Genomic DNA, 72089 nt, shown 5'->3' with positions numbered 1-72089 from the left:
ACCACACGGAAGAGACAACAATTCAAGTCCAAATTTTTACTTTCAAATATTTCATCAATCAATCAACGAGGATTACAATAATACAATTCACATCATCATGTTCAACACATAGCCTTTTTCATTTCGACCCCTTTTTATTAATTTAGATATAACAATTGGACAATTTATACCCTTCACTTTATCCCCATTACTCTCAATAAACAATCAACGAAGGAAGTACACAAATTTTACTAGAATACAAGGTTTAGAAAGACACGTACTTATATCAATCAACAATCACTCCAAGAGTTGAGTCTTACCCTTCCGGATCACTTCCAAAGCCACACAATCTATGCACAAGCAAGTATTCACGATCACTTTTCGAAACAACAACACCCACAACAATTCCATTGAAAGGTGGGTCAATCAACACAAACTTCAATTCTAAAAATTAAGGTTTTAATTCGGAATTTAATACTTGAAAATATTACTCAAGGATTTAGGAACTCATTAAGGAAAGTAATTTCGAAATATCATTAGCTAAGAACATGTTTTCTTGAAAATTCTTGCTACTTACCCATCAAATCCCCACATTTTGATTATAAAACCATAATTAATCAAAGGAAAATGACGGTTTAGGATTAAAAAAACTTACCTAAATGATTTCGTATGGAAAATCCTGAAAATTTGCCACCAAGGGTTCCCCAAGTTCAACAATGGTGAAATGGGGCTTATACACTAAAATTTTCAGGCCAAAATCCTTTCATGGGTTCACCTAAGCGACCAAGAGTTCGCTTAAGCAACAAGCAAACCCCGTTAAAATCTCGGGCATTTCAAAAGCAAACGAGGCTTCTCTTCTATGAAGCTCGCGATCGTGAACAAGTCGTTGGCGATCGCGAAGGTCAATGGAAGTTGACCCTTTGCGATAGCGAACAACACATTGCAAAAGCGAGCATCGCAAAAGCAAGATCCTTCTCACGATTGCAAGAGATATGAGATCCAGGCACCAGAAAAATACGACCAATTTTTAAAATATTGAAAGGACCCTCAGGATTCATTCGGAACCTCGTATACACAAACCACATATGCAAAGAAATTGTACTCGATGTTCCGAACTCAATGAAATCATGAGAATTACAAATTTGAGGTCTCTTTGTCCCGACATTCGTGAAGACCATAAGAAACTAACTCACACATAAAAAGGCTAAAACAAACTCGAGATCTCTCAAAACTAAATACCAAGACGCTTGAGAGAAAGGGCTAGCCTTGTATATACGCTATTTCTGTTTATGTCAGAGGTGCCCAAAGCTAGAAGCAAGATTTCTAGTAGAATATTCAAAGCTTTTGAGTAAGTAAGATGGATGGATTTGGAAGCAAGTGAAAGAACTAGTTGCATAGATATAGATATAGAGAAAGTCCTTTCTTACCTAGGCCTAAAATCATCCCTAAATCCAACATAACTCTTAGAATTCTATTCTGACCATCCGAATCGAAATATCTACCAAATTCAATCCAAAGGTTAAATTTCCATAATTTATAAATTTGGACCTCAAATCATCAAAAAGACTCAAAAACTAAAAGTGACAACTCTCATAGCTTAGATTCCACATTACGGGACTGATTGAATCGACAAAATTCCATTTCGACACTCAAAAATCCAAAAGACCCCAAAATACTTTCTCAAAAAGTTTAGTCTTTTAAACTGAAAACTTACAAAATTCTCAATTTTCACTAAAAGATTAAAACCAACTTTTCAAATCCAAAATGAAAGACTCGGGATGATATTGGGAGGGGTAAAATAGTCAATTCATAAAACTTTCAAAACATTATTGATCGAGTCATTACATTATCCACCCAAACATGTATGTCCTCATACATAAAGCAAAGGAAAGTACATGAAGCTTCTAAAAGCTAAGGATATTTGACACACATATATAACTTTGTTTTTCAAGTTAACTCACCAACTGAATCATGCTTACATTTCACCATCACTTAAGCAATCTCCTTGGTAGTAAGCTTTCAGACCTTCCTATTTAAGATGGCTATAGGCTCCTTCGCATATGATAAGTCTTGACCCAATTAACTGACTTAAGAAAAATTACGTGTGACCCATCTGACAAACACTTTCGAAGCATGGAAATATGAAACATAGGATGCATAGTTGACAATCTAGGTGGTAAGACCAATTTATAGGCCAGTTCTCCCACACGATTCAAAATCTCAAAGATAGCCCTTCTATTCTAACCTCATAACACCCTTCATGAGTGACACTCAAAGCCAAAATGATCACCCTCCATGAATAATAAAGTTAGAAATTCTAATCAACATAACTCTTATGTTGACTCTTTGTTGTCAACAGTTTACCCTGGATCATTGAACCTACTCCATAACATCTCTAAGCAAGTATGTGTCTAATGTGTCTATCTCAGTTGAATGAAACCATTTGATTAGAGATCTACACTGTCTTCTATACAATGCCTCAAAAGGGGCCATCTAAATATTTGAATGATAACCGATACTATTGGCTAACCTCTGAACATCTCTAGCCAATGGTCTCTCCTCCACACTAATAGTGAGGCCAAAACATTAACAGAGACGAGAGTGCCTTTTATTTACACCAAAATGTTGATGTTATCGATAGATCATTTGTGGAAGAATTGTAACATCCTGTAGCTCGAAATAGCTAGGAATAAGTCAAGAAACCAAAAATAATCACTTTTTGAAATAAAAGGAAAAATTTGGAAATTTCCTAAGTTTCAAAAGTGAGTTTTGGTCATTTTCAAATGGCCATAACTTCTAACTCAGGAGGAGTTAGGGTCAATTTTTATATGGTTAGAAATCCATTGGGAATATCTTTCCAACGGCACCAAGTTTGCCCGATTTTGATGTCGTATGAGGGAGATATGCCTTTCAAAAGTTGGGTTGTTGGACTGAGGAAAGTCCAATCTGGATTTTAGTAAGGATAAAGTAGTCTTTTCATCCATTATTTCCTAAATCATTTTAAGGGTTTAATTAGGGTAAAACCAATTTTTATTCCAGATTAGAAAAATACCTTTTACTCTTAGGGCTTGGGAGAAAAGAGAAGAGAAGAGAAGATGGAGAAGGGAGAAAGAGCAAGATTTCACCAAGAATGCCAATAGATTCTAGTGGAATTTGTCAGGGATGATCCCTATCCAGGTAGTGAGATCTTTTGTGTTAGATTAATTCATCCACACATCAATCTTGCTTCAGTTTTGTAGTTTTGTAGTTTTTCATATGATTTGAAGTGAGTTTTTGACAAATCTTATCGAATCCCTTTGTTGAGTTAATTGAACACCCCCTTGATGTTGATTAGTAGTTTTCAATGTACTTTTGAGTTATATATGTTGGTTATTGATAGTATTGATGATCCTTAGGGTTTGGGGATAGAACTATGGAGGTTTAGGCATTTTGAGATTTGAAAACGAGTTGAAAAATCCGTCATATGCACCTAGGCAAGCCAGGTGCATTGCGCCTGCAGTTTGCTAGAAGTTGGCTTCGCTCAGTGAGGCCTGGCGTGGCACGCCACTAGTGCGCCAGGACCAAGCCTCAGTCAAGTAAGGCTGGCGCAGCGCGCCATGCACGCCCTACCCGACGTTTTTGATCCAGTTTTTGTAGTTTAGTCCTATATGTCCTTCCAAGGTACATTAAGACCTTCAAGTGATTCTAATTACTTTAAATGATTTATAAACACCTAGGAATCATAAAAAAACTAAAATCATTACCTTGAATCCATAATTCAATTCAAGAAAAGTTAGGATTAAAGTCAAGGAAGTTAAGAAGTTAAGTCTAAAGCTAAGAAGAAAGTTAAAGTAAAGTTCTTTAAGGTTTTCAAGAGTCTTATTTAAACATTTTAACTTTGTTTTTAAGACTCAAGTTTCAAGCTAAGAAAAGAGTAAGTCGAAGTTCTTTTCTTCAGAGGTATAAGAGGACTAAGTATTTCCTAAGAGACTTAAAATGTTTTAACATTTAACTAGTAAGGAAACTCTGATTTCCAAGGAGCCTTAGGGCAAGTTTTCAAATAGGAACTATATTTTTCTAAAAGAAGCAAGAAGGGAAACTAAGATTTCCAAGATAGACTTGAGCTAAGATTTTGAGCAATAATTTCAAAACCACAGAATCAGTATGTTTTTAAAACATAAGAGCCAACATGTTTTTGGGAGTAGTATTGAACACCGATATGATGGAGAGTTCAGACAACTCACAACCCTCATAAACCATGTAGCCACCATGGGTAGAAAAAAATTATACTTTTTAGATGAACCCTTTTCACAGTGGACTAGTGGATCCATTAGGCAGTTCATGTTTTAAACCTTTGGCCTAGTATAGGATGTTAGAACAAAAATACTCAAGAAACTGATTTGAAAAAATAAAAATAGAGTGAACTTATGAAACTCCTTGTGTATATTAATCTGCAGAAAGTCTGAATTTATACAAAGAAAAAACATAAACATTAAAACTAAAAGAAGAACATGTGCCACTAATTACCATAAAAAGGGGCCACTATCAGCCAAAATGGGGGCACTAACTTCAGAAAGTTGAGCAACTAAAGTTGACTAAGTCTAGCTATAAAATAGTAAGCACTAAATTGAAATAAGTAAAAAGTAAAAATAATAATAAGCTGAAAAAATGTCAATTGTCTAACACTCCTCCTTGGCATTTTTGTGGCAAACACCAATTCTTTGCCTCAGATCTTCAAACCTTTCCTTTGGCAATGACTTGGTGAAAATGTCAGCTAGCTGGTTCTCAGATGAACAATGAACAAGCAACACTTCATTAGATTGTTGGACTTCTCTAATCAAATGAAACTTGATCTTTATATGTTAAGTTTGACCATGAAACACTGAATTTTTTGAGATTGAAACTGCTGAATTGTTGTCACACATGATCTTGGTAGCTTCTGTTTGTTCATGGCCTAAGTCTTTCATCATCTTCCTTAGCTAGATAACTTGATTCACAGCAGATGCAGCAGCTATGTACTCAGCTTCTACTGTTTATTGAGATGTAGTTTCTTGTTTTCTAGAGCTCCAACTAAAACAACTTGTCCCCAAATAGAAAAGATATCCAGATGTGCTTCTGGAATCATCAACTCCACCACCCCAATCACTATCAGAGTACCCGATCAAGTTCATAGTTACTTCGGCAGATGTTGGGAAAAAAATTCCAAACTTGCTAGTTCCTTTAATATACCTTAATACTCTTTTTAGCAACTGTGAGGTGTGTCTCTCTAGGCGAATGCATGAACCTAGAGAGCAAACTAACAACAAATAGAATGTCAGGCCTGCTTGTGGTTAGATATAAAAGACTGCCAATTAAGCTTCTATACATACTATCATCCACTTTTTCGGAATCCTCATCCTTGTCAAGCTTCACACCAGCAGATATTGGAGTGATCGCAGGTGTGCAGTCTTGCATTTTGGACCTGTTTAAAATATCCGAAATGTATTTCTGCTGGCATATGAAAATTCCATCACTGGACTGCAACACTTCCATGCCGACAAAGTACTTCATGACTCCAAGATCAGTCATTTCAATGATTTTCTCCATTTCATCCTTGAACCTTTGGATTAGTTCAATTTTGCTTCCTGTCACAAGCATGTCATCCACATAAATTGAGACAATTAAGGACTAACCTGCATCATTGACTTTCACATACAAAGTAGCTTCACTTTGACTTCTACTAAAGCCAAGTTGGATAAGATAATTGTCCATCCTCTCATACCATGCCCTTGGGTCTTGTTTTAGGCCATACAAGGACTTTGTTAAGAGATTAACTTAATCCTCTTTTCCAGGAGTTGAGAAACCATTAGGTTGTTCTACATAGATCTCTTCAGCAAGCAAACCATTCAAGAAAGCCGATTTAACATCAAATTGATGAATCTGCCAGGAACTATGAGATGCAAATGCAAGAATAGGCTTGATTGTGTCATACCTTGCTACAGGAGCAAATGTTTCCTGGTAATCCACACCATATTGTTGTGTGTATCCCTTTACCACCAATCTATACTTATGCTTGCAAATTGTTCCATCAGGATTGAGTTTTGTCTTGACAATCCATTTTACACCAATTACCTTGCGATTTATAGGTCTATCAACAAGCTTCCAGGTTCTATTGTTCTCGATCATGTCTAGTTCTTCTTGCATAGCTCTCCTCCATGTCAGAGAGTCTTGTGCTTTAGCATAGCTTTTCAGTTAAGAGCTAACCAAGTTACAGCGCTGATAGACATCTTTTAAGGATCGAGTTCCCCTCACTGGTACATCATCCATTAGTTCATCTTCTGAAAGTTGAGGCTGCTCTATTGAAAACGAATCAGAATAAGAGGTCTTCTTATTTTTCCAATCCCAACCAGCTGCTTCATCAAACTTCACTTCTCGGTTGAGAATTAGTTTGACTGATTTCAAACAGAAAATCCTGTAACCTTTGGATGAACTATAGCCCATAAATATGCCTTTATGAGCCTTGTTATCCAACTTACTTCTTTTTGTTTCTGGAACTCAATAATGATATATACACCCAAAGATTCTGAGATGGTGTATTGATGGTTTGTTCCTACACTAAGCTTCATATGGAGTCATGTCCTGCAAGGCCTTAGTGGGCAATTTGTTTAGCAAATATACAAAGGTATTGACTGCCTCAGCCCAAAACTGATTTGGGATCTTTCTTTCGAGCAAAAGACATCTGGCCATCTCCATTACTGTCCTGTTCTTCATTTCAGACACGACATTTTGTTGTGGAGTGTATGGTAATGTCAATTGGCTTTCAATACCTGTGCTATTACAAAACTTCACAAATTGAGAAGAAGTGTATTCTCCTCCATTGTCAGACCTTAAATCCTTAATACTAAGATTACATTGATTTTCTACTAAAGCTTTAAATTGTTTAAAAACATCAAAGACTTCACTCTTCAGTCTTATGAAATAAACCCAACACATTCTGGTGTAGTCATCAACAAAGAGGAGAAAGTATTTGTTACCTCTCAGCGAATCTGTTTTCATTGGGCCACAAACATCCTTATGAATGAGCTGAAGTTTCAGGTTAGCTCTTCGTACTTGATTTGCTTGAAATGACAATTTTGTTTGCTTTCGCTATTGGCAAGTTTCACAAACTTGAGCATTAGAAAGAAATTCAGACATATTTTCCACTAGCTATTTTTTTTAATCTCGGCGATGCTTCTCAGATTGAAGTGACTAAACCTTTTGTGCCATATGTTTGTACATGTTAATGAAGTAATAGTGTAAGCCTGCTCACTTATTTTCTCCCAATCAACTGAAAACATTCTGTTGCTCATCTTGACATAAAATAACTCTACTCCAGAAGGGTCAGAAACAACACATTCATGATTCTTAAAATGCAGAGAATAATTATTTTCAAGCATTTGTCCAACACTCAAAATTTTTTGACTTATATCAGGTGTGTACAAAACATCAGAAATAGTTTTGATACCTGATATTGTTGAGATAGACACTGTACCTCTTCTTTTGACTTCTACTGCCTCACCGTTTCTCACTTTTACTTTAGATTTGTAAGTATTATCTAGGAATTTGAACAGTTCAACATTATTGCACAAGTGATGTGTGCAATCACTGTCAAGAATCCATGAATCAGAGGATTCACTGATTAAAAAGTATGAAACTGCAAATAGATGCTATTTATGTGCATCGTCAGCTTCTGCTACTTGTGTTTGCAAAGCACCATAGGCCTTTGCTCTTGATTTGCAGATTGGATACGTGTCCCGTCTGCTTACAGTTGCCACATATAGCATCGACTCTCCACCAACAATACTTCTCTAGATGTGTATTTCTTTTAAAATGTTTTAAAGGAGGGAACTTCTGCTTCACATCTCCACTATTGTTTCCTCCATCATGCTTGCCCTTATTCTTTTGGTGGAATTGTTGCTTTCCTTTTTGCTTTTGTACAGAGAAAGCTCCTTCAATGAACTTTTCCCATCTCATAGTCCTCCTTTGCTCTTGTGCTTGAAGATCACTCATTAGTTCACCTAATGAAACTTTGCTCAGGTCCTTCGATTCTTCAAGAGAGGAAATCTTAGATTCAAATCTCTCAAGAAGAGTCACAAGAACTTTCTCCAATATTCATTTATTAGTAAATTCTTCACCAAGAACTCTAATGTTATTAACAATTAAGGATATTCGATCAGCATACTTCTGATAGTTTCATCCTCTTGCATATTCAAGGACTCGAACTCTATTTTTAGGTTCAACACTTGCATTTGACGTGTTCTATCGCTGCTTTGATATTCTTCTTTCAATCTACCCCAAGCCTATTTTGCAGTTTTGCAAGCCTTGATTCTGTAAAACACAGTATCTACCACAACATTCTGCATAAGTGACTTGGCTTTAGATTTCTTTGCCTTCTCTTCATTGTTGGATTTGATCTGAGCCAAGGTAGGATTTGCTGGTAGAGCAGCAAGTGGTTTATCTTCCGTCACAGTTTCCCAAAGTTCATAGGCTTCCAAAAAAACTTGCATCTTCACAGACCAGATTTGGTAATTTTCACCAGTGAAAGTGAATGGTGGATTTAAAGGTAGGTTGTTGGATGTCATTTGTGTTGTAGGTTTAAACTTCTTTTTTGTCCTTTAAGATCAACTACAGGCTCTGATGCCACTGTTAGAACAAAAATACTCAAGAAACTGATATGAAAAAATAAAAATAGAGTGAACTTATGAAATTCCTTGTGTATATTAATCTGCAGAAAGTCTGAATTTATACAAAGAAAAAACATATACATTAAAACTAAAATAAGAACATGTGCCACTAACTACCATAAAAGGGGGCCACTAACAGCCATAATGGGGCCACTAACTTCAGAAAGTTTAGCAACTAAAGTTGACTAAGTCTAGCTAGAAAATATGAAGCACTAAATTGAAATAAGTAAACAACAGTAAAAATAATAATAAACTGAAAAATGCTAATTGTCTAACATAGGATGCGCCGGCAACGTGAGGTAGATCGTTGTATCATCACTGTATCTCTCAAGTGATGATTGTCAGTTAGAGAAACTTCCACTTAATTGTATCTTGCATACAATCAAAGTTTTCAACATGTTTCAGACAATTTTTCTTTATATTGCACATTACTTTTAAATTGCATTATGTTGAAGTGAGTAGTTATTCATGGATTGAGCAGAGTCAAGGTAAGTGTTCCTCCTACTTCTTTTCAAGCTTAAGTGTTGTTTTAGCATTCCAACTAGCATACACTTAAATTCAATGTACTGATGTCAGTTGGCCTGCATTGAGCATCTTAGAGTTAGTTGGTGAGCCTCCCTTCATTCCAGAGGACACCCTTATCATTTAGTTATTTGATTTAGTTTTCAGTTATTAGGATGATTGAGGGTCCTGTCCCAACATCCATCTTTAATTTAAAGGCTTCGTAGATAGACAGTGTTAGTTTTCTTCCGTCTTTCATTTCATTTGTAAAGACTTGAAGTTGTCATTTTGTCTAAGTATTGGTTTAAAGTTATTATTGAGTTATATCTCATGTTTAAGTCTTTCGCTGAGTTAAGTAAGCCAAACCAAGGGTTCGCTCAAGGCTAGCAATGGTCGTTGGGTGCCGGCCACGTTTAGGGTGTGGCTCAGGGCATGACAAGAATGTACATGCTTTAATAGAGGTCAGATTCCTTTTAAATACCTAGGATGATCTATCACCCACGCCAGGAAAAGAAAGTGATGCCTTATTGAAAGGGTTACGACAAAGCTACAAACTTGGAAAAGTAAGATGCCTTTTTCTGAAGGTAAGGAAGTTTTGATTGGTAGTGTTTTTCAGAGTATTCTTAGTCCTTCCTGCCATTGTTCCTCCAGTTTGTGTTTTAAAGATATCCATAGAACTTTTGATGAATTCTTTTTGACTAACAAAGTCACTAGTAGGAGTAAGCACTGGGCTGCTTGAACAATATATGCCCACCTAAACAGGAAAGAGCTTTAGGTTTTAGATTCATGTTTGACATGCGTCAAGCCTTATATGCTAAACTTTGGTGGAGATTATAAATCAAAACACTCTTTGGTCTAACATCATGTGGAACAAATATTTTGGTCGAACTAACAAATTTTGTTGAATTCCCTCAATTGTCACTATTACAAAACTAGTATAATCCTTCTTGGTTTTCTATCCCTTCTATGTCATTATACTGCTATCTACATCAAATAGGCCGATTATTTATCCATGTTGCATCTTTGTTGTTGCCTACATTTACTTGACTTCTACTTTCTTCCTTGATCATATTCAAAATTTTCCCAGCTTTAGTTACTGCTTTGTTCCACAGAGCCCCATTCCTCGCCTACCGAATATGATATACTAGAGCAGCCAATACAACCTTGATCAATGATCTACTTATCTTTCCTTTGGATCTTCTTGTCATTCGTTTCCACAATCCTTCAATTTTTGTTCTTTTGACCCCAATCTTCAGCCATTCAAGGACTCCCTTCAAACATTCATTTGAAAACTTACATTCAAAAAATAGATGGTTGACACTTTCTGGTTTACTCCCACACAATAGACATTCTTTGTCCTGACAAATGCCTAGTTTTGCAAGTTTGTCTCTAGTTAGGATTCTTCGATGCATGACAATCCAACAAATGAAGCTATGTTTTGATATATTCATTTTGTTTCAAGTCTCCCTCCACCATGGCCATTGGCTATCATTTCCTCTTCTCCATTGGCGTCCACTTTGAATTGTATATTCTCCTTTGTTTTCCCCCCCCATATATTTCCATCATATCCTGCTGCGAATTTATCTCTTATGGCATAGATTTTCCTCCAGCCAACAACTATCAGTAGGTGGTTGATATTGCCACCACTCTCTTCCTTTCAGATATATATGATTCACCCACTTGACCTAAAGATTGTCAGACTTTTTTGCTATATTCCATACATATTTAGCTTGTGATGCCTCATTCCATATCATACAATCCATTATTCTCAATCCTCCTTCTTTTTTGCTTCTACAAACTCTGTCCCATGTTATAATATGTGATTTGGAGTTATTCTCTTGCCCATTCCATAAGAAATTTCTACATGCTGCTGTTATATTCTTCAGTACTTTCTTTGGTAGCAAGAAAATCGATGACCAATAAGTGTGCACATGCAGTTTTACTGAGTTTACCAGTTGTGTTCTCCCCGCATATGATAGGTTCCTTCTCCCGCATGTTCTGATTCGACATACCAGTTTGTTTGCTAGCATTTTGCAATAACATCTGTTAGTTTCTTGGAAGAGATCGGGACCCCTAATTATTTAAACGACATTGTTCTTTTGCATATCTAGTGATCTCACAAATGTCTTCTAAGGTACTCCTTTCCATGTTCGCACTGAAGATGTTTGACTTTCCAGCATTAGTAGTTATTCCTGATACTTCAATTTGATTGAAGCAAATTCTCCTTTACTGAACAACAACATGTCATCTACAAAACATAAATGATTTATTACCATAATTCTGCATTTTCGGCGATACTGGAATCCCTTTTGTGCTGTGATCCACCTCATTAATCTCGAGAAATACTCCATGCATATTACAAAAATTAAGGGGGATATGTCCCCTTGTCTCAAACCTCTTCTTCCTTTTATGTTTCCATAGAGTCCCCCATTTATGGCAATCACAAAATGAGTTATGATAGTACATCCCATTATCCACTTAATGAATTTATATTGGAATTGTAAACGTATAACATTTCTTCCACAAAATCCCATTCAACACTATCATATGCTTTCCTTAAATCAATTGTGAGCAAGCAACTTTTTGAAGCATTCTTCTTGTTGTACAACCACACCAAATCTTGACATACGAGTATATTTTGGACAATGGTTCTACCAGCAACAAGCACACTCTGATTCTCTGAGATGATAGTTGGGAGTGCATGTTTCAATCTATTACCAATCATTTTTGAGATCACCTTATATATGGTATTGCAGCACGAAATGGGCCTATAATCAGTTACATTCTCTACCTGTATTCCTTTTGTTATCAATGTGATTACTGTATCATTCAACACTCTTAACTTTTCCCCATTTTGGAAGTATTCAAGGATCCCTTTAGTGACATCCTCTCCCACTATACCCCAACAGTCTTTGAAGAACTTGCTTCCATACCCATCAGGCCCTGGTGATTTATTCCCATCTATCCCCCATGCATAATGCTTGTTTCACTTCTTTCTTTTGAGGTCTTCACTTTGTGTCTCAGTCACCAACTTTCCAGTTTGACTTATGGCTCTGCACACATGTTTTCTATTTCGATTCTTTGTGCCCAGTAACTCTATATAATATTCAACAAAAGCTCTGCTTACTCTTTCAATCTCAGTATGATGTACCCTTTTTGTATCTTTGATGGTGAATATGCTATTATTATTCCTCCTTGTTTTAAGATAACTATGAAAGAACTTAGTATTCTGATCTCCTTCTTTCAGCCATTGTATTTTGCACTTTTGTCTCAAATATTGAAATTTTTTCCTTTTCCAGCATTTTTGCTTCCTGCGCTAGTTTGTTTTCATCTATAAATAGTTCATTATTCAAATGGTCGTAGTATTATCCTTTGGCAATGATTCAACTTCTCCATAGCTATTGATGTTCTTTTTTCCACTTCACTGAACTGATCTTTATTAAGTGTTTTGAGTACCTTCCTAAGTCTGTTCAGTTTCCTTACAACCCTAAACATATGTCTTCCGTCGCTTTTATTTTGCCAGCTTACTTTCACCTTGTTCTGGAATTCTGGTGCTAAGCTCCACATATTAAAATAGTTAATTACTCCTTCCACCTGTAATGCCCTGTTTGCATTGAACTATTGCTGCACAATGATCATATAAGCCTTCAGTCATGATATAAACCTCAGTTGCTGGCATTTGTGTCATCCAAGCATTGTTGATCTATACTCTATCAATCTTGCTTCACACTCTATCACCCTCCATTTGTTTATTGTTCCATGTGAATAAAGCTCCTGACGATTTCATGTCATGTAAGTCACATATCCTAATGCAATGTCGAAAGTCTCTCACTTCTGCTATAGTAACTTGTCTTCCCACCCTCTCTTCAATATTCAATTCGCAATTGAAATCTCCTATAACTATCCATGGTCCTGATAGTAGAGCTCGAAATTTCACCATTTCCTTCCTTAATTCTCTCCTTAACCTTGGTCATTGTAGTCATACACCATTGTCAACCAAAAATGTTTCCCTGTACCTTTATAACAGACTGCATTGTGAATAATCTGAGCATTACAGTGCACTATGTTTACACCATACACTTATGGTTTCCAAACCATCAAAATCCTTCCTCCCGGATGATGTGAGAGATTTGTTGTGAATGACCAGCCTTTAAAAAGATTAAGAGCTGCCCGAGTAGCTTTTATTCTCTTAATCTTTGTCTCTAGGAGACCAAAAAGGCAAACGTTAGAATTATGCATAAACATCTGTATTTTCTTTTGTTTGTCTACCTTAGTTAGTCCCCTTACATTCCAGATCCTATTTTATCCATTAGAGATATGCAATCCCTCCTCCCCTAGCTGCCCATTTCTGGAATACCTTGTTTGTTGTTCCAAACCCCTCCTTCCCTGTTTCTGTATTTCTCCTTGTTCTTTGGTTAATACTTCATAATTGTTCCCAGTTGTTATGTTAATTATCCCTGGTGTATGCAGTATCCTCCTTCCAGGTGATCTTACTTTCTGAAATGTTTCCACCCTACCTTGTCCACGTTCAGCTTTATCTCCTTGTGCCTACTCTTGAATCTGCTTGCCTCTGTTGATTTTCCTCTCTATTAACTTTTTGGCTTTCTGCATATGCATCTATGTGTTGTCTCCTACAATTCTGTAGGTCATGCCCATACTTCTTACATTTATTGCACCAAACTGGTTCCCATTCATACTCCACCTTTTGCTCTATTATTTTTCCAATTTCATTCTCGAACATTATCCCAGTTGCATATTCCTTATTCAGCGGCATCTCCACTAACACTCTAGCATATGTTAGACTCACCTTATTTGTTGTTGTTTTGTCTGCCTTTAGAGGGTTCCCCACTAACCCTGCTATCTTCGTAAGTGCATTTCCCCCCAATATTTGATGTCCAGCCCTACCAGCCTAATCCAGATGGGCACCTTGTCTATTATTTCTTTGCTTAATTCTATCTCCGGCCTCCATGGCTTCACGACTACTGGGTTTTCATCAAACATTTGTACTCCATTCTCCACCGCCTTACTTCGGCTCTCATGACAGTGGAATCTAACTAGAAAGACCCCCCTATTGACCTGTACAATTTTTTCAATTCCCATTCCTTTCTAAATCCTGTTAAAATACCCCTCCATAACTGATTGTGGAGGATTGGATCCTAGAACATCGCATATCACTGTCGTATTCCAATATTCCACCTATTCCCTAATATCATCCATAGTGATTTTCACATTTGAAACCCCTTTACTACCAGATAACTCAAACCCCTCAGTTGCTTCACCTTTACTTACAATTTTACTCCACGATTATACTTTAGTCGGAAGTGAAAGATGCGATGCGACTTACAAGACTCAATCACCGTGTCCTCCTCTACTTGATTTGTCCATGAGCTTGGACTTCCCGCCGTTTGGATCCCCACTTGTGGCGGTGTTTGTACCAAATTGTGCGGCATAATTCCTTGTATAATGTTGATGCTTTTCATTTTCCAGGCATATCCTGATTGTGACACTTTCCTATTACCCACAATGTTAGTAGTGTCCTCAAATCGAATCTGTTGCCCCCTCCCTTCATGTTTTGATTTCTTAGCCATTTCTGCAGTTGCTGCGAGAAATCGCCATTCTAGAGAGAGAAGCGCTTTTTGCAACTTAACTTTGAAAATGCGGGAAAAAATATTGTAAGAAGCAAATGCTAATTTTAGTACAATGGAAAGAGGGATCACAATTATGGAAGAATGTGTTCATGAATAAGACCCGGTGGAGAAAAACTTGTTCAGGTAAATTCACAATAAAGAGTACATGGGAGTTACTTAGAAGGAGAGAAGATGAGACTGATTCAACAAAAGCTGACATAGGGTATTTCTTTGAAACTATATTTATTGGCTTGAAAGGTGGACACATAAAATTCCAGCTTCCACTTTAATGGCACAATGTAATTTAAATTTCTTATCAACGTGTAAATGTTGTGAGGTTCCAATGTGGGAGACAGTAAAGCACTTATTCCTATAAAGGAAACTGCTAGTACTGTATGGTTCAATTTTACTACTGCAGCTCGTTTGTTGGGATCTTAGATCCAGATAATGAAATGGTGGGACACAAAAGGTAGTAGTAAGCAAAAGTTAGTGTGTCAAAAGATTTCTAATGTGATCTTATGACCTATATGGAGAAGAAGAAATGGACTTCTGAGGTAGTTATTTTATCAGTATGGTGATCTGGGATATCGGTAACACTAAAAAAAATTTCATCAAGATGAAGTTCAATTATACCATTATTCTCAATACCTAGCCCCAAATGGTAGCTCTTTTGGATGTATTTAGGCTAGTATTATAGGCCCAAGTGATTAGATTGTTGCATCCACACGTGGGATGGTGGAAATGTAATACAAATGGGGCATCTACATGTCATCCTAGACAAAGTGCAACTTCTTTTTCAATAAGAAGTTCAGTTGGTGATCTAGTAGGTTCTAAAGGGAGGAAGATTCAACACTCTACTAGCATTCTGGATGAATTTATTTTTGCAAGAGAAGGTCTACAATATTGTTGTGACCATGATTCTGTACAAGTTTTATTAGAATCAGATGCCTACGCTTTAGTACACATGTTTAATGTATAGTGGGAGATTCCATTGAGTGTGACTTTGGAACTCAACTCCATAAATAGGTTGAGGGACTTGATGACAGTGTACACTCCTTAAGGAAGAGTAATACCCTTGCTAATTATTTTGCTAACTTATTTTTTATTTAGCAAGTACAATTGAGTTTAGTAACTTTCACGATTTTCCAAGTGAAGGAAAAACAATCACTAATGCATACAAATATGGTTTTCCGCATTTGAGAATAAGGCACTCTAACATGCTTTGTTCTAACAATGCGTAACTTTAAATGACAATTTTTGAGGAAGTTCCAAGCACATGCAACAACATAATCAAATGGATAACCAAAACACTCCAACTATGAGAGTTAGACAAACCAGTGTTACAAGTTACTAAAAGTTTCAGGTACAATTTACAATGTCCATGGTGAATGTTACAAAAACCTAGAGTAAAACTATCTACTACAATACTTTCTACAGTCTAAAGTAATTTTTGTTGGTTTATATATGTTACGACCCAAAATATACCTAGGCTTAAAATGGCGTATAGAACCCCGAGAGTCCTACAAAAGCCACTTACCATACATCATAGAAGATGATAGAAATACAAATTTCAACGAAAAATTCTTATACCCTAAAAGAGTTTGACAAAAGTAAAAGTCTAACAAAAGTCTCAGTAAGTCATCTATTACATCAAAAGGAAAGTGATTGGGATGTAACTCATACATCACATACAAGTTCTGAAAACTAAAATAACATAAAGTTCTCAAAGTATCTCGGTCCTCAAAACATGAGGATTCACCAATCCTTGAGAGACAAAAGATCAACTAGCCACGATGTAAGATATCGGGTATCAGACCCTACATTAGTAAAACAATTTCAGCACAAGTATTAGTATATGGAATGTACTAAGTATGATAGCAATTCATAAGAGTTATGAGTTCATGCTAAAAGTACTTTATATGACATGAAATGACCAAGCTAAATCATAATATAAAAGGTTAGAAAATATAAGTCATAATCATGGTCAATGCATTCTAAATATCTTTGAAACACTTGAGAGATACTTTTATAATAAAACTTGGTTCATTATTATAGGAACTTAACCATGCAACTGATATACACCATGTAAGATATAATATGAAATTTGATATCTATGTGGTCCTTACTTGTCAAGGTAAGAACCATGAGTTTGATTTAAAGTGGATCTACTAGACAATATACATATGAGACAATCATCCAATTGTGACATATAGTTTATGGGACATTGGTAATTGCCGCTAGTCCGCTTAGTGCAATGTAAATTCCACATAGTAGTTATTAATTATAGTCACATTATCATCCATGTAAAGTCTCAATTATGAAACCAATTTAAGCTATATTTTCATTTAGAATAAATCCTTAATACTGATTCAACTAAGGTGAGAAAAGCTTTCAACCTTATGAATCTTTTATGTGAAAAATTCTTTCATATTCATGTTCTTAGTCATATGTGAGAAAACCTTTCCAAACAACATTGATATGTTACTCTCAAAGCATACTCAAATCATTTACATCAACTTCATAAAAACACAAGCAAATTTTTATAACTTCATTTTTCATAGTTCATAAGATTCATCATATGTATTTTATAGTATAAAAGTCATGGAATATGCGTGGGTTCATATAAATTTAACTTAAATTCATGTAATTACTTGAATTGTTGCATAAAAATATAGAAAACAATAAAATGAATCATAATTGAAAAGAACTCATTAAGATTGAATGAAACTTTGCCCTCAAATGAAAATGAGGTCTTGTTAAAGACTAGAAATAAAGATCAACATTCCTCACTCTTATCCATCAATGTTTGAATGATGGCATGTTTGAGAAGGTGGCTGATACAACCACCTCAAAACAAGTGTGGGAGATTTTACAAAATTCTCTCTAATGAGTTGATAAAGTAAAGAAGATAAAATTTCAAACTCTAATGGCTGAATTTGAATTTTAAAAATTAAAGAATCCGAATCCATTTCGGGGTTCTTTTCAAGATTGATGGCTGTTGTAAATCGACTAAGAATATATGGGGAGGAAGTAGATGATGTGCTTGCGGTAGAAAAGATCCTTCGTTCTTTAACACCTATATTTGATTATGTGGTGTGTTCTATTGAGTAGTATAAAGTTCTAGAATCTATGACGGTAGAACAATTGGAAGGTTCTTTAGTAGCCCATGAAGAGAAAATGAAAAGGAGAAAAGAAGAGCCACTAGAGCAACTTCTTAAAACTCATGCATCCTTCAAAGGATTTGAAGGTCAGAAAAGTTACAAAGGAAATGGACAATGGAGAGGCTGTGGAGGTCGTGGAGGCCGTGGTAGAGGAAGAAGTTATACCAATCATTTCAACAATGAAGATAAAAGTCACCAGTCATTCAGAGGTCGTGGTCAATGAGGAGGCAAGGGACATGGAGCCTATTAAGGTACAAATGAAATGAGGTATGGAAAATCTAAAATTGAGTGTTATAACTATCATAAGATGGGACATTACTCTTGGGAATGTCGTAGTAATGCTGTAGAGAAAGTTAATCTTGTTGACAACAACAAAGATAAAGATGAGTCAACACTGTTATTAACACTCAAAGAAGAAGATAGAGATGATTGCAGCTCATGGTATCTTGACAATTGAGCAAGCAATCATATGTGTGGCCACAAATATAAATTTTTGAAAATAAAGAAGACATTGAAAGGTAATGTAGCTTTTGGAGATACCTCAAAGATCCAAATTGAAGGGATAGGTACGATTTTGATATCCTGTAAAGATTGTGGTCATAAATTGATTACCAATGTTTATTATGCGCCAAAATTGAGAAGTAATATTTTGAGTTTGGGTCAACTTCTTGAAAAAGTATATGATATTCATATGAAAAATATACATCTTTGGCTAAAAGATTCAAGTAGCAACTTAATTGCTAAAGTTCATATGGCAAAGAATAAGTTGTTTCCTTTGAATCTTCAAACTATCGATGCAAGGTGTTTGAAGGCTAATGTTCAAGATGACTCATGGTGTTGGCATATGAGATTTGGGCACTTGAACTTTGAACCGCTCAAATCAATGGAGACAAGAACATGGTTGATTGGATACCGTCAATCAACCATCCAAATCAATTGTGTGAAGCTTGTGTTCTTGGAAAACATGAAAGGAAGAGTTTTCCAAAGGAGATTACATCAAGAACAAGTAAGCCACTCCAACTTGTACATACCGATGTGTGTGGTCCAATCGATCCACCTTCTTTTGGTAAAAGAAAATACTTCTTGCTCTTTATAGATGATTTCAGTAGAAAGACTTGGGTATACTTCTTGAAGCAAAAATCTGAAGTTTTTGTTGCCTTTAAAAATTTCAAATCACTTGTAGAAAAAGAAAGTGGTTATGAAATAAAAGCATTAAGGTCCGATAAAGGAGGCGAATTCACTTCAAAAGAATTTAGTGAATTTTGTCAATCTCATGGAATTCGTCGCCCTCTAACAATACATTACTCGCCCCAAAAAATGGAGTTGCAGAAAGAAATAATAGAACAATTCTTAATATGGCTAGATGTATGTTGAAAGCTAAACATCTACCAAAAGAATTTTGGGTCGAGGCTGTTTCTTGTGCAATTTATTTGAGCAACAAGTATCCAACAAGAAATGTACGAGATCAAACACCTCAAGAAGCATGGAGCGAAAGAAATCCAAGTGTTAAACACTTGAGAATCTTTGGGAGCATAGCCTATGCTCATGTTCCACATCAAGGGAGATCTAAACTTGACGATCGAAGTATGAAATATGTGTTTGTTGGTTATGACGGAAGTTCCAAAGGCTACAAATTGTACAATCCAAGCAATAACAAGGTGGTGGTGAGTTGTGATGTTAATTTTAATGAGAAGCATCATGAAATTGGGATGCTCCGGAAGAAAAAACATATGATTTTCTTTTGTACTTCGGAGATGAAGAAGAACAGGAGACCATGACACCTGCACATGATTAAACCCCGCCTCCTTCACCAGCAAATGTTACATCTTCATCTTCTCAAGAGAGTTCAAGTGAAAGACCACATATGATGAGGAGCATCCAAGAACTCTATGATGACACACAAGAAATTACTAATTTTGATTATGTTGTCTCTTTGATGATAGTGTACCAATGAATTTTGATGAAGCTGTTACTGACAAAAGGTGGAGATAATCCATGGAGGAGGAGATCCAGTCAACAGAGAAGAACAACACTTGGGAGTTGACAAATCTTCCCAAAGACAATCGAGTAATTGGAGTCAAATGGGTATACAAGATGAATAAAAATTCCCATGGAGAAGTAGAAAGATACAAGGCAAGACTTGTGGATAAAGGATACAAACTAAGGCATGGCACCAACTATGAAGAGGTCTATGCACCTGTTGCCTGCATGGAGACAATCCGTCTATTGATATATTTAGCGTCACAATTGAAGTGGAAGATCCATCAACTAGATGTCAAATCGACATTCTTGAATGGATATCTTGAAGAAGAAGTCTATGTTGAGAGACCATTGGGTTTGTGGTTAAAAATCATGAATATAAGGTGTTGAGGTTGAAGAAAGCCTTATATGGGTTGAAGCAAGCTCCACGAGCTTGGAATAGTTGCATTGACAAATACTTTCAAGACAATGGGTTTACTCGTTGTCTCCATGAATATGATCTTTACATTAAAGTTCATATTAGTGATGATATTCTTCTTGTTTATCTTTATGTTGATGATCTCATTCTAACGAGTAACAACCCAGTTTTATTTGAAGCTTCCAAGAAAGCTATGTCCCTTGAGTTTGAGATGACGAACATAGGGCTCATGTCATATTACTTGGGCCTAGAAGTGAAGCAAATGGAGGAAGATATCTTCATATCTCAAGAAATTTATACAAAGGAGATTTTGAAGAAGTTTAACATGTTTGATTGCAACCCTGTGAACACCCCAATGGAAAGTGGAACAAAATTGTCAAAGTTTGATGATGGAGAGGAAGTGGATTCCACTTTGGTTCAAGACTCTCATAGGAAGTCTGAGATACTTGATATGTACGTGACCAATTATACTCTTTGCAGTTTGAGTAGTAAGTCGCTTCATGGAAGCTCCTACCTCCATTCACTTGAAGGTTGCTAAAAGAATTCTTCGCTACATAAAAGGTACAATCGATATTGGGCTATTTTATTGTTCTTCTGATGATTTTAATCTTGTGGAATATTGTGATAGTGATATTGCGGGATATGTTGATGATAGAAAAAGAACATCAGGTTTTATGTTTTTCTTGGGTGATTGTGTTATCTCTTGGAGTTCAAAGAAACAATCAATTGTTACTCCCTCGACTTGTGAAGCTGAATATGTGGCAGCGACATCATGTATGTGTCATGCTATTTGGTTGAGACGGTTATTGAAGAGACTCAATTTGCCAGAAATTGAAGCCACAATGATTTGTGTTGATAACAAATTTGTGCAAGCACTAGCAAAGAATCAAGTGTATCATGATCAAAGCAAGAACATAGACACAAGGTATCACTTTATTCGAGAATGCATTGCCAAGAAAGAGGTAGAGATCAAGTATATGAAATCTCATGATCAAGTTGCGGATATCTTTACATAGGCTCTCAAGTTTGAAGATTTTCAGATATTGAGATCAAGCCTTGGAGTAAAGAAGAAAAATCAAAATTAAGGGAGAGATTTGTGGAACTAAATCTTGGCAACAATTAATTTGGCAGCCATACTTGTTGAAATTACTAGCTACAAATGTGAAAATTGGTATCCCCCAATGTGAAAGTTTGTAGCCACGTTTGTGGAAGTAGGTAGTAAAAGTTTGGTATAACGTTTGGTATAAGTTTGGTATAGGTTTGGTAGAGTTAGGCATCCAATTTTTTTTTGAAATTGGCTACAACATTATGTCATTAATGATGTAAACAAGTGTTCAAAAAACACTATAAATAGACTAGTAATTGAACACTTGAAGACACACAAAAATAGAGAAACAATAGAGAGTAGAGAGTGTAATCCACAAACTACTTCTTAGTTTGTGAGAAAATAGTGTGCAAGTAATATTATTGTGAGTTGTAAGAAATAAAAGAGCATTGAGTAGTAATCTTTTGACACTATCAAGTTTTTCATCAATATTATTGTATTACTTATTCGGGTATCGTATTTATCCATTTTAATATTTGGTGTCGTTGTTACTCTCTTCCTATTGCTATTTAGTTTGGACATTATCCTGGGTGTGATTATCATTTGTCCAATACTCTTACTATTTGCTGCAACTCCAATCTACTTGAACACTTGAACTAATGGTTAAATTTTGACTTTTACATATAAGCATATCTTAGTTCTCAAGACTTTAGTCGTATCATATGTATTTAATGAGAGCGAAAATAACCTCAACTTCACACATAACACTATTTTTTATATGACAACCCTTTGCCTAAAGAAAATGCTATTTTCATTCCCACTCTTCTTTTCCATGTTTCATTAAAAAGCCTCATTTTCTTCACGTCACATATGTCTGTCCTTTGGGATTCTCATTGGTATAGAAAATGGGGCAGCGATAGTCAGAAGAATCAAGTAAATAAAGGAGGAGGCTGAGACATGTATCTCATGCATAAACAAGTCCTTGAACTTATTCGATATTTTCTCTCAGGTACCTTAACTACGTCATCTTCCTATTGAGTCCCTGAACCACTCATAATTCGTACCTTTTAAATATCATTGGTTGACATGGCACAAAATATATCCTCACAAAACTTAAGCGCATGAATACATTTTTTAAAAGGTAATGTGGAATCCACAACTATCTTCTTCCCCCCCTTTTTTTGTCTATTCAACCCTAATTTCCCCCCTCTTTCTCTTATTTCTCCTCTTTTCTTTCTCTTCTTCCTTATTGTCATTTTTAAGTTGGATCTTCTCAAGGTATCTCTTCTTTAGCAATTTCTTTTTCATTTCTTGCCGCGAAAAGTATCATAAAATTAAAAAATTACTACTGGCACTTTCCAAATAAGTTTTGGAAGGTGTTCAACAGTTGGTGAATCTCCATTGCAAACTTGGTTAACTTCTTCACGAACATTATCCTACCAAATGTCTTGCATTCATTACTATTAAGCTGCAAATTCAAGCTAAATTTCTTGCTTGATCTTTTGTTTTGCTTCTCAATTTGATAATATTCCTAAAGATACCATTTTCATTTTAACTGCTTTGCTCAATTTATACACAATCATTCTGACTTTCTATTATCTCAAAATCTTTAGATTTTAGTTGTAAATAACATAAATAGGTCACTAGAATCATTGAAATCACACCAATTTCTTAATTTTTTTCTCTTCTATAAGAATATTTGGGTCATATTGTAGTGGTATATATTATGGAAAAATGAAGTGCCTTCTGATATTTTAGGTGTTATTTGGGTTTTTGTTTTAGATTAATGATGTGTAAATTATTTAATGAGTGGAGTGTTTTGATTGGTTGCACATTCCACGTAGGAAATGTGAATTTCACGCACACAACTAAAAAAAAATATTTGTTGAAGTTTTGTGCCATGTCAGCCGATAATGTTACTACAAATTATGGGTGATTCAGGGGCTCAATAGAAAGATGACGTAGTTGAGGTACCTAAGAGAAAATATCAAACAAGTTCAAGGACATGTTTATGTATTCCGCCCCAAGAATAATAGCTAGTCGAATTTCATGTATACATCAGAGATGAGGATGACAAATGGTTTTGAACCGTTAGTGGGAGTGGAAATTGACTCAACAAGTGTACATGAAGCTGGTTACATGGAACTGTTTATGAAGGAGATTAATGTTGGTATCATTAAAATATTAGAACATAAATGAAGGCACGCTTCGCAGGAAAAGTTATATAAAATAGCTCAACGATGGAAATGGGAAACAAACTATGAGCATATTAATAAAGGTATAAATATGGCTAATATGGAATCTTCGGGTGATTGATTGTTTGATTTTGAGAAAGTCCGACAAACATATCCATAGTAGGGTGGTAGTCAAGAGGACAAACATGGTGTTTTGTTTGGTGGCTATCTATTGCTTACATTCTATTCATGATATGCTACAATTATGGGAAGATTTGAAGCAGATATTATTTAGCACATGGGAATCCTTGCTATGTATGGGTGACTTCGGTGGAAATAAGGGACATTAATAATTGTATGCTTGATGCTGGGCAGCAGGAAAGGAGTATACCTGGTCAAATGGTTGCATAGAGTAAGATTGATAAAGTAATGGTGAATGCGGTATGAATGTTGAATATGAGCCAAGTAGAGATTAGACTTATGCAGCGAAGAACTTGTGATATCCTCCATTGAGCCTAGAGTTAGACAGTATTGTAAGAACACACCATAGGGCTTTTAAATTATCAATTGTAGCGTTTCTCATTGTTGAAGTATGAAGATGAAGTGTTCAAGTAGAAGTTAGTTAAAGTACTTAGAAGTCTATTAAAGAATAAGAAGGGTAATATAGTCATTTATTTGTTAGTTAGTTACAACTAACTAATCCTATAGTTAGTTTACAAAATATTCTAGATGAGAGTTGTCTCTATATATATAGCTTCATCATCTATGTATGGTGTAATAGTTTTGAATGAGAATGAATCTGGACATTTTTTTCCCTCCACTCTTCTTCCTTTCTTCTTCCTTTCTTCTTCTTCTTCGTCTAAGTAAAGTCAGTTTACCAACATGATATCAGAGCAAGATCTTCATAGTGCTTACTATTGAAGTATGTCGATAAGAGAACATCATAAAAAAGTCATATATTGTTTCATCGATTCATTTGTTGTTTTGTAGATCACAGATTCTAAAAGCAAAAATTGCAGATCTAAAAGCTCCATTGAATCTTGAATTTGCAACAAAGAATTCATCAAAGTATTCATGGCAATTGAACAAGTAACTGAAGATTTGTGACAAGGTACCTATGTTTCTCTTCATGGTGGTTCTCTATCAGGAAATTCATCACTGGCAGGACAAAACATTGACTATAATCACCCATTATTCCTTAGACTACTGATGTAAGTGGAATCAGTATTATTTCTTTTCAATTGTTAGGTGTTGAAAATTATACTTTGTGGAATAGTTCAATTAAGCTAGTATTGCTTGGAAGGAATAAGATATGGTTATTTGATGGTTCATCTAGTAAGGAAATGTATGGGGAAGAATTGTGGGGACATTGGGAAAGAGTAAATGCCATAATGTTGTCATGACTTATGAATTCTGTTTCAAAAAGTCTGCTAAGTAGAATAGAATTTGCTAATACAACATTTGATGTGTGGAATGATCTCAAAGAGAGATTTGATAGAGTTGACGGTTCTAGAACTTTCATTCTTCATAAAGATATTGTGTCTTTATAGTAGGGAACAAGTTTTGTGTCTGTTTACTATAACAAGCTTCTAAATCTGTGGGATGAGCTTGAAGCCTTAGTTCCTTCTCCATGCTGTAATTGTGATAAATCCAAGGGTTTTGTAATTCACCTGAATAAACAGAAGCTATATCAGTTTTTAATGGGAATGAATGACTCATATCATCAGGCTAGAAGTCAAATACTTCTAATGGATCCACTTTCTGTTATTAACCAAGCCTATGCAATGATAGTAGGAGATGAAAGTCAAAAGACTATAAGTATAAGCATTCCTAGTATGGGGATGAATTCTGTGGGAGCTGATTTAATAGCTATGTACTCCAGGATGAGTAGTAGTTCAGGACCAAGTGTTGGTAGTAATTCTGGTATAAATCAAAAGTTCAAGAGAAACACTCTTCTGATATGTGATTTTTGTAAATACAAGGGTCATAGTAAATAATTTTGTTACAAGAGAATAGGGTATCCTCCAGTCTTTAAGTCTAAAAGAAAGGTACAATGTGGTAGTACTTCTGATATAGTCATACTGGTGCTACTTCAGCTCAGGTAACTTAGCTTATGGTATAAATATAAATGTGAATATGCCAACATGGGGTAATAAGCTTGATCAGCACAAAGACATCTCATAACAACTTCTGCTTCTATTCCTAATGATAATAATGAAAATAGGTAGGTGACTCAGGCTGAAAAAGATGTTCAACAACTTCTTCAGGGGTGCACCTTTACTAAAAAACAATATGATCATATTGTGCATATGTTTGAGCAAAGGCAGAAGGTACTACAGATTCAAAGAAGCCACATTCAGCAGGTAGTGTAATGTTTGTATATGAAAACAGTGATATATGAATTATAGATACTGGTGCAACTAACCATATGGTCTCTAGTTTGGATATGTTGACATATGAGTCTATAACAAAACTTAAAATTCCTAAGCCCTATATATCTTTCAAATGTTGAGATCACACATGTTGCTCATATTGGTTCCTGTGCACTATCAACTAGAAGTGTTATTACAGATGTGTTTCATATTCCTGACTTCAAGTGTAATCTGATGTCTGTCTGTAATTCACAAAGGAACTGGTTGCTCAGTCACCTTTTTTCCTCATTTTTGTGTATTCGAGGAGCTTTACATTGGGAAGGTGAAAGAAGTTGGTAGAGAAGAAGGAGGTTTGTTCATTTTGTTGAGACAACTAACTATAGAAAATTCAACTACAGGAAATCTGCACTGTCAGATACACAAGTGTCTCCATTTGCTAAAAAGTTTGATATAGAGATATGGCACAATCGATTAGGGCATGTATCGTCTGCAGTACTAGCTAGGATTTTCTCTATAAATAAGCAAAGTATGTGTAAACTCTCTTAGTGTCTAGTTTTTCCATATGCCAAACAGTCAAGAGGTAGTTTTCCTACTAGTAGTATCATAAGTAATTCATGTTTTGATTTGTTTCATATTGATGTGTGGGGTCCTTATAAAACTCAAACTATTGATGACAACAAGTATTTTTTAACAGATATGGATGATTTTCAAGATTGTCTTGGTTATTTCTGCTTAATCCTCAAGTCTGATGTGTGTGTAGCATTGCAAATTTACTTACAATATGTTGAAACTCAGTTTATTAAGGTTGTAAAGGTGATCAGAACTGATAATGGCACTGAGTTTGTTAACTCAGTCTGTGCTCATATGTTCAAAGAAAGAGGAATTATACATCAAAGGACTTGTCCTTACACTCTTCAGCAAAATGGAGTGGATGAGCGAAAATAGACACTTACTAGAGGTAACCAGGGCCCTAAGATTTCAAGCAAAATTTCCTTTGAAGTATTGGGGATACTTTGTGCTAACTGCAGCTTATATCATAAATAGGTTGCCTAGTAGTGCTATCAATTTTCGAAATCCTTATGAAATACTATATGGGAGAGAACCAAATCTTGCTCATTTAAGGACACTAGGGTGTTCATGCTTTGCTAAGAACATGACTGAACATGACAAGATGCTCTCAAGGTTTATGACTACAGTCCGTATGGGGTATTCAGATATACAGAAGGGGTATGTATTGTTGGATCTCACAAGTGGTTCCTTTTTCACTAGCAGAGATGTGTTGTTCAAAGAAGACATTTTTCCTTTCTCACAAATGGATGAATGTCTCTATTAAGTCCCCTACAATTCTGTATCCTTTGTCTTTTCCAGATTTGTTGCTCCCTTTTCCAAACTCTTTAGTCTCCACTACCACTCTTCCAACTTCTTTATCAGAAGATCTTCACCTGAGCAGGTTGTTGAAGATATAGACACCACATAGGCTGTTTTAACAGATTCTACTCTTCCTGATGAGGCTATTCTAGATACTCCTATTTCATATACTAGAAGATCCTCTAGGACTACACATCCTCAATCTTGGCTAAAAGACTTTGTGTCCTTGACTACCACTAAGGATGTGAAGTATCACTTACAAAATCATATGAGTATTACTCACTTATCACCTGCATATCAATGTTATGTTGCTTCCACCTCTATCATCAAAGAACCTACCCTTTTTTCTGAGGTTGTTAAGGATCGTAGGTGGGTTGATGCCATGCTGATCGAGATAGAAGCTTTGGAAAGAAATCATACTTGGGAAATTTCTGATTTACCACCTGGTAAGAAACCTGTTGGTTGTAGGTAGATATAAAAAGTGAAATACAAGTCTACTGGTGAGATTGAAAGATTCAAAGGAAGGTTGGTGGCCAAAGGGTAAAGTCAGCAAGAGGGGATTGATTATCATGAAACCTTTTCTCCTATTGTTAAAATGGTGACAATCAGAACAATCATTTCCTGGGATAAAGCTAGACATTGGCACATTCATTAAATGGATGTGTTTAATGCTTTCTTACAAGGTGATTTGGAAGATCAGATCTACATGCAGCTTCCACAAGGTTTGTCAGTCAAGGGGAGAAGTTGTGTAGACTGACCAAGCCCTTCTATGGGCTTAAACAAGCACCTAGACAGTGGAACCATAAGATGACTGAGGCTCTTATTAAGCTACATTTCAAACAGAGTCAACATGATTATTCATTGTTTATCAACAACTCAAAAGAGGGGGAATCATTTTGGTACTTGTATATGTGGATGAAATACTTGTAACTGGCAGCAACTTGAAGCTAATAGAGGACACAAAAAGGGCATTGCAACAAACATTCAAAATGAAAGATTTAGGGGAACTAAAATATTTTTTGGGCATTGAGTTTACTAGATTTGATGATGGTATCCTAATGCATCAGAGGGAGTATACTCTTGAGTTGATTTCTGAGGTTGGTATGACAACAGCTAGACATGCAGGCACACCTATTGACATAAATGTCAATCTGACTTCCAAACAGCATTTTTGATCATATAAATCAACAACAATCAGAAGTTGTTGATGATCCTTTGATAGATCAGACCAAGTACCAAAGATTGATAGGTAAGTTGTTATACTTGAATATTTCAAGACCTGATATATCATTTAGTACACAAACTCGGAGTCAGTTCTTGCAACAACCAAAGAAATCTCACATGGATGCTACATTGAGAGTGGTGAGATATGTAAAGCAACAACCTGGACAAGGTTTTCTGTTACTAAGTTACTTAAATGATCTAGTAACTTCATATTGTGATGCTCATTGGGCTTCATGCTCAATAACTAGAAAGTCTAACACAGGGTATATGGTGAAGGTTGGAAAATCACTAGTATCTTGGAAGTCTAAGAAACAAACTAATGTATCTAGATTCTCAGCTAAAGCTGAGTACAGAAGCATGGGTGCAATTGTTTCACTAGTATGGTTACTTGGCTTAATGAAAGAAGTAAGTGTCAAAGTTCATATTCCAACTCAAATATATATTGACAGCAAGGCTGCTATTCAAGTATCAACAAATTCAGTCTATTATGAAAGAACAAAACACATTGAAATTGATTGTCACTTTATACGAGAGAAGTTACAACAAGGTTCGATTAAGGTAGATTATGTTTATACCAAGGAACAACCTGCTGATGTTTTAACTAATGGTCTGTCCAAATTACAACACAATCATCTTCTATCCAAGCTTGGAGTGTTAAACATTTTTCCCCTCCCAGCTTGAAGGGGAGTGTTGAAGTATGAAGATGAAGTGTTCAAGTAAGAGTTAGTTAGAGTAGGTAGAAGTCTATTAAAGAATAAGAAGGGTAATATAGTCATTTATATGTTAGTTAGTACAACTAACTAATCCTATAGCTAGTTTACAGAATATTCTAAATGAGAGTTGTATCTATATATATAGCTTCATCATCAATTTATGCTTTAATAGTTTTCAATGAGAATGAATCTGCACAATTTTTTCCCTGTACTCTTCTTCCTTTCTTCTTCTTCGTCTAAGTAAAGTCAGCTTATCAACACTCATCAAGAGTTCTTGCAAAAGGCGATGGAAGCATGCAAAGATGGACATAAAATGGATCTAAAAGAAGTATGGTATTGGCTCACGAATTAAAGAGAAAGAAAACCTTAAACTCCTCAGTAATAGAGAATTTATTGGAGTGAGAAACAAGGTGAAAGACATTAGAGAAAAATTGCATAATAGACAAGAGATAATGAAGGATCCATCAGTAGTAACTCAGAATATGCAACAGGAAAAGGAACTTCAAATTCAACTAGAGAACTGGAGCATGATTGAAGATAGTACTATGAAACAGAAGTCCAAAATCCAATGGTCCAAGCTAGGTGATGAAAATACTGCTTATTCTTGCACAAATGAAGAATAGAGTGGCCCAAAACAAAATTACTAGCTTCTTGACAGAAGATTGTACTACAGCCCAGACACAAGAAGAATTGGAGATTGAAGTGAGTACATTCTATAAAAAAAAATTTGGAAATGCTGCTTAGAAGTTGTGTTAATACTATGATTATAATGAATGTCAAAGCTCTTAATAGAGATCAACAGTTACTCTTGGCACCCAGCGTGACAAGGGAGGAGATGGAAGTAGCACTAAAAGATATACATGACATGAAGGCCCAGGAATTGATGGTTCCAATGATTTCTTTTTTAAGACAGTGGTAGGAGAAGACATCATGAATGCAGTATTACTATTATTTGAGACATGATACATCTACTTGCCCATTAACTGTACAGTATTGACTCTCATTCTCAAGAGTGCTAACCCTATAAGAGTTGGGGATTTTAGGCCTATTCCTGTTGCGCGACATTGTACAAGATTATTTCAAAAGTGATTATAAAAAGGATGCAAAAGGTGATGAGTTAAGTTCCTTAGCTGACCCTAATCAATCAGTTTTGGTGCCAAGGAGAGTTATAAATAACGATATTATTGTAAGCCATGAGCTAGTTAAAGGTACAGTAGAAAAGGTATTTCCAATATATCTTTGAAAAACGTGGATATGAAAAAGCCTATGACTCAATTGAATAGAGTTTTTTTGGAGCAAACATTATATGAAATGAAATCTTCAGAAAAAATGATCAAGTGGATAATGCAATGTGTCACCATAGTAACCTATTCATTTCAGGTCAATGGAAGAACTACAAGACCATTCAAATCTCAAACAGTTGTTACAAAAGGGGATTCCTTATTCCCCTTTCTATTTGTGTTAGCTATGTATTATCTCACGACAAACATAACAAGTCTATATGCAAATCCCCAGTTCCATTATCGGCCTCGGTGTAAAACGCAGAGAATTATCCGGCTGAGTTTTGCTGATGATTTGGTGATATTTTGTAGGAGTGATACTAAGTCAGCAAGGAGATATAAAGCTTTATGGATTTATCCAATGTATCGGCAAACATGGACAAAATTAGTGTTTATTTTTTAGGGGTAAAGCATGCTGTAAAAGATCAAATATTACAGGAAATACAATTTTCGAAAGGTGAGCTACTATTTAGATATTTGCGAGCACCCTTGAGTACTAAGAGTATCCATTGTCCAATGTAAATTCCATCGGGGCCGTTTGGTTATTGGTTAGATTTATACATCTATTCACTATGCAGGTTAAGTTATGCAGAGTATAGTTATATATGTATGCATTAGTTATGCACGCATTCGTTATATAGGTTTTAGTTATGCAGTGATTAGTTATACATGTATTAATATGCATTATTATTTAGTTACATAGATATCACTAATATAACTTACTAACTATTAAATAATCAATTTATTGTGTGTGTCTCTCTCTCTATATATATAAAACTTCTCCCCTTTTTTGAATAAAAAGTAAAGAAAAAAATTTCCCTCTATATACTTGATTGGGACCCGCTATTTTTTTTTTCATTTTGTTATTTTTAATTAAGTTTATAACTTATAAAAATAAAATATCACTAATATATTTTAAGTACCTTATCATATTCTATTTTATATAATGTAAATATTTTATTAATATGCTGGATATATTGTTTATACATTTTTAATATATCAAATATATAAATTATGTATAAATTCACATTCTAAATAAAATAATAATATATGATAATTATATAAGTGGAATATATTTAATAATATATAACCTTAATATATGAGTAACATATGTGTCAGCAAAATATATACAATTCAATTTGTAATATTAATAAAATACTACATTTGGATTTCAAATGAAAATAACACAGAAAATGGTTGTTCGTGAACAAAAAAAAGTAAAAATAAAAAGTTAGAAAATAGTATAGTCAGGTAAAGTTTTCAATCAAAAAGAATAAAAATAAATCAATATCGCTAAATGTGTAATTTACTATTTTAATACATATATAGCTAATATTTGCATAATGTTTTCTATCTTCTACCCTGCATAACTTATACATAGATTTTCTCATAAATTGGGGAAAATGCACAAGTACCCCCTCAATCTATGCCCGAAATCCCAGAGACACACTTATACTATACTAACGTCCTATTACCCCCCCTGAACTTATTTTATAAGTAATTTTCTACCCCTTTTTAGCTTACGTGACACTAGTTTGAAAAAAAAAAGTCAACCATCGTTGGGCCCACAAGATAGTGCCACGTAGGCTAAAAAGGGGTAAAAATTATTAATAAAATAAGTTCATGGGGGTAATAAGACCTTAGTATAGTATAAGTGTGTCTCTGAGATTTCGGGCATAGGTTGAGGGGGTACTTAGGCATTATCCCCATAAATTATGATGGTATAAATTATGTAGAACTATGAAAAACATAATCAAACACTGCATAAATTAATACATGAGTAACTTTAAAACAATATTTGGAGTCCTACTAATCAAACACGGTATAAGTTATATTTGCTTTTCCACTGAATTCAAACTTCTACCAAACATAGTAAAAACTAATGAAACTATTTATACATGAATAAAATGCAACTTATACCGTAACCAAACAACCCGTTGTTGATAAAATACTGAGTAGAGTTACTTGTTGGTCCACTAAATTCCTCTTCTATGTTGACGGAGCTCAATTGGTGAAGAGTGTTTTGTTTTCCATACAAACCTTTTGGGAACAATAAATTTCCCTTCCTAAGAAGATTATACATACTATTGAAAGTATATGTCGAAAACTTTTGTGGACAGGGAATGTGGAGGCATCAAAGAAAGCATTGATAGCCTGGAGAAACTATGTTGTCCCAAGGTAAGTGGAGGTCTGCATTTTCTTGATGTGCTATTAGAGAACTCCTATGCAACCGTTGCCAATGTGTTTTTGAAAAACAGAATTAGTGATTCCAACAAAACTTTGCAGAAACACGAAGTAATCAAATTAGTAATTCTCAATCGATTAGTCATTTTCCAAAGCCAAAGCCAAAATCGAATTCGAGCCTAGCGAGCGACGATAACGGCGCGAGGGAGGTCCCTCTTTTCAACCCTTTTAACAATTAATAGGAGTGTTTCTATATTTAAACTCTCCTATTTTTCTTTGTACCACCGATGAGGGACAAATGCCTTTTAACTAAAGCATAAGAGGATTTTTCAAATTCTCAACTATTCAAGTTCCCAACTTTTCAAGTACTTTTTTTTTCATCTTCCCTCCATTTCCCATTAATTCTTGTTACATACCCAACAATCCCCACATTAACGGGGAATGGTTATAACATAGGAATGCAAGGACGAATGTGTACTTTACATGCAAGGATTAGTTGCATCTGGATAAGTAAGTTTCTCCTTGGACTTTGCGTAGTGAACATATGTCGGATATGATCGGCCAATAGATAGATGCAATATCTTTGAACCATCAATCTTTGGTGTATACCTAGTCAACCATATGTCACATAATTTACGCTTTATTTTTTATGGTTCTTACAGTTGTATTCGTTTCAGCCATGATCACCTCCTGGTTTGATGAGTGCATAGAGAATAAACTTTTGACATAAAATTCTCTTTGTAATGGCTTACACTTCACACTCACATAGGTGATTTCTAACCGTGTCATCTCGTAGATACAGAATTTGGTCAAATCTACCAAACTTAGCAAATCTTAAGCTTTATTGACTCATTAACAAGCCTTAAAGTCTTAACCTTGTTCCTAAACATTGTCCTCATTATGAAAATGGATTGAGTTGATTGACAATGTCGAACCGTCAGTCACAACTTTGTTTTTCTCCTTGAATCTAGATCTTGGGATCTCCAGTCTGCTAGATAGAGTTACCTCCATGCTTATTTGTCCTATGTCGTAAACCCAGGCAATGGGGTTTTGCGTAATCGGTATGTTTTGGAAAGACTACTCAATTTTCTATCAAGTAGAAGGTGAGGGGTCGCCTAATTCCTTTTGTGCTAAATGTTATGACCATTTGAAGTTAACCCAACATCAATTTACCTCTAACTGGTTGATGACCCTTGCCTACAATCCGTAGGTCCAACCACATACTGTATTGGTTGACCATGGCTGGAATTATTTACTATAAATAGTTGGTCCTCAATGATGGACCCCACCTATAGACTAGAGACCGATAGTGGCTTCCGTGGTTCTAGCACCAAGTTTTGAAAGCTGCGTTTTTTTTCTATTTTCTCAAATCAGAGGTGTTACAATATTTTTCCCTTGCGAACATTCCTTCCCTAATAAAGACTAAACAAGGCTTGTATGAAGGGAAAAAGTTGCAATCCCTACCACTAAGTACTAGAAACTAATGTTTAACTAAACCGAGTTCCAATGAGGATCAAATATGCATAAATGCAACAACAACTAAAGTAACAAGGTATTAAGATTAAATTTATGCAGTAGCAAACTTAGATAATAGAAAGGAAACTATTATCTCATGTTGATAATATCAGACCCCGAGGATATCTTATGGACGCAGACACGGGACCTAGGACCAAGATAATTTTATTGGCATATAATAAGCATACTTAAATAAACTAAATTAAAGTAACATCATGTGGAAGCTAAATTATTATGTAAACTGAAATGATGGAGAATACCCACATATTATCTGAATAAATGAAAACTGAGAGTTTGAATACAAATGAGAAGTCAAACTCAAAAACTAAAGCTAAATCTAATTTCGTCTGAAATAAAGCCTCTACTGACTAGAAATACTGGGACATGCCCTTGCTAAGTCTAGCAAAACTGAAACTAAAAGCAAAAATGAAGAAAGATAATCATGTCACTAGTCCTAGAAGAATTTGTACTCACCACCGATGTTGTTGAATGGAAGATATGGAACAGATCTATATGTGATTTAAATGTTGAAGACCTGAACCTACATCACAAGAAAATGTTGCACAAAGTATGCGCCAGTACTAGAAAGGTACTTAGCATGCAGAATAGAGTAAAGATGAACAATAACATACCTGAACAAGTAATAAAGCAATAATATGAGTTGATATGAGACGAAAACTTAAAATATTTCATATGACTCAACTAAATGCACTGACAACGTTATAATATACTGAGGCTAAAAACTAAACTGTATTGACAACATGGTCAATGCTACGAATCTAACTAAACTTTGAGAGCTACTAATATCCAACATAAAATCACATGAGTTCAATGTGGAGTCTATTGTATACACCCCATGAGAGGACCCAATATACCTTGCCATACGTATACACGCATGCTTGCGTGATCATTAAAATTATGCCCACTAAGGGTACTTACTACCTAGAGTGCACGTAGATATGGGAGATTGTGGTGATGTACCCTAGTCCACTGAGTAATAAGCTTGTCCAAATTAATTATGTAATTAACAGATAATGACTGAAGTTCAGTGATAATATATAGTTCAAAGTACTGACTTGCAAACTGAGAATACAACTTAATATATTGATAATAATATATTCAAAAACTGAAGCATGTTAATATTCAAAACTCGATATATTAACCTAACATGTGTAATTCATGAACTAAAGGACTACATAAGTAGAGTTCTGAGTTTATGCATGAATCTGGGCAAAAACAATATTATAACATGATAATATGATTTGGATAACACTAAAAGCTAAAATCCAACAATATATAACATTCAAGAAACCCCAGGTATATATGATATTTAGGGAATCAAGATTCTAACTAAAATCTAGGGTCCTATTGGGTGAAAAAAATCCACTAGTTAGATCCCACATGCCAAGTGAAGAATTCCACAGAGAATTATTTCAATTTCGGGCTGGAATTGATGAAGAATTAGTGCATTCTAGGGGAGGGTCTAGTCACCTCTTTCTCCTTTTTATGCTCTAATTTTCTATGTTTTTGTGAATAACTAACAAAAACTATGTAGTTTAGGAGTCAAACCCAAATGGAAAAGCCTAAAAGACCTATGACTTAAGTAATATCAGCATCAGTGATGGATCATCAAATGACTCACGATCCATGATGGTCAATCATCACTCAGACTAGAAACTGGATTCTTAGGGTTTGATCTACGGTCCATTACCTTACCAACAATCCGCATGTCCAGCCGTGGGTCAAAAAATAGAGAGACTTTTTGGGCGGAGTCCGGGGAAGGATGCAGATGCAAACAACAAACCACCAGCACTGGTCGTGGGTCACCCACAGTCCGTAGGCGAAACCATGGGTTGCCCCTACAACATCAGCAAATTTGCATATTTGCATTGAAGTCTATTTTCAGGTACAAACTCTTACATTATCTCCTCCTTGGAAACGTTCGTCCTCAAATGAAGACTAAACTAGATGAAATTGAGAGAATGAGCTGCAAACCCTACCACTAAACATTGTAATGTGATTTCTAACTAAATTGAGTACCAAGAACATGCAATTATGCTTAAAATGCATGTACAAATAGAAAAAAACAAACTGAATTTACTCATGAATGACTGGAAGGCTGGATAGGAACTATAACCTCAAGCTAGAATGGAATCGGAAGTAAAGAGGTGAGGATACTTGGCATTCTTGTCTCTCCCTCTTTGGATTGACTCCTCCACAAAACCATCAATGAAGGGAGATCATTGTTTTTCAACCTTCGAACCTGGTGATCAAGAATCTCAACTAGTACCTCTTTATAAGTGAGAATATCCTTCACCTCTAACTTTCTAAAGGCACCATAGATGTTGGATCACCCACACACTTTTTCAATAACGAAATATGAAAAACCTAATGCACTCCTGCTAGTTCTTTTTGCAACTCTAACTAATAAGCCTCTTTACAAACCTTTTACAAGATCTTGTGAGTCCCTATATATCTAGGACTGATCTTCCATTTGTTGTCGATTCTAATCACCCCTTTCAAAGGTGACACTTTCAGGAAAACTCAATCATTAACTTGGAACTCTAGTTCCTTCTCCTTAAATCTGCAGATGATTTCTCTCGACTCTGGGATGTCTTAAGTCTTTATCTAATGTGTTGCACTTTCTCCATAGAATCATGAACTTAATCTTGCCCTATCAAGGCTGCTTCACCTACTTCAAAACAACAAACTGAAGACCTACATCTACGTCGATACAATGCCTCACAAAGGGACATCTGAATGTTGGAATGGTAACTATTATTGTAGGAGAATTGTATAATTGGACGGTGATCATACCTACCACCCTTGAAATCGATCACACAACCTCTTAGAATTTCCTCTAAGGTATAAATGGTACACTCTGCCTTCCCAACCGTCTGTGGATTAAATGTTAAGAAAAGATTAACTTGAGTACCAAGACATTTATGAAATGACTTCCAGAAATGAGAGGTAAACTGAGGACCTTTATTTGATATGATAGAAAAAGGAACCCCATGAAAACTGACTATATCATTAAAGTAAAGCTTGGTGTAGCCATACTCGGAATATGTAGTCTTGATACCAAAAAATGTGCAGACTTAGTAACTATGTCAACAATCACCCAAATTGAGTCATGTTGTCTACGAGTAAGAGCCAAATCTTTGATGAAGTCCATGTTGATAACTTCCCACTTCCAAGTATAAATGTAGATTTCTTGAGTCATACCTCCTTATTTCTGATGGTTTCCCTTCACTTGCTAACAATTAGCGCACTTAACCACAATATCCGTGATATCCTTTTTATATGATGCAACCAAAATATTTCTTGCGGATAACCTTACATCTTAATGGCACCTCAATTAGTTGAATATCTTGAGCTATGGGCTTCTACAAGAATTAGTTGTCTCGACTATCCAACCTTAGGAATACATAACCTACCCTGAAAATGAAGCACATAATCTTCCCCTCGGGAGAAAACCTCAACACTATGTTGATGGAATGCGCTCTTTAGTATAAGAAATATCGAATTATTGTCTTGATTTTCCTTATCTCCACTACCAATAGAAATTATGGCCTATTCTGAACTGTTACACCACCATGTGATATGCTCATAAAACGAACTCCATATGGGAGAAAGTTTGTGAACATCATTCTCTAGTTCCTTCATTTCTCCCTCTATATGTGACACACTACCCATCAATAGTCTACGAAGAGCATCTTCAACTACGTTGGCCATACAAGGATTGTAATGCACACTAATATCATAGTCTTCAGGAAAGTTAAGCCACCTTATCTATTGAAGATGCAACTCTTTTTGGGTGAACAGATATTGAAGGCTATTATAGTCTCTAAACAAATCTATATGAACACCATACAAGTAATATCTCCAAATCTTAAGTGCAAACACCACTAATACAATCTTGAAGTCATGAGTTTGATAGTTCTTCTCATGTACCTTAAGATGTTTAGAAGCATTTGCTATAAACTTACCTCGTTGCATTAACACACAACCTAGGCCGACTCTGGAAGCATCACAATAAACCACATAACCATATGAACCCTTTTGTAGAGTCAAGACAAGAGTTTTAATAGAGCTAGTTTTCTGTTCTACAAAGGTTTTGTAAGAGCCATCAGACCCAAAGAAACTTCTTATATCTGTTGTAGAGGTAGCTCTGGATCACTGATTCACTGATTTTATCTTCTCAGAATCTACTCGGATCCCTTAAGTGGGAAAAATATGCCTAAGGAAAGAAGAAGATTACAAGAAAAACTCACATCTGCTAATCATAGTGAATAATTGGCGATCTTTGAGAGTTTGGAGATCAACCCTCAAATGATTTGCATGTTCTTCCTCATTCCTAGAGCAAATAAGGATATCATCAATAAAGAATATAAAAGACAAGTTCAAATACTGCTTGAACACTTTGTTTGTCAAGTACATGAAAGTTGCAAGAGCATTAGTTAGTATAAATAACATAACTACAAATTCATTATGATTGTACTATGTTTTGAAGGTTTTATTTGGAATGTCCCTATTTCTGACTTTGAGCTGATGATCATCAAATTTAAGGTCTATATTTAAGAAATTACGATCACCCTTAATTTGGTCATATAAGTCATCAAACATGGGGATGTGGTACTTATTCTTGATTGTGACTTTATTTAAATTGTTATTATCGATGTACATTCTGACAAAACCATCTTTCTTTTTCATGAACAACATTGGTGCACCCCTAAGGGGAAATACTAGGTCTGATAAATCCCTTATCTAGAAGTTCTTTACACTGATCCTTCTATTCCTTAAGCTCAGATGGATCCATTATGTAAGGAGGAATAGATATAGGTTGGGATTCTTGAAATATATCAATTCAAATGTTGATTTTCCTTTTGGGAGGAACTCTGAGAAGATCTTGTGGAAACATTTCTGGGAACTCATTCACTATTGAAGCTGACTCAAGAGTTGGGGTTTCGAAGTTTTAATTCTTTACCCAAACAAGATGATATATATAACCCTTATAGATTATCATCCTAGCCTTAAGGTATGAAATAAATTGACCCATAGACACTAAGCTACTACCGTTCAATTCTAATATTAGTTTATCGGAAAGCTAAAAATGAACAATCATAGTTATATAATCGACTGAGGCATAACAAGAATGTAACTAATCCATGCCTAGAATGATATTGAAGTCTACAATTTTTAGTTCTATAAGATTTGGTGAGGTGACTTTCTAGGAGACTCTGACTAGGCAATCATTGTATAATACTAGGCAATCATTGTATAATTGTTTATCTGTGATTGGATCAGCGCCTGGAGTTGTTACTGAGAAGGGTTCTAAGAGAGTTTCTGGACAAACACTGAATTTGAATGATTTATAAGGATTTACTAAAGAAAGAGTAGCCCTTGTATCTAACAATGTATAAACATCTATGCCAAATACTTGTAACATACTAGTGACTACATCAGAAGAATATTCTTGATCTTGGAATGCCTGGAGAGCACATAACATGTGTCGGTGCTAACCGCCACCTTTACCAAAGTAATTACCCTACTGAATCGAGTGACTTGTTGGTGTTGATTAAGCGATAGACCGAGGTCTACCATTGTTATCTCCTTGATCCTATTTAGAAGGACAAGCTTTCAACCTGTGACAATATTGATCACACCCAAAGCATCATTCCTTTCCTTCAAGACACTCGCTCGGATAGTTTGTACAACTCTTTGGAAAAGTTGGGTAGGTTATGGTGCCTAAAATACTACCTTGAGTCGTAGATACCAATGTACTACCTTTCTAATTATTTCAAAACATGGATGATTGAACAGTATCCAATGAAGGTGCTGGAGTTGAAGACTTTTGGTAAAACTACAAGCAACTAGCACCATTTGATTTTTGTTGAGAATAGTTATGTTTTATATTCTAGGCTTCTTACTATCTGATATACCGTGGTTTCACGGTATAATTAATACTTTTTCCTTAAGTTTAGTGTGTCCAAAATCCTTTTTGTGCTAATTTTTATATAAGTTTCTCTTTGTTTTGCAGGAAATCTGTCCAAAGATGAATGCGGAGATTTTGAGCGAAGAAATGCAGAAGAGACCACCTGCGGAGCTTATGACGGTCCGTCGTGCCTGTGACGGTCCGTAGGTGGCAGCGTACTGAAGATGCTGACGGAAGATGGGGAAGTCTGACCAAGTGTGGGGTCACGAAGCTTGTGACGGTCCGTCGTGTCTATGACGGTCCGTCCTGCAGTTCGTCATGGAGTTCAGAGAAGTAATCCCAGTACCCAGATTCCAAGAGTTGAAGTGTTTTGAAACGAAAACCCTCGACGGACCGTTGTGCCTATGATGGTCCGTCATACTTGCCGTCGAGGGTGGTGAAGAGAGCAGCAGAAGAAATTGCACAAGTATGGGACGACGGAGTCCATGACGGTCCGTCGTGACCACGACGATCCGTCGTGAGGTCCGTCGACCCAGCCGCGTTTTGGCAGATTTCCACCAAATAGAATCCTTGTTTAATTAGGTTTTTATTTTTTATAAATAGTTCGAAAAACCTCGTTTTTGAGGTTGGACTCTGCATTGTTGGACGCTGTATTGTTAGACTCTGTTAGGTTAGACATCATATTATTAGACTCTTTGTATTAGTGTTAGACTTTTGATTATCATTGATTGTTGGTGATTTGTGGTGATTAATCAAGCAAACTTTCGGATTTTACTCTTTCTCATTGAAGTAAGTACATGAATTCTTATTTAATATATTTGAATATTGTGTTTATGGCTATGAGTAACTAAACTCCATAACTAGGATTGTGGGAACCATAGGCAAATAATGAGATAAAACCTAACTAAAATAACAATTCTAGAATAGTGTCTTGCATGTATTAATAATTATTTCGCTTAGAAGTCTTTTTAACGGATGGCCAACGTTAGAACTCGCCTTAATGCTACTTGCCGGACCAAGGAGGTAGATAATAGGAAAAGAATTATTAACATAGATTTAGTGCATTCTATCTAATAGGCTAGTATTGATTGGTACGAGGTAATAACTGAGTCAAATATCGAATGCGATGCTTAATATGAGGTAAAGATAAGGGTTACTATAGCAATACACGTAGTCGGACCAAGGTGCGGAGTTAAATTTTCTAGATGCCGGACCAAGGATTTAGAAATACATAACTTATCACTTTGCATGCAAGATACTAAGAAAGAATTGTTATAGTTAGAATTATCAAGTTATGAACCTGTGGGGAACACGTAAACCCTAGTTACTTTGATTAATTGATTAAACTCAACATTCAAAGCTGTTAAGTGTCTCTTTCAATTTCGTTAGTTATTTTCACTCATTTAGAACTAGAAACCCCCCTTTTTTGTTTTTACTTTCCAAGGAAGTCATTGACCAAACAATAGTAATAACAAGTTGAAGTTAAGTCTAGTCTATTTTCCTCTTGGGAACGATCCCAACCTCACTAGTTGGGTTATTTACTTGACACGACCGCTTTACTTCTTATTTGAGAAGTAAGTTTGAGCGTATCACTATCCTTACCCTTCTCCCTAATCTTATCTCCATCAACTTGTTGAGCATGAATGATAACCCTAGAGATGTTAATATAAACCAGCAACATAGCATTCCTACTATATGTTTTCACAAGATCGGATACCCATACATGAACTTGTTTATTTGAGCCCTGGAATCAGCGACCATGTGAGGATCATACTTGGAATGTTGGGTGAACTTAAGTCCATACTCTTGGACTATTATAGAGCGCTGGCTCAAATTCATAAACTCCTAAGATTTTACCTCCCTTAACTCTCTTAGGAAGAACCTATCCAAAAAAGTCTTACTAAAGTATTCCTAAGTGATAGGAGTTGCATCTGCACCCCTATTCTCTTTTAATTGAGTATACCAGATATGAGATACATCCTTAAGGTGGTAAGATGCTTAATCAATCCGATCATTCCCACTTACCTACATTACTCCAAAGATCTTAAAATTATCAATGAAGTTTTGGAGATCCTCACCAATCTGCGATCCTAGGAACTCCAATGGATTTATCTTAACAAAATCCTAAACTCTACCTGCAACTGACCTAACATTAGCATTTGTCGAAACTGAAACTTGTTGATTGTTCTTGTTGGTCACACTCTAAGACAACCACTGGAAAACATTCTGAAATTCAACATTTGAAACTTCTTGATCGGGACTTGAGGAGATGTGTTTGTATTCCCGTCATTCGCATTCCTTGTGTAAGCTTTATGAGGAGGCTTAATATGAAACACACAATGAAGGATTAGAACGAGAAGTTGGATCATACCACACGCACTATAAGAGTAACAAAGAATTGAAGTTTTTTTTCTTAAGACACTTTGTAGCCTCCCTCTCACTAGATCTAGTGTACTTCACACCCATGAAAAATACTCTACTTAGTGTGGCTTTTCATACATCCTAGGACTCTAAAACTTAATACTCTAATATGAATATTGTCACTCCTAGAGGCTACCCCCAAGATTCGTACATCGGATCTAGGATCACAATGACCCTAAGCTAACCCTGCTGGCCTATGATAAACCTAATTAAATTAAAAAAAAAAAAGTAAAGAAACATTGTTCAAAAGCTAAATTATCATGTAAATTGAAATTATGGGGAATACCCATATACTATCTAAATACATGAAAACTAAGCATTTAAATACAATTGAGAAGTCAAACACTAAGACTAAAGCTGAATCTAACTATATCTGAAATAAAGCCTCTATTGACTTGAAATGTTGGGAAATGCCCTAGCTAAGTCTAACAAACTAAAAACTAAACCTAAAAGTAAGAAAGATAATCATGTCACTAGACCTCGAAGAATGACGATTCACCACTAATTTTTCTGAAGTGAAGATCGAAAACTAATCTATGTGTTATCTGACTGTTGAGAACATGAACCAAAATCATGAGAAGATGTATCATAAACTATGCGCCAATACTTGAAAGGTACAGAGCATGAAGAATAGAGTAAAGTTGAACAATAACATAAATGAACAAGTAATAAAGGAATAATATGAGCTAATTATAATCAAGATACTTAAAATACTGCACATGACTAAACTGAATGCAATGACCAAATTATAACATACAAAGGCTGAAAACTTAACTGTATTGATAACATGATCAATGCAAAAGGATCTAACTGAACAGTGAGAGCTACTAATAACCGACATAAAACCACATGACCTAAACGTGGAGTCACTGTATACGCAACATCGAGAGGACAAAATATACCCCGCCGGAGGTATACAGGCATGATGGTGTGGTCACTAGTATAATGCCCATGGAGGGGACTTATGGCCTAAGTGGCACCTAGTTCTAGAACTCGTGGGTAACTTACCTAGTCCACTCCGTGTTAAGCTTCTCCCAATTGATTAATTAATTAAAAATTATGAATGATGTTCTCTGATACTGGATAGCTCAAAGTACTTACTTTCAAACTGAAAATATAGCATTTATTAATATACTCATAATAATTCATTTGAAAACTGAGGCAAGTTAATATACATAACTGAATTTACCGACCTAGCATGTATAATTCCTAACCTAAAAGAAATACATAGCTAGGGTTCTGAGTTAATGTATGAATCTAGGCAAAAACAATACTACAACGTGACAATATGATTCAAATCATTCTAACAGCTTAGGAACACATAAGTGACATTCTCCCCTGCGAGAAAACCACTACCTTCTGACTGAAATAACATACGATTAATTTCATATTTTCCCTTAACCCTGCCACCAATGAAGATTCTGATCTATTTTTGACTATCACACCACCATCTTATGTTTCTGTAAGACTAACTCTTAAGCAAGCAATCCAATGAACATCTTTTTCTAATTCCTTCCCTTTTTCCTTAACATGTGCTGCATCACCTTCTAGATCACCTTTATGGCCTTAAGGGAAGATATTATTCGACCTATAGGATATGAGGTACTACCCTTCCATTCAAATAATGGCTCATTAAAAATTGAAACAAAATGATCCTAGTTCCACAATCCACTGAGGAATAACAGGAATGTAACCAATCCATGCCTAGAATTATATCAAAATATCCCATTTGTAACTATACAAGATCTCCTAAGGTGACTGTATAAGAGACTGTGATAGGGAATTTTTGTATCATTCGCAACAATTATCTGAAGTTCTAAAAACCCTAAGTCAAAAAATTACATAAAGAATTAAGAATCTAACTTAATTACACGGATAAAATGGGTGAAAAGAACACACTAGTGAAATAGCACATAGCTGATGACAAATCTACAGAGAAATCCTTCAATTTTGAGGTTGAACATTGAAGAACACTTGTGCTTGTTTTTGGGAGGTTTGGTTGTACTTTTACTCTTTTTTTTTCTCCTTGTTTTGATGATTTTTGGTGAATGAGGGTTCTCGGTAAATCTAACTATGTTATTAGGATTAAAATAAGTAAAACGGCGATTTAAGTGCCCAACGCATGGAAAAAAGCTCTAAATGACCCTAATATAAAATCTATTGAAGGCCACCCAAAGAGGGACCTACCGATCGTAGGTCGACCTATCAACCATAGGTGGGGTCTTCGGTCAAGTGTGCCCGACAGAGCTTTACTAAAATGAGCATAACCTTTACTTGGAGATGAGATTATTGCAAACTCGGTGGCGCTGGATAAATGATTCAATTATCTATGATTTTTTGGGTCATGTTCTACGTAATTCATTTTTTGCTAAGGATTATGACAATTTGAAGTTGAGCCAACAAAGATTCCCTCTAACTGTCTATTGACCCTCACATACGCTCCGTAAATCCAATCACAATCTGTACTAGTCTACTCACTACAGTGGGTGGGTCAAAGACCATAAATATTTGTTCCTCAATGGGGGACCCCAGCTACCAACCACGTGTTTGACCAAAGACCGTCAATGGCTTCCGTGGTTCTTTCACTAGGTCGGGAAAGCTGCAACTTGTCTATTATCTCAAATCTGAGGTGTTACATTACCATTATGAATAAGCTAAAATACATAAATTAAATATTTTATCGTCATAATTTTACGAAAATGCCCATTAAAAATTAGCTTACAACTTTATTCTTTATTAATGAAAAAATAGTACCTGTCCACGTATTAAGTAATAAATTACACTTATGAATTTAACACTTTAATTTCGGATAATCACTATTCTTAATTACATTCATGCTATAATTATTGTATGCTCCTTTGAGCTTCTAGTAACATTGAACTCATCCATTGTCAATATCTTCATATATTTTGGCTTATTTATAGTAATATTTTTAATGTTATTCCCGATTCTAACTCGGGTTCAAACGATATACAATATATTAGTGATGTAGGACACCTTTTTTGCTATATTGATGTTAAGTAAACTTTGAGTTATTGTTTAACCTTATGGAATTATAGGTAAAAGTTATAAATATCCTGAAGGGGAAACACATCTTTAAAATACGTTCAAATGATTAGTTGGACAAAACATAGGTTAATTATATTTAAAAAAGAGCAAATTTAAAAGGAATATGTTATAAATACTTGTGATATGCATCATTCAAATAGAATCCCTCATATTTTGCAACAAATCAGAGAAGTAATAAAACCAAAGTTGATCTCAGAAACCTTTATCCAAGTAGTTTAAAACTTATCCATCTTTAGTGAAAGCTTGCTTCCCACTTTTTTTGAATAGCTTAAAACTTTCAAAAAGAATTGTTCATTAGAAATTTCATAACCAAAATCTTTTCAGTAAATGAATTTAGTCAACTTTTTTGTGAAAACCCTAATGGATCTAAGCAAGATGTAGTAATTTATTTCTTAAAATGATTTTTTGGAAAAATAAAAATTGCACGAGACCGAATATACGTAATCTATTAAAGACTAAAGTAGCTAGCCTTAAAAAAGTAGAAATTGCAAAGAGCAAATAAGTTTCATAATATAAATCCCAAATATCAGCACGAACACAAACATAATGAAGTTATGACTAGAGGAAAAAAAGGAGTAGTTTTCATATTTCTATTCTACTCTGCCATGTCCATATTGCATGAGCTTTTGAGAAGAGGAAGACACAAAATGGAGGAGAGGATTCCCGCTTTCAAATCGATCAAGGATGTTGAGTCTTGATATGAGACTTCTTTCACAATATAAGTCTTTTATGAAGACTCCAAGAAGCTCTGAAAGTATCGATGTAAATAAAGAGAGAGTAAAGAAATTAGTAAGACGATTCAACTTTAATGATACTGAATAAATCAAATATTGATCTAAGTAAACTCATAAAATGAATATGCTATTCAAACAAAAAAAATGTGCAAATGCCTACAAAGATATTACTTCTACAATTGGAAAAAAGAAACAAAACTCAAAATAACCAAGCCATCAATCATGTCTTTGAAACAAAAAATTAACACTCAACATTTTTTTTATCAAAGATCCTTCCACATTTAACAGTGTAGTCACTAAACATTTTTAAAGGAAACTTATACATACAACTCTACTAACTAATGAGTTAGACAAAAATCTATTTTTTTCCGCATAGAGATAAGATTAAAATCTACAAAGCATGATCATGGGTCTTCTTACACCAATTATTTTTTTAAAAAAATGTAACCAGCTTAACTAACTAAGCAAGAATAATTGTCCTCTCTTTTAGACATAATTTTACATATTAGTACATGAGCTGCAAAATTTTATCGCATAAAGACATCAAATGGAAAATTAATTTGACCAACAAACTGATTTCAGTTGAAGATTTAAACACAAAATGAAACCATTTCTCCAGTAAATGGCACGCTAAAATGTGAAAGGAATATGTGTTCAGATCTATACAGAGCTTGAAGGAGAACCAAGTATATTTTGTAGGCACATATAAGTATAGATAAATAATTAAGCTAATTGTAAGTAGTTATTTTTTAAAGATAAAATTAACAGTTTATTATTGTGACAAAGAAAGAGAGTTTTGGCAGTTCATCTTCAAAAATTTGTGTTTGTGATTCTTCATATAAAATATTTCAAAAGTACCACACGATTATATGTAGTTTATCTTGATTATGAGAACGATATAGTTCAAACTTTTTATGCTAGTGCATTTTGTATGTATTAAAATGGGACCAAGTAAATATATGGACCAAGTAAAGATATTTGTTTTAGACCGTAACAAAAGCATATTCACTAAACTATTAAATTTATTCATATTCTCAATCCTTATATAACTATTATGGTGTGTATATATTAGTTATCATTTTGATTTATTAAAAGGCGAGATTCTGATATGTGTCAAAATGCGTGGTAGATTGGATGATAGTAATATAAAGGGAAACTTACATAAATGTGCTATAATAATAAAATATTTACCATTTATAGCAACAATATTTTTTTTTCACTTGATCGCTTTTAATTCATTTATAATACAATTTTAATACATATTACAAAGAACAATTTATTACTCACATATAATACAAGTTTTAATGATGGATAATACATTTATCGCACATTTTAATACAATTATAATACAATGTGACCATTTTTTACCAAACAAACACAATATATTTCAAAAACAATTATAATTCAAATATATTGCATAAATAATTCACTTTTAATACATATTACAGATTTATCACAGTATTGCTATAAATGGTATAAACAAAAAATATCGCTAAAATCAGTAATTATTTTTTAAAATGTATTAATTTATGTAATTTTTCCCAATATAAATTGGTGACATATTAAGTTAGTTAATGAAATTCACGTCTCAATATAGAAATTAATTGATATTTCTTTTTGAGAAACTTATATGTTTTCATCGTATCAAACATTTCAAGTTGATTTATGAATCCGATAGATGAAATAAGTTAGTAGTTCTCCAATGAAAATTAATCATTAAGTTGAATTCTCCGCTAATTTGTATTTAATTGGAATTTTAATATATAAATAGAGAAGTGCGATTAAGAATCTCCAGTGTAATGAATTAAATTTATTACGGTAAGAATAATTCAAATTAATTATTTGAAATTATTTCCATAACTAGATAATATACCCACGGTATTAAATAATAATTGCATTGAACTTTCAAATAATTTTTTACTAATATCCATATATATAAAATAATGGAAAAAATAGGTTCTTAAATGAATATTAGCAATATTCCAACATTAATTTGATTATTTGTCATTATCACATACCTAAAGAACCTCTAATGAATGAGTTATTCAATAAATAATAATTAATTTCTTTTTTAATGAACATTAAAAAGGAAAATAAAGAAGAAAATAAGAATATATATACAAAGGCATTTCGTAATAAAAAAATATTTAATTTGCATGAATTATGCAAATGTGATATATATCTTAGAAGAAAAGTCAAAAAAGAATTAACATATTCAAAAATGAAATTACACTTGAACATGAAAGCAACTATAACTTTTGAAGTTGCATGGATATCTTCAATAGACAAGTGAGAAATTTCATATCTATGTAAAAATAGATAATATCTAAGATTAAATATAGTACTTTGAAATTATAAAATCATATATATATATATATANGTTATTCTATTAATTATTCATCAAGATTATAGCTTGATGTTATTGTAATGATAAATCTTGTAGATTGATCGCCTTTTGGATTTGCTGGTTGAGGAGGCTGCTCAAGCTGAAAAATCTGGCCATCCTTTCCCTTTGACCATTGTATTTGTGGAACGGAAGGTATAATTTCTTATACTCTGATATTCCTTTTCTGATTTTTCTGTTGCCTATCTATGCTAATGTTGCCGTCGCAAGGATTCCCTGATAAAAAGTATAGAAGATCACTAAAGGAAAAAGCGAAGCACAATAGTTTAAATAACATGCTACTTTTTAAGTGTAATATATATATATATATATATATATATATATATATATATATATATATATATATAGGAAAATCCATAACCGGTGACTTTGCGCAACCACAAGCCTTAATTCACCTTGAATTTATTAAATATCAAAAATACCCTTTCTCTTCAAACAGTCATACCCCTAACCTACCGACTTCCCCCTTGCCTTACCAAAACGCCTCTTCTGTACCATTACCACGGTATTAAATAGCGCGTAAACAAAAAACCCCTCCTACTACTGCTGCAAATCCGCCTGCAAACAGCCTATAATTCCCTCAATTGCTCCCATATTCTTCACTCAATCCACCCCCTCTGCGAATATCAAGCAATTGCACTGCCTGGTGCCATGGACCCAATTTGTTACAGGCAACTCCCCCCTCAAACCAGGTAAACTTTCTTAGTTTTTCAGTTATCACGGTTCGCTCGCCTTAACATTACTTTGTTCAATTGATCATCCTCTCGCCCTACGTATTTTCACCCCCTGTTTTATCAGTAAACAAACTCCTGTACTTTTTTAAATTTGTCTCTTACCAGGCCTGCCTATATGTCCACAACTGTTCTGGCTCCTCATATGGATTCAAAGGAATTAAACCAATTTGTAACAGATTGCGTTGCATTATTTTTCCCTTGAATTTTAAATAAGCATAATCTGTAAACCAATTGGTCCAGATTGCATTGCATTATTTTTCCCTTTAATTTTGTTTACGCATACTCTGTACAATGGTGGCTCCTCCTGCGTTTCATAGTTTCATTCCCTTTTTAAAAAGCATTTTGTAACAGATTACGTTTGCCCGCCCAAAATAGGTACACGTTCATACATTTTCCAATAACCTGTTACACCGAGGATACGTTCCTCTGTACACTGATGCCTACCTGTGAGTTTCATATTTGCATACCCTATTTTTTGTGATCACTTTTGAACAACAGTAGTATTCCACTTTGTTGATCGCCAGGAAATCCTCTATGGACGCAAATCAACTGACTGTTATGGATCCAATAGAACATTCAAAAAAACCCGGCCAATTGAGGTATACATACACAAGTTTAATACTTGCATCATTGATTGGATGTCTCACCATCACACCCTTCCCCTGAATTTCATTCACCCCTTATACGGTAAACAAGTTTCTCTAATTTTTTCAAAACAATATTATTCCACTTTGCCGATAACCAGGATGCCCCCTATGGACGCACATCAACTGACTGCTATGAACGCAACGGAACATACCAAAAAACCCGAGCAATGCAGGTATACATACATAAGTTTAGCCCTTGCATCATTCACCCTCGGACCTTTTCCACGAATTTCATTCATCTCTTAAATGATAAAGTAGTTTCTGAAATATGTACACATGCAGAAATATAACAAATGCTGAAAGAACCGCACCCACTCCTTCAAATCTGACCGCTCCTACAAAACTGCCAGGTAACTCCCACATTATAACTTTTGCTTCTATATTTCTACTTCTTTATCGTTGGTCACAATCAATATTGTCTTCTTCTTATTTCATGTATAGAACTACCTCCAACACTCGTGGAATGGGCATACGCGGACCTAACAAAATTGAGAATAAACTACCTGCGGAGACAACACGCCCACATTAGAGCCTTCATTCGTTCTACAAACCTACAAGAACCCTCAGGAGCTAATTAACAATGGTTGTGGCACCAATGCCTTACATTTTAATAAATTTTTATCTCCTGTCTACCTTATGACTCTGCTGCCCTATTACTTCTCATACCTGTCCTAACCCACTAACTTAGTTAACATTGATAGCGTGTTCACAATGACAATTTATTTTAAACTATTAACTTCTTATTATATTTGTATTATGTTAGAACTTGGTTTATAATGATATATATCCTTCGGTAGATCTTTTGTTCCTTCATGAAAATCATTTTGCCCGTACACAATGTCAAAATGCTCATTACATGCTTACTAAATTAATGTATCACACTTGTGTACTTTCAGCAACATCATTTTATCAAAATCCGTACGCTAATTTATTAACTCAAGTATTAGTTAATGTACATATGAACGTTAGCCAGCTATATAACATGTTGATGAATCATCTGTCAATACCATTATACTGTTCCTATACGTGAGCCTTTCAAAGTTCACATTAATGCGCGTACCATTCCAAGCTTGGTTGGATTACAAAACTTTCTACAACTGCAACTACAAATTTCTAAGCACAAAATAGGCTCCATATGGGAAATTTGACTTTAAATAAATTCCTTCACATTTGCGTCGCCACATTGTTACTCTTACCTACCAGTTCCCAGCCCGTACCCCTGAAAATTCTTATCATTAACAGTGTTGTTGCCGGATAACATATCAAAGTTTTGACTTTCTTATGGAAGTATGCTCCTCTGTTCATTTTATTTTTGGATTTCTTCTTCACAAAGGTTGCATAAAATGATATGTTAATCACCAACTTTGTTCTGCTGTGAATTAAATTATAAATTGTTGACATCTGCTTTCCCCACGTTGAAGGTGATTTCAAAGCGGGTTGTTTGTTCATATAAAAGTCTGCTATTGCTTCATCTTCAGATTGAATATGCAGAATCATTCCATATTGTCTCATAAAACTCTTTGGGCCTGATTTTCTTATGAATTTTGTCAAAGGAGGAGTTTAAACTCTCCGACCGTAGAGTTGTTTACATTCCATCCATAAAACTGCCTCTCATGTAAGCTGGAAATCATTTTTTGCAGGCCTCGTAGTGTCTGAATCCATTCATTGTTTTGCTGATCAAATCGGCTAACCATCTTCCACACTCTTCAATCAAAATTGCTCATTTGTTACCGACTTAAATATACACTCGCTGAATTTTTTCATAAATTTCACATGCAGCTTTTGTACATGATCAAGTATTTCTGTGATCCTTTCCAGCACATGGAACCACAAAACAATGACTTGAACATGGAAAAAATTCTTCCATAGTTAATTTGAGTGACTTATCTTGAACAGTGATTATCACATTTGGAGCCTGCCCACCCTCTAGTCTAAGTTGTGTGTGCATTAACCAAACACATTACTAGGCATATACCAATGTCGGTGTGTATAACTTGAATTTGTTATATAATATGAGCGGAAGATAGATTGATGAATCATACTTTTAGTAAAAATTAAATTAGTCAAAGGTGGTTTCTCCATTAGTTTTGAATTTTTTGAAGGGCACCATACCATAGTCAATAAAGAAAAGATCTCTTACAAGGATTTCATCTCCGAGTGCGATTGGAAAGAAGGGTGGAATAGGTAGCGAAGTCCTTGACAATCTCAAACTTGGTGATGAAAGGACATATATCATGAATACTGGACCTTCAGATTTGTTCAAGTCACTAAAAACTACAGACATTACATCTTTTAGTGAAATGGATAACCTGAACAAGATGAGGACGACTCCTTATCTGAAAGCTTATCAGATTCCTTCATTAACTTTATTTTATTTGTACATGCACACGAAATGGTCATTTGGCACGTTAAATACACTCAAACCTTATACCGAAGAACAACCACTATCCTGTTTTATTTGATTGCCCTCATGAATCTTGCATAAGTGCTATGAGAGTTCAAATACACATATCTTTATTATGTAACACACTTGTTACCACATCTTAAAACTGTAAAATTGAAATTTCAAATACTGTAGTCTTAGATTCCTATCAGCCACCAACAAACAACGTTCAAATAGCCCTTCATATATCATTGCCACAACATATATATACTACATGCCTTAGAGCTGGAGAATGAAATAATCGACACACATTTTCCAACCATTACATCGGTTCCAAATGACAGTTGCGACCAAAACTGTACATCTCTTCCAAACGGTTTCACACACCTTTCACATTGGCGCAGTGGTTTGCTCCAAAAGTCACTTGCCGCCAAAACAATACGTCTCTTCCGAACGGGTTCAAACACCCTTCACATTGGCGAACTGGTCTATATGATGACTTCCAACCTCCGTACACCTAATAATAATCACTTCTCTCTGCCTTCGCTACTAAACTAACAATTATTCTTCTTTAATCTACAAATTGTGTCAAAAGATGACATATTCACTTCTCTCGGAATTGGATACTACCAGGGATAACTGGTTGGTTAGGGTACGAGTTTGTAGGATGTGGGAATTTAGAAACTACAGGCGAGACAACGAGATGATAAGCTTGGATATGGTACTTATTGCTGAAAAGGTAATGTCCAATTATTTGGAAATATATCATACACGGTTTGTTTGGCTTTTATAAATCCCTTACAAAATGACATTTAACAAAGAACTTTGATTCACGTTGTAATCTGGAAAAATCAAGTCAATAGGTTTCGACATAATTTGAGTGAAGGCTCAATCATCACTATCAAGAACTTCAAAGTATCAAAAGTTTTTGGAGAGTATAGACCATTACAGTCCGATTTTTAAATAACATTCTTGCGGATAACTAACAGCCAAAAAAATCTGGATGATTTGATTCCCATACCTATAAATGGCTTCCAGTTTGTTCAACAAAACATGATGCTCGAGGGTCAATAACAAGACTATCCTATCAGATATAGTAATTCCAATCATTTATGAATTATTTATTATAAATCTTATGTTCTAAATAACCTCCATCTTGAACTTGTAGATGTGATCGGATGCATAGTGGAATAGGTGCTATAGGGAGGGTTGGTGCGAAGTGCAAGAAGAGAGACATACATTCTTACTAATTTGTAATACACTAACCTTATTTAAAATTCACTTATATTTGTTAACCCCAAAGACTCAACATATAAAATTCCCCCATTATCACTGACCTGTATACATACAACTTTACTATTATTCCCATTATCATGATCGACATTTTATTCACTAATTAATAATAGGGCAACTTTCACATATAGCAAACAAAAAATTCATATTTGTATGCTATAGCAAAGTTTGCATAATTGCGCTCCATAGCAAACATAAAACTGTATAATTCGCTATACATATACAATTGTATAATTCGCTCCCTATTTCGCTGCAATATTTTTATAAAATTTGCTTTGCATACAGTTGAATCGAATTAAAATGTATGTATATTGCATAATTATAAGTGTATAGCAAGAAGATATATGTTTTTCTCTCGCTTTATACAAAAACAGAAACACAATATATACACTTCTGTTGTATAAAGCTAAAGAAAATTGTATTTCACTCCATTTGTATAATTTGCAATTGTATAATTCGTTGGCCTTTTTCTCTGCAATATTTGAAGTAAAATGTTTGTAAATTGTATAATTAAGTGTATAACACGAAGATATATATTTTTGCATGTGTATATACAATTTTCTCTCGCGTTATACAAAACAGAAACAGAATTTGTACACTTCTGTGTATAAAGCGAGAGAGGCGAGCGAGAATGGAGAGTGGCGAGCGAGATTTTTGGGAGAGATACGCCTGGCAAACTTTAGCTAACGTTTGCTATGGAGCACAATTTAATCAAACCCTAGCTACTCCATTTATTTTAGGTTATTAGTTTGTTATTATATATAATTTTCCCTTAATTATATTGGTTATTTAGGGAGGATAGGTTTGTCAAGGTAAGAATTACATTGTGGGAGGATTTTGCTACAATCCGGTCCATACATTGTCATTCTTACGGCAACTACTCTAAAGGAATTCAGAGGTACCACTACTGCTACAATTTGAATAAATTTGTTCCCCTTAATGTAATTTTGCTTCATCATAGGTGAATTAACTTTTGCCACAATCGCCGCAAGCAAAACATATGTTAACCTACCAATGGACAACATCACCTCATTGATCCAAAAGTTTCCAACAAAAATTGTTTACATACAATCCATCGACAGTGCCAATGCAGGTAACATACCTTTGGAGGAACCCATGTTTGCCAACAGGACGTCGGTTACAGAGTTACTGGATTCGGATTGGAGTTGCGACATAGAGGTTAGTGCGTTAATCTGTGTTACTACCCTATGAACAATCCAAAAAATCTAAATGCCTTTATTTCAAATTCAAACGACTTCATTTTACATATGCCAGGAATGCATGGTTACGTTGTGCGCTCAAATCACTGAAATAGATACCTTCTTTGATTGGTATTACATATCATGCAACTTATGCAACAAAAAAATTGAACCTATAGACGGTGTGTACACATGCCTCAAGTGCGAATGGAAGTGCGACTTTTTGTTGGTTAGGTAAGAGTACATTCAACAATTTACGTCAACCTTATGTTTGAACAAACACTAATTTAAATGGAAAACATAGGTACAAGATACACATTAAGGTCAAAGACGATGGTGGACAAACAACTTTGGTCCTGTTTAATTGTGAGGCAAAAAAGTTGCTTGATACTTCTGTATCCAAGTTGCTTAATCGATTCTCCAAAAATTATATGGATCTACTATCACAAATAAATTCCCTGTGCGGTAAAGAGTTTGTATTCAAACTTAAATTGTGCAACTACAATTTGAAAGAGGGGCTGGAAAATTATACAGTTTCCAATGTTTACCAGCCGGATGAACAATTGGAATTGCAATATCGCAGTAACAAAGCTAAGAAGGTGACGTGTCCTACAACTACTTACATTATAGTACATATTTCATTTATACATACATCATCAATAACCGCCCTATTGAACTTACAGTAAAATTAACATTTGATATGCATTTTACTCTACAGGACAAAGAGAAAATGGAAGATCCCTCACAAACCCATGTCCAGAATGCAGGACCTTCACACACTAACAACTATATAGAAAATGTTGATGTGGGTGAAGACACATCCAGTAGCAATATAAAACTTTATTCCAGAACGCTGAAGAAAAGAAGGAAGTTCCTCATAGATACTGAAGACGAGGGAAATATTGATCAAGACAATAACAAAAATCCCAACTTAAAGGCTTAGAACACCAATTATATGACATGGACCTTCCAATCATTACTATCGGCAAGTAGTGTCTGTTGACACCCAATTTTGACCCACGTCGATATAAATTAATTATCGAGCTTTGTAAGTTTTCCAAACAATTTAAATTAATTAGTTTTATAAATTTTACGAAAATTAAATAATAGAATGCATGAACTTTATGTTACTTCGGATACTTTTAGCATAACTTTAGATAATATATATGTTTACATAGCTATGTATATAATTAGTATATTTCATGATTATTCAAAAACCATCTCAAAAATATTTTAATTTTAGTAAGCATCTTATATTAGTTTAAATTATAATTATACTTTGAAGCACTATTTTATAATTATATTAATAAAAAAAAAGGAAAGCTCGTTGATTAATTAATACAAATTCATTTTTATTTAAGGTTTAGCCAATTTTTATTTTTTATTAACTAACATTGGCCATCTTTTAAATTTAACCCATTTTTCCTTTAATCCATTTAAGAATCCAGATTTGGATCTTTTTCTTCAAGAACGAGCCCATCAGAAACCCAGCCCAAAAATCCCCTTTTCCATCTTAAATCTTCAGCCCATTCCCAAATTAATCCCCAGGCCCAAACATCCCAGCCCACTTTATCCTAACCCAACCCAACTCCCTTTTTAATATCTTAAATCCCTAACCCGACCCGACCCAACTTCCATCCCTTCCTTCTTCCCCTCACCCAGACGAGACATCCAGGGAAAAAAAATGAAATTTCCCCAGAAACAGACGCCCAAACTTTCCCAGAAACAGACGCCCAAGCCACACGTTTCTCGTTTCCCTTCCCTCGTCTCTCTCACGCGCAAAGCCCCTCCCCAAACACCCTCCTCTCTCTCCTTCTCTCCATCGCGCGTGAACGAAGCGGAATAACGGAAACCTGCGGTCCTGCAGCTGTCGAGCGACTCTGCAGTGCACAAGACGACGCAAGTTCTTCCTTGCCCGTCCTTGCTCGTTTGGAGATGATGAAACATCGCCTCACCAGTACAATGAAGCGATCTCCACCCTCCACCTCCCTTTTCCGCTCGAATCGTCCCTTTGGATAAGATTTGGAATTCGATTTTGAATTCCAAATGGGCCGAAAATTCGGAATTCCCCCGTCTTACCCCACCCCAAAAATCGAAACCCTAAAAATTTTCTATATAAACCCTCTTCCGCCTTCAGAAAAAGGGTTGTTGTTTTTTGGCTGAAATCTCACTGTTATAAAATACAAAGATAATCGAATTCTTTTGATAAGAAGGAAGCAATCCCATAGAGAAAATTCATACTTGTTCCCTTCTAATAGGATTTTCTGTTCATAAAGGAACTAACAAAGATGTTCTTAGAACGATTCGGACAAGAGGAAACCATTTCGTCAAGTGTTGGTGCTACGTTCTAGTTCAAGCATTCGAAATAGAGGGATGGTCTTGAGGTCGTGATAGTGTTGCTTTTCCTTGGCTCGTATAATCTCCAAGTACGCTGCTCTCCAAAAGGTAACGTTCGGCTTGCTTTAATGCGACTTACTATCAATATTCCTTCATTTGGTCTTCTCTTGTGTAAGCAAGCTTATATGTGGATGTTCGAAGTATTTTGATGCGTCGTTGATCGCTATAGCAATGATAGGTTCTGTTATTGAAAGCTTTAGTTAGTTCAGACTGTTTTTTTTAGATACTAGCGATTATTTTGTGTTATGGTTGTTTGTATCCCTCTCGGATTGTGTTGGGTGTACTCATTTTCTCATTGAATTTGTGAATTTGTTGTCTCGTCTAGCTGGTGTCTGCGTTGGCTTGGCGAGGTCTGTTTTATTTCCCTTTTGCTTTCTAGGAATCGAGATTGTTGTCATGTAGTTTATCGATTAGATGATAGGAAGTCTTAGCCAACTTTCTATAGGTATAGGTTATCTTTTCATTTACAGTCTGACTATTTCTCGACGAGTTAAACAACATTAGTTGAATGGCTTAATGCTTTCTTTATTCTTCTTTCTCTTTAGGTTGTGGTGATCAACTGAGTCTTTTGTTCAAAATTTGGTTAAATTTGGTTTAACATAATCCCTTTTGAAGTTTTTTTTTATTTTTGGAATCATACCTATTCTGGGTTATATATATTTTGCTATATTTTTAAGTTTAAAGTGTGCTAATTCTTTCAAAGTGTGCATGAACTTAAGCTACTGGTTGCGTCCATACCAGCCAGCCGTTCGAATTTGTTTTTTTTTTTAGTTTTCCTGCAGTTTATATAAAAAAAAAAGGTTAATGTTTTGGTCATTCATTTGAGTATACTAGATATATCTATGGGTGTTGCTTGAGTTTGGAGAAGGTTTGAGAATTCGATTTCGTTATAATCTTCGGCTACTCAGATTTGTTCAGGACGAGAAATGACTAAAGTGCTATTGTCATCCTTTAAGGATTCCAATGTTGTCTTTCAATTTCCTTGTAATCGCAATGAATGAAAATATTTCATCCTAAACTCAAACTACGTTGGGCCTGAATTCTCCTTCTGAGATACGTAGGCAGCCTTTCCCAGCCCGGCCCCTATCTCTACAAAAATTTCATTCTCCTTCATGTTACGAAGATATGAAGATAAGATCAACGACATCAAAAAGCAGCTGCAAGAAGAGCATAGCTCAACGGGATTCAGCCTTCCCGAGATAGCGTTAAACAAGCAAATTCCTGTTTGCTTAAAAAACGTATTCCCATTCGTGGGTTAAAGATGTCCTCAAACAAAGTGATTTGTGTGTTTATCTGCTTTCTGTGTGATATTATGCATTTTGTACTCCGAATATGCGCTAAAAAATTTGCCTTTGAGTTGTTTCACTTCTCAGGTACTTTTAACTGGTCTGTGTCGATCAAAGCTGGCAGATCATCCTAACTTCACCAGATCGAAAGGTCCTACAGATTCCTTCCCTAGAACAAACTCAGACAGAGGAAATACAATTATGGGAGACAATAACGACGAAGTTAGTCTCATAGACGTTGTTGTGGCTCAGCCCACCGTGGCGGAACAAAATCAACTAATCGCGCAACTGATGCAACAGATAGCCGAGATGAGAGTCGAAATGCAGCGGAGGCAGGACACGCCTCCACCCGGATTTGGACCTAATTTTGTTGACGCAAGACCTCTGATGTACTTCCCCTCGTCAAACATGGATCCAACTCAGAACCAGCCGTCAACACCTGTGCATAACCCGTCTGGGATAGATTTAACAACCTAAAACCCCCAGTATGCTTCCGTATCTTATCAATCTCCCTCACCGCTTCCAAATGACCCTCCTCAAATGCCACCACACCCCCAGGATACTCAAACAGCCCCACCGCCCCAAAATCAAAATCAAAATCCAACCGCCTTCAACCCCCAAACACCGCATCCCCACTTAAGCCAAAACACCAATCCTCAAACCCACCCACAAAACTACCAAACTGCCCAAAACGTCCCAAGTCCTTCTATAGCTCCACCCCTCCCAAAAAGAACCACCTTCCAAGTTCCCATTCCTGCCGAGCATGAGGTGCATGGTTCCGAGTTGGATCACTACGAGGAGCAGGAGAGAGAGTGGAAGGCAAGGGAAGAGGCAAAGATTGACATAAAGGAGGAGATTAAAAGGGCTATGAAAGAGTTGCAGTGCATTCCAGACGTCGCCGGATTGAGTTATGCAGAATTGTGTATCCACCCAGACTTGAACCTTCCCGAAGGGTTCAAAATCCCGAAGTTTGATACCTTTGGAGGGGTAGGCAACCCCATGGCGCATTTGAGAGCGTACTGCGACCAACTCGTGGGAGTTGGCAAAGATGAGGCTTTATTGATGAGGCTTTTCAGCCAGAGTCTGTGCGGGGAGGCCCTAGAATGGTTTACGTCACACGAAACCAGGCAGTGGCCCAGTTGGAGCGCGCTAGCCAAAGACTTCATTGATCGATTCACGTACAATGTTGAGATAGTCCCTGATCGATATTCTTTATAGAAAATAAAGCAGAAATCGACGGAAAGCTATCGGGAATTTGCCTACAGATGGAGAAAAGAAGCAGCAAGGGTGAGGCCTCCAATGACTGAAAAGGAGATTGTAGAAGTGTTTGTGCGGGTGCAAGAGCCCGAATACTATGACAGAATCATTTTGTTAATCAGAGCCAAATTCGCCGAGATAGTCAAAGTTGGCGAGACTATCGAAGACGGTCTGAAGTCGGGGAAGATATCCCGAGTATCCGCGTCGCCTGGGTATTCCAGATTGATGAGGAAGAAGAGAGAGGAAGTTGCCATTGTTTCTTATGGGGGGAGAAAAACTCCCAGAAACTCATCGCGTCCTCAAGATCGCTCCAAGCCTTCACCAAAATCTCACCAAGCCTATCACCCACAATCCAATCATTCCAACAACTACAATGCCGCCCCCACCTATCCAGATGCTCAAATTTTGTCGTACCAAAATCCACCCCCAAATCTCCAAAATTTTCCCTCCATGTACCCAAATTACCCCCAAATCAAATTCCACCCCCTTATCAGAATATCGCTCCCAACTGTGCCAATGTACACTCGAGCTATCGAGCACCTTCCCCCACATATCAAGTCCAAGCTCCAGCATATCAAAAACCCCTCCCGAATTACCAAGCTCTAGTGCCAAATTACCAGGCAAACCCCTACCCTAGAACCCAAGATCCTCGCCCAAATGCCCGCAATTATCAACAGGTTCCTCCCACTTAGCAAAGCGGGTATGATCCTTCTCGTCCCAAGTTTGAAAAAAGGCCTTTGAGGAATTTTACCGCACTGGCTGAAAGCCGGACCAAGCTATTCGAAAGACTATCCGTGGCCGGATACATCCACCCTGTGGGGCCCAAGCCGGTGGATGTCAACTCTAAGTTCTACAAACCTGAGCAAAGATGTGCTTATCATTCCAACAGTGTTGGACATGACACAGAAGACTGTATCAATCTTAAGCACATGATCCAGGATCTGATCGACCAGGAGGTATTCTCCCTCCAACCGGCAGCGCCAAACGTCAATACAAATCCGTTGCCTAATCATGGGGGTGGAAACATTAATATGATAGAAACGGACGAAGACGAGTGTGAAACCAAGAGGATTACTCCTGTTGCGCAGGAAGACTTGGAAAGGGCTGTCGCTTCTTTAACCGTCAGGGAAAAGAGAGAGTTTGTTATTCTGACACCTACAAAGGTTGTTGCCTTGGTGCCCTCAAAAACTCTCGCCAAACCAAGTTTGTCATCGAAACTGCCGTGGCCCAAGGCATGACCAGGTCCGGAAGATGTTACACTCCTGATGAGCTTTCTCTCGGAGGACAGAAGAAAGACCATGCCAAGAGGACAATAAGCGAAGCAGAAGCAGAGGAGTTCTGGAGGAGGATGCAACCGAAAGATTACTCCATTGTCAAACACTTGGAGAAGACCCCGACTCAGATCTCCGTGTGGGCCCTACTGATGAGTTCTCAGTCCCACCGGCAGGCTTTGATGAAAGCTCTTGATGATACGTACGTGCCCTCAGGTACGAGCAGCGATAACGTAGCTGCCATGATTCGTCAAGTTATTTGGGGACACCGCATCAGCTTCTGTGACGATGAGTTGCCAGCCGAAGGGAGATCCCACAACAAAGCTCGGCACGTCACTGTGATATCCGCGGAAAGGTTGTCAATCGTGTTTTGATAGATGATGGATCTGGTTTGAACATATTCCCTTTGTCGACATTGAAACAGCTGAGGTTTGACCTCAGAAAATTGGAGCAAAACCAGGTTAATGTAAGAGCGTTTGATGGTGTGCAAAGAGACACATTGGGGGCGGTGAACTTGACCCTCCAAATGGGCCCCACGGAGTTCAGCGCGAAATTCCAAGTGTTGGATATCGACACCAGCTATAACCTTCTTTTGGGAAGGCCGTTCATTCACATGGATGGAGCCGTCCCCTCCACTCTCCATCAAATGATGGAGCTGGTATGGAAAAATGAGGAGCTAGTTGTTCACGGTGAGAGAAGTCACTCAGGCAAGCAGGTGCCGGTCTTTGACGAGACGCCGCAAGGTGCGGATTTTTACACGGTGGAGTTGGTAAATGCCACCGATGAGGATTTGGCCCCGCAGAACCCCATGCCAGCCGTGTACAGAATGATCGCCACGGTAATGCTGCAGAATGGGTTCGAGCCAGGTTTCGGATTGGGAAGAGATTCCCAAGGGATTATTGAACCGGTTCCGGTCCTTGCTAAAGGATCTAAATATGGTTTGGGTACATCCCCACAGATGACGACGTGAAGATGAAGAAGAAAAAGGATCAAGAGTTGGCTAAACCGATACCGCATCTGTATCAATCCTTTCCAATCCAGGAGTGCGCCGAGCCTGAAGACTGTGGGGAAGGAATCTGTGACCTCTTCAAGGAGATCAACGCTATTATCGAGGAGGAGGTCGAGCCAGCTGTTATTCGTGATGCTGAACCAGGGGAGATGCTGCAGAATTGGACTTCCACGCCAATCCTGATGTCTCGAACTCTTCGGTAGAAAGGAGTTATTTTATGCACACTAAAATCGGTGGTTGTCCGGAAGAGGCCCCTGACCCACCATTTCTGCATTTTTCTTAATTGTTCGAATTTTGAATTTTCGTTGTGATGTTTAAAAAAGCGACATGGCCCTGTGCCATGACCAAAGTTTGCATTTTGTTTTAAATGAAAGCCTCCTTATTTTTAACTTTGTTTATTTAGTTGCCTGTTATACTTTACTTTTCTAATTTTGTCTGTTTATGATTTCAGTAACATAAGTTACAGACCCGCCAATGTAATGTCATGTCATGAGCTAAATGAACAAAATGAGACAGATGACGACAAGGTTGACGACTATGAAGAAGAAAATGGGGAACCAGATTATGTTGCAGAGGAATTTCGACAGTTCGAGAATCAGCATAAACCGAATCTGGAGGAGACGGAAACAGTGAATTAAGGAGATTCGGAATGTGTCAAAGAGGTTAAGATCAGCACCTACCTGAACGGAACTCAGAAGGAGAGCCTGGTTCATTTGCTTGCCGAATACCGTGATGTGTTTGTTTGGGAAGTCAGTGACAGGCAGGGGTTGAGTACTGATGTCGTATCTCATAAGCTACCTATCAACCCAGGGTTCGAACCGGTGAAACAAAAGACTCGAAAATTCAAGCCTGAATTGAGTTTGAAGATTAAGGAAGAAATCACCAAGTAAATAGAGTCTCGACTGGTGGAAGTAACGCAATACCCAACCTGGTTAGCCAATGTCGTCCCGGTCGCCAAGAAGGAAGGAAAAATAAGGATTTGTGTTGAATATAGAGATCTCAACAAGGCTAGTCCGAAGGATAATTTTCCGTTGCCAAATATTCATATTTTGATTGACAACTGTTCCAAACATGAGATGCAGTCATTTGTGGACTGTTACGCAGGTTATCACCAAATTCTGATGGATGAAGAAGACGCGGAAAAAACGGCTTTCATTACACCTTGGGGTGTATATCACTACAAGGTGATGCCGTTCGGCCTCAAGAACGCCGGTGCCACTTACATGAGAACCATGACGACTATTTTCCATGACATGATTCATAAGGAAATTGAAGTGTACGTGGACGACGTCATAATCAAATCCCGCGAGAGTTCAGATCATTTGACACACCTGAGAAAATTCTTTGAACGTCTGCGTCGGTACAACTTGAAGTTAAATCCCGCCAAATGCGCTTTTGGAGTCCCATCTGGGAAGTTGTTGGGATTTATAGTTAGCAGAAGGGGTATTGAGCTTGACCCTCCAAGATTAAAGCAATTCAAGAGTTACCTCCGCCGAAAACGAGAAAAGAGGTGATGAGTTTCTTAGGGAGGTTAAACTATATCAGCCGGTTTATAGCACAATCAACAGTGGTGTGCGAGCCTATTTTCAAGTTGCTGAAGAAAGACGCCCCGACTAAGTGGACTGAGGAGTGCCAAACTGCTTTCGATGCTATCAAGAGCTACTTGTCTAACCCACCGGTATTGGTTCCTCCGCGTGAAGGTAGTCCTTTGTTGCTATATTTGTCTGTCTCAGATAGTGCCTTCGGATGTGTACTTGGCCAACACGACGAGACAGGAAAGAAGGAAAGGGCTATTTACTATAAAAGCAAGAAGTTTACTCCGTACGAGTCTCGTTACACGTTATTGGAGAGAACATGTTTTGCTCTAACGTGGCTTGCCCAGAAATTGAGACACTATTTGTCTTCGTATACTACATATCTCATTTCCAGAATGGATCCGTTGAAGTACATTTTCCAGAAAGCGATGCCGATCGGAAAGTTAGCTAAATGGCAAATGCTGTTGAGTGAGTTTGATATCGTGTATGTGACTCAGATGGCAATAAAGGCACAGGCTTTGGCTGATCATCTTTCAGAAAATCCCGTGGATGAAGAATATGAACCACTTAAGACTTATTTTCACGATGAAGAAGTGTCATTTGTGGGTGAAGATATTTCCGAAACATACCCAGGTTGGAGATTATTCTTTGACGGAGCGGCGAATCACCAAGGTAAAGGTATTGGGGCAGTCTTAGTATCGGAATCTGGACAACACTAACCTATGGCAGCTAAACTCCGATTTAATTGCACAAACAACATGGCTGAATACGAAGCTTGTATTCTTGGTTTGAAAATAGCCATCGACATGAATGTCTACGAGTTACTGGTTATTGGAAATTCATACCTATTGATTCATCAGGTTCAAGGTGAATGGGCTGTGAAGAACCCAAAAATTATACCTTACGTACAGTATGTGCAAAATCTGTGTAAAAGGTTTCGCAAGATCGAGTTCAGACATACTCCCAGAATACAGAATGAATTAGCTGATGCTCTTGCCACCATCGCTTTGATGATCAAACATCCGGATACTGATTACATCGACCCGCTGGATATAGAGTTGAAGGAGCACCCCGTCCATTGTTCACATGTTGAATCGGAACCAGACGGTTTGCCTTGGTATTTTGATATAAAGAGGTACTTGGAGTCTGGGACATATCCAGAAGACACTACATCTAATCAGAAGAAGTCGATACGTCGTATGGCTCTCAATTTCTTCCTAAATGGAGAAGTCCTGTATAGGAGGACTCCGGATTTGGTTCTTTTAAGATGTGTAGATGCTGTTGAAGCTGTGAGGCTTATTGAACAGATACATGCTGGAGTTTGCGGTACGCACATGAATGGGCTTACTTTGGCAAGAAAGGTTCTTCAAGCCGGTTATTTCTGGATGACTATGGAGAATGACTGTTGCAAATTCGTGCAAAAATGCCACAAATGTCAAGTGCACGGCGATTTGATACGGGTGCCACCTCACGAACTTAACGCTATGAGTTCACCTTGGCCATTTGTAGCTTGGGGAATGGATGTCATCGGTCCTATAGAGTCGGCCACTTCCAATGGACACAGATTCATTATGGTTGCCATTGATTATTTCACCAAGTGGGTGGAGGCTCTTACAAGTCGGTAACCAATAAAGTGGTGGCCGATTTTGTCCGCAACAATCTGATATGCAGATTTGGAGTTCCAAAATCCATCATTACTGATAACGGTGCAAACCTCAATAGTCATTTGATGAAAGAGATATGTGAACAATTTAAGATTACTCATCGAAAGTCAACCGCTTATCGCCCCCAAATGAATGGAGCTGTAGAGGCCGCCAACAAGAATATCAAAAAGATCTTGAGGAAAATGATTGACAAACATCGAGGTTGGCATGAAATGTTTCCATACGCTTTACTAGGTTATCGAACGACGGTTAGAACATCGACTGGTGCAACTCCATACTTACTAGTATATGGAACAGAGGCGGTCATACCTGTTGAAGTCGAGATACCGTCGTTGAGGATCATCCAAGAAGCTGAATTAAGTAACGATGAATGGGTTAGAAAACGGGTTGATCAACTAACTTTGATTGATGAGAAGAAAATGGTTGCTGTATGCCATGGCCAACTGTATAGACAGAGAATGACTCGCGCTTTTCACAAAAGAGTAAGAGCCAGAAATTTTGAAGTCGGTCAATTGGTTCTTAAGCGTATTTTTCCTCATCAAGACGAATACAAAGGAAAGTTCGCGCCAAATTGGCAGGGTCCTTACATGGTTCGTAAAGTACTATCTGGAGGTGCTTTGGTCCTGTCAGAGATGGATGGCAGTGTATGGCCTAAATCTATCAACTCAGATGCTGTTAAGAGATACTATGGGTGAGGTTTCATTTTTACATTTTTCTATCATTTGCTTGTAATCGTTTGGTTTGCTTGTATTTGTTCAATTTGAATTCTTATCCCTCTTGTAATGAACTACGTCTGACCTTAATTCTCGAGAACGAGATACGTAGGCGGCCTATGTCGGCTTCGGTCACCCCATCTATCCCCTTTATTTATTTCTTTGTATCTGAACTACGTTCGGCCTGAATTCTCAAGAATGGGATACGTAGGCGGCCTTTGTCGGCCTCGGTCGGTTTCTTTGCAAATTTTATTCTTGTTAGCCTTTAAGGAGAACTACGTTTGACCTGATTCCTGCCTCAACAGGATACGTAGGCGCCACAAGGGTTCGGTCATATCTCTCGTAAGCTCCATTCCTCTTCACAATAAACAGGGACAGAATTTATGAGAAGGACTCAAAAATTCTCCAGAAGAAGCCTTCTCCTCAGCAAGTCAAACTAAAGACATTTCGAGATCTGCAACTGGAACAGAATTTTTTGAGAAGATCTCAAAAATTCCATGATTTGTTCAGTTACAGTGGAAAGATGAGCAAGATAGTAAACTGGGACAGAAATTTTGAAAATGGCCTCAAAATTTAGATAGAATCTTCCCTATAAGTCCGGAGTGACCCTGAAACCCATCATCGAATGATCAGATAGACCTTTCGAGTGTCAGATTCAAAGAAGCTTGTTAAGCGTGATATGACATCGAATCTCTCTTTTGGTCAAAAGCGGTATAGGCTGTGAATCGAATATGTCTGTCCTCTAACAGAATTAGCGCATCTTCCTTTGTGGCAGTGACTTTTTCAAGATACTATTTCTTAAAGATTTCTTATTTCTCTCAAATTTTCCCTTTTATGTTTCATTTTTTTTGGCATAAAATATTTTGTCTTATCTATCAAGAGTCGGGAAATCGGGAAACCAACCGGAGATATCAAGACAAGGAGCAAACAACTGAAGGAATCGACACAGATCAGTATGTTTTAAAACTGACAATTTTTCTGTGGATGCAGGTTTATAGCTTTGCTTTGAGATCGGCCAAATTCTCCCGACGAATGAATATGGAGAGCTCCCAAAGAGGAGAAAACTATCCCCAAAACCAGTAATTTTGCTGAGAGTAGGAGGCAGTTCATATCGTTTGTGTCAGGATACTTGGGAATGTGGTTTGTTTATTTCAAGCCATTCCCAACAATATGAAATTTACAAAAAGTGTCTAGTCAGATTCAAAGGTGAATCAAACAGGGATCTCAACGAAGATTTCACAATTTCCGTAAAGGACGCTATTTCCATTACATTATCAAAGCAAGATAATTATTGTCAATCAAGACAATGCATTACCCCAGAAGAGATAGTTATTTTATTATTATTTTATTATCGATCAAGTCGATATATTATTTGGAGGTCGTCTTGCCGTTATCATCAACACAGATGATATAGATATTCATGCATTACGAGTTAAAAATCATGCATTGCGCAAAGTCATGCATCGCGGAAGTCATGCACTGCAGAAGATCATGCATTGCGGAAATCATGCATAGCGAGAAATCATGCATCGCGGGAAGTCATGCATCGCGGAAATCATGCATTGCGGAAAGTCATGAATTGCGGAAAATCATGCATCGCGAGTTTGGAATTTATGCATCACGAGAAGATTTCATGCCTCGTTAAATTTATATATCGCGAGAAGGTTTATACCTCGCTGGAATTTATGGATCACGAGAAGATTTCATGCCTCGTCAAATTTATACATCACGAGAAGACTCCATACCTCGTTGGAATTTATGCATCACGAGAAGAATCCATGCCTCGTTGAGAATCATGCATCGCGGAAAATCATGCATCGCGGGTCAACAATTATGCGCGACGAGAAGATTTCATGCCTCGTCAAATTTATACATCACGAGAAGATTTCATGCCTCGTCAAAATTTTTACATCGCGAGAAGATTTCATACCTCGCTGAAATTTAGACATCGCGAGAAGAGTTCATACCTCGCCGAAATTTATGCATCACGAGAAGAATCCATGCCTCGTTAAAATTTGCACATCACGAGAAGATTTCATGCCTCGCTGAAAGTTATGCATTGCGAGAAGATTTCATACCTCGCAGGAATTTACGTATTGTGGGAAGATATTCATGCCCTGCAGGAGGACATACACGGATAAAGAAAGAGAAGTCGTGTATCCCAAGAGCAATATTTATCCATCGGCCTCAACTGCATTCTTTTATTTTGATAAAAGTAAACATCAAGAAGAGCACTGAAGATGATGACAAAAGAAATATCAATATCGCATCAGCATTCATTTATTTATTTTAACATCAAATGAAGAGTACAATGAAGATTATATTGCAAAACACAAGTCATAAGCTTTATTTGCTGTACGTCAGACCGATCGAGTCGACGTCGAATATTGAGGAGAACAATGAAGTGTCGACATGGTAAAAGACACTGTCTCCCATCCTAATTGCATTTTAAGCTAACGATTTTTTGTCTCAGTCTTTGCCGAGAGCACCCAAAAAGGATGAATTCTCCAAAACCACGGGTGCGGACGACATCAAAAGGGATGCAGCACAACGTGGAACTTTGTCTTAGCAGCGAACTGGGACACAGTCCAAAGAGGAATTTCAAACTCTTAGGACGCAAGCAGAGGAGCGACTCCCACCACAATCGAACCACCCCTATCGGAGCATGTGGGTTTTTCTTTAGTTTTGTCAGTTTCTGTCTCGCATCTGGAAGTTTCGATTTATCGGAAGTAAGTTTCCAATCTGAGTGACAATGCGCCAAGAGCTTTGGAAATTATGTCCGTGTAAGTTCTTAATAATGGGTGTGAAGCGCGCCACATTCATGGCTAAGAGGTTACAAGCCTCCTTTTCATACTCGTTTAATTTGTCACCTGTCCAAAACCGAAGGTTATCTAGCATAATAGATTTCCTTTTCCACTGATCAAGTTGAAGTACAAACAGCCTGATTCCGAAGGTTTGAGGATATGTAGGCGGATTCGATGTTGAAAAATTGGCTGTATTCCAACATTCGCTCTCGAATTTTATTCTCGAGCATTTCGATATCTTCATAATTCGGTATCGAGGTGGCTTTTGATTCTTTCAAAGTCATGCGGTAAATCAAGCTTATCGAACTATAAGTGGCCTGAATTCTCATATAGCCTGAGATATGTAGGAAACCCGTTTCAAGGGTTCGGCCATAATTCCTAAACCCTTTGTCGAATCCTTCCTTTAAAAAATGAAGGGGGTTGGTCAAAATTGGTTTGGTCAATTTCATTTTCCTCGAGTTGCTTGCATCAACCCAAGTAAAATGAGGGACAGTTGTTGACATCCAATTTTGACCCACGTCGGTATAAATTAATTATCAAGCTTCGTAAGTTTTTCAAACAATTTAAATTAATTAGTTTTATAAATTTTGTGAAAATTAAATAATAGAATGCATAAACTTTATGTTACTTCGTATACCTTTAGCATAACTTTAGATAATATATATGTTTACATAGCTATGTATATAATTAGTATATTTCATGATTATTCAAAAACCATCTCAAAAATATTTTAATTTTAGTAAGCATCTTATCTTAGTTTAAATTATAATTATACTTTGAAGCACTATTTTATAATTATATTAATAAAAAAAAAAAAGAAAGCTCGTTGATTAATTAATACAAATTCATTTTTATTTAAGGTTTAGCCAATTTTTATTTTTTATTAACTAAAATTGGCCATCTTTTAAATTTAACCCATTTTCCTTTAATCCATTTAGGAAGCCAGATTTGTGCCTTTTTCTTCAAGAACGAGCCCATCAGAAACCCAGCCCAAAAATCCCCTTTTCCATCTTAAATCTTCAGCCCATTCCCAAATTAATCCCCAGGCCCAAACATCCCAGCCCACTTCATCCTAACCCAACCCAACTCCCTTTTTAATATCTTGAATCCCTAACCCGACCCGACCCAACTTCCCCTCCTTCCTTCTTCCCCTCACCCAGACGATACTTCCAGGGAAAAAAACGAAATCCCCCAGAAACAGACGCCCAAACTTTCCCAGAAACAGACGCTCAAGCCACACGTTTCTCGTTTTCCTTCCCTCGTTTCTCTCACGCGCAAAGCCCCTCCCCAAACGCCCTCCTCTACCTCCTTCTCACCATCGCGCGTGAACGAAGCGGAATAACGGAAACCTGCGGTCCTGCAGCTGTCGCGCGACTCTGCAGTGCACAAGACGACGCGAGTTCGTCCTTGCCCGTCCTTGCTCGTTTGGAGATGATGACACGTCGCCTCACCAGTACAATGAAGCGATCTCCACCCTCCACCTCCCTTTTCCGCTCGAATCGTCCCTTTGGATAAGATTTGGAATTCGATTTTGAATTCCAAATGGGCCGAAAATTCAGAATTCCCCCGTCTTACCCCACCCCAAAAATCGAAACCCTAAAAATTTTCTATATAAACCCTCTTCCGCCTTCAGAAAAAGGGTTGTTGTTTTTTGGCTGAAATCCCACTGTTATAAAATACAAAGATAATCGAATTTTTTTGAGAAGAAGAAAGCAATCCTATAGAGAAAATTCATACTTGTTCCCTTCTAATAGGATTTTCTGTTCATAAAGAAACTAACAAAGAGGTTCTTAGAACAATTCGGACAAGAGGAAACCATTTCGTCAAGTGTTGGTGCGACGTTCTAGTTCAAGCATTCGAAGTAGAGGGGTGGTCTTGAGGTCGTGATAGTGTTGCTTTTCCTTGGCTCGTATAATCTCCAAGTTCACTACTCTCCAAAAGGTAACGTTCGGCTTGTTTTAACGCGACTTACTATCAATATTCCTTCATTTGGTCTTCTCTTGTGTAAGCAAGCTTATATGTGGATGTTCGAAGTATTTTGATGCGTCGTTGATCGCTATAGCAATGATAGGTTCTGTTATTGAAAGCCTTAGTTAGTTCAGACTGTTTTTTTTTTTGAGATACTAGCGATTATTTTGTGTTATGGCTGTTTGTATACCTCTCGGATTGTGTTGGGTGTACTCATTTTCTCATTGAATTTGTGAATTTGTTGTCTCGTCTAGCTGGTGTCTGCATTGGCTTGGCGAGGTCTGTTTTATTTCCCTTTTTCTTTCTAGGAATCGAGATTGCTGTCATGTAGTTTATCGATTAGATGATAGGAAGTCTTAGCCAACTTTTTATAGGTATAGGTTATCTTTTCATTTACAGTCGGACTATTTCTCGACGAGTTAAACAACATTAGTTGAATGGCTTAATGCTTTCTTTATTCTTCTTTCTCTTTAGGTTGTGGTGATCAACTGAGTCTTTTGTTCAAAATTTGGTTAATTTTGGTTTAACATAATCCCTTTTGAAGTTTTTTTTTATTTTTTGGAATCATACCCATTCTGGGTTATATATATTTTGCTATATTTTTAAGTTTAAGGTGTGCTAATTCTTTCAAAGTGTGCATGAACTTAAGCTACTGGTTGCGTCCATACCAGCAAGCCGTTCGAATTTGTTTGTTTTTTTTGTTTTAGTTTTCCTGCAGTTTATATATTAAAAAAAAAGGTTAATGTTTTGGTCATTCATTTGAGTATACTAGATATATCTATGGGTTTTGCTTGAGTTTGGAGAAGGTTTGAGAATTCTATTTCGTTATAATCTTCGGCTACTCAGTTTGAATAAATGCTTAATAGTAATGTTTGATCGATGATACAGTAGCTTGCTGTTTTTTTTAGAAATACCCTTATTTGAAGCTCTTGTCTGGTTGTTATTGAAGAAATTGACCTTTCTGTTTTTTTTATCATTCTGCTCGACATTATTGCATGGCATACCCATATTATTGCTTCCGCATGAAGTTTGCTGCAAATGGTCTTGTTCATTGAGCATGTATGATTTCTTTATCTTGCTGCTTGCATATTTGCCCTATTCACTTCCATCATGAAGTTTGGTGTTAATTTCCTCAAATGTGCTT

The 72089-nt window shown here is 36.3% G+C and overlaps 3 protein-coding genes across 3 annotated transcripts; all 3 read left to right on the top strand.

Annotated features, from left to right (window-relative positions):
• Nucleotides 1-49211: 49211 nt before the first annotated feature.
• Nucleotides 49212-50964, top strand: LOC107017210. The gene is made up of 5 exons (XM_015217480.2): nt 49212-49477; nt 50044-50118; nt 50265-50339; nt 50449-50516; nt 50608-50964. Exons 1-5 carry the CDS (start codon nt 49437-49439, stop codon nt 50742-50744), a joined length of 396 nt encoding a protein of 131 aa, XP_015072966.1. The 5' UTR covers nt 49212-49436; the 3' UTR covers nt 50745-50964.
• An 8300-nt stretch (nt 50965-59264) lies between these two features.
• On the top strand, nt 59265-61219 carry LOC107016648. Its single transcript, XM_015217056.1, has 3 exons — nt 59265-59902; nt 59990-60236; nt 60674-61219. The coding sequence occupies exons 1-3, from the start codon at nt 59265-59267 to the stop codon at nt 61217-61219; spliced, it is 1431 nt and encodes a 476-aa protein (XP_015072542.1).
• A 1005-nt stretch (nt 61220-62224) lies between these two features.
• LOC114076872 lies at nt 62225-67256 on the top strand. Its single transcript, XM_027916569.1, has 9 exons — nt 62225-62460; nt 62713-62890; nt 63344-63704; nt 63818-64341; nt 64657-64723; nt 64781-65122; nt 65404-66151; nt 66546-66708; nt 67164-67256. Exons 1-9 carry the CDS (start codon nt 62225-62227, stop codon nt 67254-67256), a joined length of 2712 nt encoding a protein of 903 aa, XP_027772370.1.
• Nucleotides 67257-72089: the final 4833 nt, after the last annotated feature.

This window comes from Solanum pennellii, chromosome 4 (assembly GCF_001406875.1).
Source record: "Solanum pennellii chromosome 4, SPENNV200".
Taxonomy (NCBI): Eukaryota; Viridiplantae; Streptophyta; class Magnoliopsida; order Solanales; family Solanaceae; genus Solanum; species Solanum pennellii.
Note: the sequence above shows the minus strand (reverse complement) of the source record. Positions and strands in the feature narration are given on the sequence as shown.

Excerpts from the sequence above, each read along its gene's own strand:
- LOC107017210 (XM_015217480.2), top strand. The coding sequence starts at position 49,437 with ATGGACCCAATTTGTTACAGGCAACTCCCCCCTCAAACCAG. Across the intron at positions 49,478-50,043 it reads CAACTCCCCCCTCAAACCAG|GAAATCCTCTATGGACGCAA; the intron begins GTAAACTTTCTT and ends GTTGATCGCCAG. Across the intron at positions 50,517-50,607 it reads CGCTCCTACAAAACTGCCAG|AACTACCTCCAACACTCGTG; the intron begins GTAACTCCCACA and ends TTTCATGTATAG.
- LOC107016648 (XM_015217056.1), top strand. The coding sequence starts at position 59,265 with ATGCCACCACACCCCCAGGATACTCAAACAGCCCCACCGCCCCAAAAT. Across the intron at positions 59,903-59,989 it reads GACTTCATTGATCGATTCAC|ATGGAGAAAAGAAGCAGCAA; the intron begins GTACAATGTTGA and ends ATTTGCCTACAG. Across the intron at positions 60,237-60,673 it reads AGAGAGAGGAAGTTGCCATT|CAAAGCGGGTATGATCCTTC; the intron begins GTTTCTTATGGG and ends CCTCCCACTTAG.
- LOC114076872 (XM_027916569.1), top strand. The coding sequence starts at position 62,225 with ATGAAGAAGAAAAAGGATCAAGAGTTGGCTAAACCGATACCGCATCTG. Across the intron at positions 62,461-62,712 it reads CTGATGTCTCGAACTCTTCG|TAACATAAGTTACAGACCCG; the intron begins GTAGAAAGGAGT and ends TTATGATTTCAG. Across the intron at positions 65,123-65,403 it reads GATACATGCTGGAGTTTGCG|GCTCTTACAAGTCGGTAACC; the intron begins GTACGCACATGA and ends AAGTGGGTGGAG.